General features: G+C 36.3%; 5 protein-coding genes across 9 annotated transcripts; 3 read left to right on the top strand and 2 right to left on the bottom strand.

Moving 5' to 3' along the window:
* Positions 1–14,051: 14,051 nt before the first annotated feature.
* On the bottom strand, positions 14,052–33,014 carry LOC136252756 (TNF receptor-associated factor 4-like). 5 transcript variants are annotated; one of them, XM_066045321.1, is made up of 3 exons: positions 23,880–24,017; positions 22,158–22,280; positions 14,052–15,586 (listed from the first exon to the last, which is right to left on the bottom strand). In XM_066045321.1, exon 3 carries the CDS (start codon positions 15,558–15,560, stop codon positions 14,145–14,147), a length of 1,416 nt encoding a protein of 471 aa, XP_065901393.1. In that variant the 5' UTR covers positions 15,561–15,586; positions 22,158–22,280; positions 23,880–24,017; the 3' UTR covers positions 14,052–14,144. The 5 variants fall into 5 exon arrangements, with proteins under 5 accessions (XP_065901393.1, XP_065901394.1, XP_065901391.1 ...); XM_066045322.1 differs by lacking the exons at positions 22,158–22,280; positions 23,880–24,017 and adding an exon at positions 32,873–33,014; XM_066045319.1 differs by lacking the exon at positions 22,158–22,280 and having other exon boundaries at positions 23,840–24,017.
* LOC136252759 (TNF receptor-associated factor 4-like) lies at positions 24,030–26,452 on the top strand. Its single transcript, XM_066045326.1, has 2 exons — positions 24,030–24,132; positions 26,023–26,452. The coding sequence occupies exon 2, from the start codon at positions 26,048–26,050 to the stop codon at positions 26,450–26,452; it is 405 nt and encodes a 134-aa protein (XP_065901398.1). The 5' UTR covers positions 24,030–24,132; positions 26,023–26,047.
* LOC136252758 (TNF receptor-associated factor 4-like) lies at positions 26,516–27,537 on the top strand. The gene has a single exon (XM_066045325.1). It carries the CDS (start codon positions 26,516–26,518, stop codon positions 27,446–27,448), a length of 933 nt encoding a protein of 310 aa, XP_065901397.1. The 3' UTR covers positions 27,449–27,537.
* A 2,953-nt stretch (positions 33,015–35,967) lies between the features above and the next one.
* Positions 35,968–37,819, top strand: LOC136253294 (TNF receptor-associated factor 4-like). Its single transcript, XM_066045938.1, has 2 exons — positions 35,968–36,081; positions 36,226–37,819. The coding sequence occupies exon 2, from the start codon at positions 36,248–36,250 to the stop codon at positions 37,613–37,615; it is 1,368 nt and encodes a 455-aa protein (XP_065902010.1). The 5' UTR covers positions 35,968–36,081; positions 36,226–36,247; the 3' UTR covers positions 37,616–37,819.
* Positions 37,820–51,738: 13,919 nt separating this feature from the next.
* On the bottom strand, positions 51,739–68,194 carry LOC136253482 (uncharacterized). The gene is made up of 37 exons (XM_066046158.1): positions 68,164–68,194; positions 67,417–68,100; positions 66,007–66,354; positions 65,655–65,948; positions 65,316–65,594; positions 64,864–65,199; positions 62,961–63,230; positions 62,834–62,884; positions 62,474–62,782; positions 62,092–62,415; positions 61,792–62,043; positions 61,133–61,183; positions 60,734–61,069; positions 60,141–60,406; positions 59,684–59,894; positions 58,688–58,830; positions 58,205–58,312; positions 58,065–58,143; positions 57,193–57,291; positions 57,019–57,113; positions 56,807–56,961; positions 56,697–56,742; positions 56,225–56,293; positions 56,055–56,172; positions 55,841–56,005; positions 55,720–55,792; positions 55,538–55,667; positions 55,423–55,487; positions 54,211–54,340; positions 54,053–54,162; positions 53,822–53,933; positions 53,612–53,768; positions 53,493–53,559; positions 53,013–53,079; positions 52,068–52,165; positions 51,879–52,005; positions 51,739–51,813 (listed from the first exon to the last, which is right to left on the bottom strand). Exons 1-37 carry the CDS (start codon positions 68,192–68,194, stop codon positions 51,739–51,741), a joined length of 6,330 nt encoding a protein of 2,109 aa, XP_065902230.1.
* Positions 68,195–72,089: the final 3,895 nt, after the last annotated feature.

Raw genomic sequence — 72,089 nt, 5'->3', positions numbered from 1 at the left:
ATTACGCAATCGAGATTAGCTAATAAAAAACGACTGCTAGCCACGCCTACCAGGTAAACCGCTTGGGGTAATGCTTTGAAAATCGCTGTACAGATGGAGTTATCATCTTAGAAAGGCTCTTCAATGGTGTAGAAGAATCAGACTTAAAGCCACGGAGTTATAACACGAAATCCAACTTGGTGTAGCAAGTGCGAGATCGAGATACTCTAATAGAGCAGTCATCCTAATAGAGCAGTCACCCGAAGAGAATTCAAGAGATCAGTTAGAAACAAGTAACCTGTATAGAGATCAGCTACAAACAAGTCACCCTGTAGAGAGATCAGCCACAAACAATTCACCCTGTAGAGAGATCAGCTAGAAGAAATTACCTTGTAGGGAATTCATGCAACTATAGAAAGAGATAATTCAGCTAGAAGAAATCACCTTGTAGAGTTCAGCTACAAAGAAACCACAATGTGGAGAGTTCAGCTACAAACAAATCGCCCTGTAGAGAAATCAGCTAGAAGAAGTTACCTTGTTGATAGTTCAGCTACAAACAAATCACCCTGTAGAGAGATCAGCTAGAAGAAATTACCTTGTAGAGAGTTCAGCTACAAAGAAACCATCATGTGGAGAGTTCAGCTGCAAACAAATCACCTGTAGAGAGTTCAGCTACAAACCAATCTCCCTGTAGAGAGATCAGCTAGAAGAAGTTACCTAGTAGAGAGTTCAGTTACAAAGAAACTACCATGTAGAAAGTTCAGCTACAAACTAGTGACCTTGTGGAGACATCAGCTAGAAGAAGCTACCTTGTAGAGAGTTCAGCTACAAAGAAACCATTCTGTAAAGAGCTCAGCTGCAAACAGTCACCTGTACAGAATTCAGCTACAAACAAATCACCCTGTAGAAAGATCAGCTAGAAGAAGTCACCTTGTAGAGAGTTCAGCTACAAAGAAACCACCACGTGGGGAGTTCAGCTAGAAGAAGTTACCTTGTAGAGAGTTCAGCTACAAAGAAACCATTCTGTAAAGAGCTCAGCTGCAAACAAATCACCTGTACAGAATTCAGCTACAAACAAATCACCCTGTAGAGAGATCAGCTAGAAGAAGTTACCTTGTAGAGAGTTCAGCTACAAATTTAAAGAAACCATCATGTGGAGAGTTCAGCTGCAAACAAATCACCTGTAGAGAGTTCAGCTACAAAGAAACCACCATGTAGGGAGTTCAGCTAGAAGAAGTTACCTTGTAGAGAGTTCAGCTACAAAGAAACCATCATGAAGAGAGTTCAGCTGCAAACAAATCTCCCTGTAGAGAGTTCAGTTAGAATAAGTTACCTTGTAGAGAGTTCAGCTACAAAGAAACCATCATGAAGAGAGTTCAGCTACAAACAAATCACCCTCTAGAGAGATCAGCTAGAAGAAGTCACCTTGTAGAGAGTTCAGCTACAAAGAAACCACCATATAGAGAGTTCAGATGCAAACAAATCACCCTGTAGAAAAATCAGCTACAAACAAATCACCCTGTAGAAAGATCAGCTAGAAGAAGTAACCTTGTAGAGAGTTCAGCTACACCATGTAGGGAGTTCAGCTAGAAGACGTTACCTTGTAGAGAGTTCAGCTACAAAGAAACCACCATGTAGAGAGTTCAGCTAGAAGAAATTACCTTGTAGAGAGTTCAGCTACAAAGAAACCATCATCTAGATAGTTCAGCTGCAAACAAATCACCTGTAGAGAGTTCAGCTACAAACAAATCTCCCTGTAGAGAGATCAGTTAGAAGAAGTTACCTTGTAGAGAGTTCAGCTACAAAGAAACCATTCTGTAAAGAGCTCAGCAGCAAAAAAATCACCTGTACAGAATCCAGCTACAAATAAATCACCCTGTGGAGAGAACAGGTAGAAGAAGTTACCTTGTTGATAGTTCAGCTACAAACAAATCACCCTGTAGAGAGATCAGCTAGAAGAAGTTGCCTTGAAGAGTGTTCAGTTACACAGAAACCACCATGGACAGTTCTGTAATAAATATATGTATTATATATATAATTTGTACATTTACTGATAAAATCAGAAATATTTAAGGTACATCTGCTTCTTCTTTTCTTCTTCCTGTGGTAAAGAAAAAAAGATAGGTTAGGAAAGTCCCAAAGCAGGCCATAGGCCGGCTTTGGGGTATACAAATACAAAAAAGAAGTGAAATCTAATCCAAAACAGCCAAGCTGTAAAAAAAGTGTGTGGCCCTCAAAAAGGCTACGGTGAAAAAAGATGTGAAATCCAAGGTGGCGGCCAAGAAATGCTTGTGATGGTAGGTTAATGGTTAAAATTTTAATAATGACAATTCAGGTGAATTTTGTTCCAATTGACCAAGCGGCACCAAAATTCACCTGAATTGTTGTTATTAAAATTTTTACCATTAACCTACCATCACAGCCATTTCTTGGCCACCACCTTGGATTTCACATCTTTTTTCACCATAGCCTTTTTGAGGGCCGCACACTTTTTTTACAGCTTGGCTGTTTTGGATTAGATTATAATACCAAGCATTCACATCTACATTTGCGATCACATCTACAGGAGATTCTAGAAACTTGCTAGATAAAAGAATTCCCCTCCGCACAGGGTCGCAAGCGTAAGTCTAGGATTTTAAGCACTGAAGTAGTTGAAGTTCACTGCATATGTCAAATGCCAGATGATGGTTGCAAGATGGTATGCTACGATAGATGTAATAAATGGTTTCATGCTGCTTGTGTGGACTACTGTGATGATATAAAATTGTGGTACAGTGTTGAATGCAGCAAATTTAAGGAGTGGAATCTATAGGTAGCTAACATTTATAGCTACGTGTTTACATTATTGTATGACACATCATGTATTTGTAATTGTCGAGGTAGCTAATTGTCATTGTGCTTATATTATAATTATTGAATTTTAATAATCTGTTTTGAATTGAGTTGATTGTATACAAAGTTTGTAAACATTAGATCTATATAGTTACTTGCTTGTTACAAGATAAAAAGCAGCTTTCTGGATCATCCTTACGCTCAGAAAACCTTTTATCTCGCCTTCTAGAGTATTATTGAGCTTTTCACAGCTAGTTCCGTAGCTAGCTGTAACTGGATATCTGGAATCCGGAATTTTGCTTGGAATCTGGAATCTTGGGTTGGAATCCGGAATCTTGCCTGGAATTTCGTGGGATCCGGAATCTCGTACAGGATTCTAGGATCGTGACGGACCCCTCGATCAACGCTTGACTCGTCAACTTTCAAATAAGTGGGGCGATGATTACTCTGTTGTCATGGGGTGGTTAAGGTGCTGTCTATCTTTCTCTCTCTTGCGGTCCTCCATACAATGCATCCGCGGAGCCCGCTCATCCATCGGTCACTATGTTAAGACTCCCCCAATTGTGGAACTGATTCGGGCAGAGTCTTGCCGTGGACTAAGAAAGTCCCGGTTTGTCCAGCACAGGCCATTTATGTGCTGGGGGTGGTAGGCAAGGGCAGTCCATCAAGCCCGGGTAAAAAAATAAATAAAATCCGGTAGAGTCTCAGTTTGCCGTGGACTAAGAAAGTCCCGGTTTGTCCAGCACAGGCCATTTATGTGCTGGGGGTGGTAGGCAAGGGCAGTCCATCAAGCCCGGGTAAAAAAATAAATAAAATCCGGTAGAGTCTCAGTTTGCCGTGGACTAAGAAAGTCCCGGTTTGTCCAACACAGGCCATTTATGTGCTGGGGGTGGTAGGCAAGGGCACTCCATCAAGCCCGGGGAAAATTTTTTTTTAAAAATAAAAAAATTTGAGCGAAATCGCTTCAAGCGTTCCCGAGATATGCGACTTCAAAAATTGGCTTAGTTTCTTCGTTTTTTTCTTCTTATTTTTCTTCCTCTTTTCGCACACTTACAAAAACTGCTATAAAACGCGAACGCCATATCCGATTGCCTTGAAATTTGGCACACAGAAGGGGGGTATAAAGGCGCATCTCTGTACCAACTTTGGCTGGAATACGATAAACAGGCAAAGAGTTATGAGCAATTATTCACGAAAAATAACACCAATATGTTGTCACGCCTACAGGGTAAACCGCGTATGGGAAGAAGCTGAAAATCGATGGGTGAATAGGTTAACTATTGAACCTCAAACCTTTAGTGGTTTGAAAGAAATAGAGCTAAAAACCAGGAAGGTACAACGAAAAAACCAACAGTGTGTAACAATTACGCAATCGAGATTAGCTAATAAAAAACGACTGCTTGCCACGCCTACCAGACAAACCGCTTGGGGTAATGCTTTGAAAATCGCTGTACAGATGGAGTTATCATCTTAGAAAGGTTCTTCAATGGTGTAGAAGAATCATACTTAAAGCCACGGAGTTATAACACGAAATCCAACTTGGTGTAGCGAGATCGAGATACTCTAATAGAGCAGTCATCCTAATATAGCAGTCACCCTAAAGAGAATTCAAGAGATCAGCTAGAAACAAGTAACCTGTACAGAGATCTGCTACAAACAAGTCACCCTGTAGATCGGCCACAAACAATTCACCCTGTAGAGAGATCAGCTAGAAGAAGTTACCTTGTAGGGAATTCATGCAACTATAGAAAGAGATACTTGGGCTAGAAGAAATCACCTTGTAGAGTTCAGCTAAAAAGAAACCACCATATAGAGTTCAGCTACAAACAAATCGCCCTGTAGAGAGATGAACTAGAAGAAGTTACCTTGTAGAGAGTTCAGCTACAAAAAATAACCCTGTAGAAAGATCAGCTAGAAGAAGTCACCTTGTAGAGAGTTCAGTTACAAAGAAACCACGATGTAGAGAGTTCAGCTACAAACTAGTGACCTTGTGGAGACATCAGCTAGAAGAAGCTATCTTGTAGAGAGTTCAGTTACAAAGAAACCACCATGTAGAGAATTCGTTTACAAACTAGTGACCCTGTAGAGACATCAGCTAGAAGAAGCTACCTTGTAAAGAGTTCAGCTACAAAGAAACCATTCTGTAATGAGCTCAGCTGCAAACAAATCACCTATACAGAATTCAGATACAAACAAATCACCCTGTAGAGAGATCAGCTAGAAGAAGTGACCTTGTAAAGAGTTCAGCTACAAAGAAACCATTCTGTAAAGAGCTCAGCTGCAAACAAATCACCTGTACAGAATTCAGCTACAAACAAATCACCCAGTAGAAAGATCAGCTATAAGAAGTTACCTTGTAGAGAGTTCAGCTACAAAGAAACCATCATGTGGAGAGTTCAGCTGCAAACAAATCACCTGTAGAAAGTTCAGCTACAAACCAATCTCCGTGTAGAGAGATCAGCTAGAAGAAGTTTCCTTGTAGAGAGTTCAGCCACAAACAAATCACCCTGTAGAAAGATCAACTAGAAGAAGTTACCTTGTAGAGAGTTCAGTTACAAACTAGTGACCTTGTAGAGACATCAGCTAGAAGAAGTTACCTTGTAGAGAGTTCAGCTGCAAAGAAACCATTCTGTAAAGAGCACAGCTGCAAACAAATCACCTGTACAGAATACCGCTACAAACAAATCACCCTGTAGAAAGATCAGCTAGAAGAAGTTACCTTGTAGAGAGTTCAGCTACAAAAAAACCATCATGTGGAGAGTTCAGCTGCAAACAAATCACCTGTAGAAAGTTCAGCTACAAACCAATCTCCCTGTAGAGAGATCAGCTAGAAGAAGTTTCCTTGTAGAGAGTTCAGCCACAAACAAATCACCCTGTAGAAAGATCAACTAGAATAAGTTACCTTGTAGAGAGTTCAGTTACAAACAAACCACCATGCAGAGAGTTCAGCTACAAACTAGTGACCTTGTAGAGAAATCAGCTAGAAGAAATTACCTTGTAGAGAGTTCAGCTACAAAGAAACCATTCTGTAAAGAGCTCAGCTGCAAACAAATCACCTATACAGAATTCAGCTACAAACAAATCACCCTGTAGAGAGATCAGCTATAAGAAGTTATCTTGTAGATAGTTCAGCTACAAACAAATTACCCTGTAGAGAGATCACCTAGAAGAAGTTACCTTGTAGAGAGTTCAGCTACAAAGAAACCATCATATGGAGAGTTCAGCTGCAAACAAATCACCTGTAGAAAATTCAGCTACAAACAAATCACCCTGTAGAAAGATCAGCTAGAAGAAGTTACCTTGTAGAGAGTTCAGCTACAAAGAAACCATCATGAAGAGAGTTCAGTTACAAACTAGTGACCTTGTAGAGACATCAGCTAGAAGAAGTTACCTTGTAGAGAGTTCAGCTACAAAGAAACCATCATGAAGAGAGTTCAGCTACAAACAAATCACCTGTACAGAATTCAGCTACAAACAAATCACCCTGTAGAAAGATCAGCTAGAAGAAGTCAACTTGTAGAAAGTTCAGTTACAAAGAAACCACCATGTAGAGAGTTCAGCTACAAACTAGCCACCTTGTAGAGACATCAGCTAGAAAAGTTACCTTGTAGAGAGTTCAGCTACAAAGAAACCATTCTGTAAAGAGCTCAGCTGCAAACAAATCACCTGTACAGAATTCAGCTACAAACAAATCACCCTGTAGAGTGATCAGCTAGAAGAAATTACCTTGTAGATAGTTCAGCTACAAACAAATCTCCCTGTAGAGAGATCAGCTAGAAGAAATTACCTTGTAGAGAGTTCAGCTACAAAGAAACCATTCTGTAAAGAGCTCAGCTGCAAACAAATCACCTGTACAGAATTCAGCTACAAACAAATCACCCTGTAGAGAGATCAGCTAGAAGATATTACCTTGTAGATAGTTCAGCTACAAACAAATCACCCTGTAGAAAGATCAGTTAGAAGAAGTTACCTTTTAGAGAGTTCAGCTACAAAGAAACCATTTTGTAAAGAGCTCAGCTGCAAACAAATCACCTGTACAGAATTCAGCTACAAACAAATCACCCTGTAGAGAGATCAGCTAGAAGAAATTACCTTGTAGATAGTTCAGCTACAAACAAATCACGCTGTAGAAAGATCAGCTAGAAGAAGTTACTTTGTAGAGTGTTCAGCTACAAAGAAACCATTTTGTAAAGAGCTCAGCTGCAAACGCATCGCCTGTACAGAATTCAGCTACGAACAAATCACCCTGTAGAGAGATCAGCTAGAAGAAGTTACCTTGTAGATAGTTCAGCTACAAACAAATCTCCCTGTAGAGAGATCAGCTAGAAGAAATTGCCTTGTAGAGAGTTCAGCTACAAAGAAACCATCATGTGGAGAGTTCAGCTGCAAAGAAATCACCACTGCCCAAATTTCAAGGCAATAGCTCTTTCCAATCTGAAGTTATCAATTGTCAAAGTTGGCAAATTGGATGTGTGTGGAAGGCCCCTTTTTGCAAATCCGGTCACATATGTATTATATATATAATTTGTACATTTACTGATAAAATATTTAAAGTATATCTACTTCATCTTTACTTCTTCCTGTAGTAAAGAAAAAAAACATAGGTTAAAAAAGTCCCAAAGCTGGCCATAGGCCGGCTTTGGGGTATACAAATACAAAAAGAAATGAAATCTAATCCAAAACAGCCAAGCTGTAAAAAAAGTGTGCGGCCCTCAGAAAGGCTATAGTGAAAAAAGATGTGAAATCCAAGGTGACGGCCAAGAAATGGCTGTGATGGTAGGTTAATGGTAAAAATTTTAATAACGCCAATTCAGGTGAATTTTGGTGCCGCTTGGTCAATTGGCACAAAATTCACCTGAATTGTCGTTATTAAAATTTTTACCATTAACCTACCATCACAGCCATTTCTTGGCCGCCACCTTGGATTTCACATCTTTTTTCAACATAGCCTTTTTGAGGGCCACGCACTTTTTTACAGCTTGGCTGTTTTGGATTAGATATCATTAACTAAATGGTTTTAGATATAAGCAAATTGTCTAAGTTCTGTTTTTAACATCAGCTTGACTTTCTGCCTTGAATAGAGCAAATGTAAAGTAGTACATGATAGGATTCATGCCAAAATAGCCAAGCTGCAGATAGAATAGCCAAACTGTGAAGTAAATCACCAAGAAATTGCTCCAATGATTAAAATTTCAGCTAGACAGATACTTTTTACTTTTAGTTTATAGCTAACTCTGAATGATACAGTTGTAGCACCATAACCCTTTGCACAGCTTGACTGTTATGGATTTGTAGTAACCAAGCACTGTCCCTATCTACCACTGCATTTCATAGAACACTGCATGGCTGTATTATGTATATGCAATATACATGTACACATTCAACATGCACTATTATGAATTATTTGTAAAACCAAATTTGTACTGCATACCGAATACACTATGTGCCACACACATACATATGGCAGGTTATTGCTGACCTCAATAAATGCTGTTGATAAATTCAATGGATGCTATAATGCAATGGATTCTCTTAAAGGCTGGATCTGTGTCTTCCACATGCAATTGCCAATTGTATATATTATTATATATGAATAACTTTGTTTCTGAAATTTTTCTTCTTCCAATGCTCTATGTTATCATAATGGCTCACAGCTGACAAAATTTCAATCAATAACTTATTTCAAATCTATCATACCACCAGTTGTGACCCTCAGTACTACTCATTGACAAACTGTGTTCAAATTAAAACTATGGAGAGTTCGAATGGCCTTGTGAAGGACCTGGCTTGGAAAGTATAAGTGGTTTACTGGTGGATGGCCTGATTATGTTGGTCAAATGTTTTTTCTGCTGATTTTGCTTCCTATCAGCCTCTAAGAAGCCAGCACAGCCCTGTAATCTTGTTCAATCATGGTCTACCTTCATTTTGAAGTCTATCTCTTGTCCAGACTCCCCCCTTTGTGAGAACTTGTGATATTTAATACTCACTTATCCAACTGCTCAGATTTTCTGGCAGGAAACTCTACTAAGCAGCTACAAGTACTGGAAGTGGTCTAAAAGGTAATTGATGCATACCTTGAGTAAATTTTGTACGTGTGCTTGCTATATCCTTGGCAAGGTATGCTGGCTTGAATTCTTCAAAACCATTTATTTTGAAACTTCTAATGTGTGATTTGGATTGTTTTTTTTTCCCCAAAATTCAATCACATTATTTTGTGAATGACAACCATGCACCTTGCAATTCACTGTAGAGGAGTTGGTCACAAATCATCATACATTTTGTAATCTTAAACAATTGGAATTTCTTAATTGCAATAAATGTAAATGCATGCTTTAATATGTATGTAATTTGTGCATCCAAGTGAAGTCAATCCACTGGAAAAGTTCACATACAAACTATTGCATTGTATTGTATGGAATTGTACATAATAATTATTTTTACTTAAGCAGCCATGCACTGTCCATTTAAATTTCTTGCCTAATATTTATAACAGAAACCTTATGCAACTTGATTTCATTGTATTTTATTCTGATCGTAGATGGAGAATTTAATCCACATCATCTTTGTTTGGTGGTCTACCACTTCCCAGCAGATGGATCCATCCCAGAAATTAAGCCACATGGAAATTCCATAATGAAAGGGTCTTTCCATCCTACGTGGTATAGCACTAAGGAGGAGACCAAACAATGCTGAGTTGACTCTGGACCAAAACATTGTAGCTAGGGACCCGCCGATTATGCTGGCATAATAATGAGCATAATAGGTGCCTGAAAGCATTGAGCATAATGCTAGCATAATAGGCAGGATACTTGTGCATTACCGTAAATTCTTGCTTATCAAAATACATATCACAGAAAAAATCGATATACCCTAATATAACAGTCAGAAAATAATCAGACAGCTGACTGTTCTATTAGAGTATATCGATCTTTTCTGTGACATGCAGTTTGACAAGCAAAGATTTAGAATCTGTGCTTCAGCAACTTACTGTTTCCCATAAAGTGCAAATTTACTAGAAAAACATGGAACTGAGGTATAAATATTGAGCATAATTGGAGTATAATAGGTAAATGTTGAGCATAAATTTAAGCATAATAGGCAAAATTATGAGCAGTGCAGCATAGCATAATAGGTAAAATAATGAGCATAATGGGCGGGTCCCTAATTGTAGCTGCCAGTGCCTATGTATATATAGTTGGAGGAGTTATGAGTGCATCTGCACCTGGCCAGTTACCAGGAAATGAAAAGCAGATAATATAAATTTTAAAGCAAAGGAATTTGGAAATCCTTACTTTATATTCACATGCTTTCCATGTCAGAAAAGATGCCGCTTCTGATGATTTGTTTCTTGTTGTGCAAAAAGCATACTCAGAAGACCCTCAAAGAGATGAGTGAGGGTTGTTAATGCTGCACTAGAGTCAGCTATTGTAGTGTCCACAGATCATCAACTGCAAGACCTTTCAAAATTTTGCTGCAGTTCTCTTGAATGTTGTCCTCTGGCTGTAGACCCAACATTTTGTTTAGGGTCTTGTGATGTAACACTGATAACTTACAAGTACCTATTGCTGCAGTCAAAATGATATGGAAATCCTCTTGTTACTTGTATTCATCGTGCCATGTTGTATCCATTATAAGAAGTCATTTGCTACATAAGTGTTCTCTTTGCATCTACCAGTATTGGTCAGTATTCTAACCTTGAAGAGGTTTGAATAATAGACACAGATGGTGAGAAAGCACTAATAGATCATGAATTTGGCTTTGCACAACACTTGACTTACTTTATTCATGACCGAAGAAACATCAAGGATATGATAAGCTACATGAATGTGAGATACCAAATTACCTCAGTAGTACTGAATATTGGCAGTACACATGTTGAAGGGTTGATAGATGCATGCAGTGAGTGCACTGAGTGGAAGAGGAAATTAGTTAGCAAATGGTGTGATTTTATCTTACCGAGTTCAGCTAATATGGTTTCCTCTGTTGGTTTCAAACAAAGTCTGTGGTCATTGAGAGACTATGTTGTAAACAGCTTTATATAGTCAGGCGGTCTGGGCTGTCCACCTGTTCCATTCATCACCAAATGCTTGTGAAGCAGCTAATTCTATGTTGAAAAGTCATACCAATTACAAAAAGAATGAAACCTTTGAGTTTCTTCAAAAGTTCAAGGAGCTTATAATTGAACACGACTGAGAAATTGAGAGAGCAATAATTGAGCATGGTAAATAATGAGGTCCAAGAATCTATGGTTTGTTATGGATACTTCACAGTGGCAATTACATCTTCCCAAACGTGTCAACAGCAGCTTACCTGATGATAGCCCTGAACAGACTATTGGAAGAGATATTACCTTAGCTTCTAGCTTGTCTGTTAGTGTTGATGCTGTTGCAGGCTTAGTTCGTGTTCCTCTCAATTGTCTCACTCAAAGGCATATGGAACAAAGCTGCTGAGTTATTAAGAACTGATGATGCCATAATATATATATATATATATATATATATTTTGTCAGCCCCGGCGTAATGGCGGCATTGGAAAGGATGCTAAATATGTGTTCAGGGAAAAACCTCACTTGTTTGTACTAAAGAATGGAGGTAGTTTTGCTTGTGACCTAACTGGAAAGGTATAAAAATATGTTCTTGCTGTCGAATGGTGTGGTAAATTGACTGACTTTGTCACTTGGTACAAAAAACTCAAGTATGTTCCAAATGTGAGCAAATTAGCTGAAGCTGCTATGCTCAAAGGAAGAGGTCAAAAAGGAACACAGCTTCCTCAAGCGCAGAGGCCACTGGCCATCTGTGGCAGTGGTCACAAGTTAACAACTTGCAGCTTCCTGTTTCAGAGTAGACAGTTTTCCACCATCTGTATACGTACCATCATCAAGTACCCTTATCTTTGCTACCTCCAGGGCCTAAAATAAGGCCTTAACACTGCACATTTTTGCAGTGTTAAAGCAAAAGTGTGCAGTGATAAAATGCTATTTGTGCAGTGTTAAAATTATGGTAAATTCCATAAAAAATTACATCATCAAGAGTATGATATCACATACTCACATATGTATGCAGCTATGTCCATCTTCACCAAAAATAAGCATGGATAAGAATAAGGAAACAACAATTCAAGTATCTGGTACATTACAAGTGGCCAGGCTTAAGCAGTCTGATAAAACTAGAGCTAAGCCACAATAGTGTTGATCTGGATTAACTCAGTGTTGACATAAACAGTTCTACACAATTTGTGACCCACACTATAAAACTTTCATGCTTAAATCTTCTTTAGTTGGTAGCTATGCATGTGCATGCTCACTATATAATATACATACATAAGCAGCATACTTCATGGCACCATGTATTGAGTGTTTTGTGAATGGTAATGTATGGTTATTAATTTTATAGATACCAATTCTTGTGACTAAAATTAACTTTTTTGCACGAGTAAATGCTGATGATAAGCCAACAAAATTAGTTTGTCAGTAAAGGTCCAGATTGTAAGTTTACACATGCAATTTTGAAGTTTAAAGGTGTTTAGGTACATGTATGTTGAATTTCCTTTACAAAATTGGAATTTTGTCAGCATAATGAGGGCTTTGCTCCCAAACTCCTGCATCTAGGATTTACTGCACTACCACAGACTGTTCCTTATCTTTATACTTGAAAATTCCAATATGTATATTATGATCAGCTTTGTATACATGCTTTACAATAAAAAATTGTACATAAAGCTACTGATATGTTTACCTAAAAGACAAGAGAGCCATGAGGAAAGCAGACCATGTGTATGCCCATAAATCTAGCGGAGCAAGAAGAGATTATAGCTCCATGCCTAAATACATAACGATATATAGATGCATAGTTTTACACACTAGGTGTGCTGTTCTTGTACATTAATATACAGTTACTGTATCACCTAGCTCTGGCATCATAGCCAGTTAGTATGGCTATGCCCCTGAATGTTCAGTCCCCCCAAAAAGGTTGTTTCCTTTTCCATTAAAACCTAGAAGCAGTGTTAAATAAAAGTTATTTTAGGCACTGGCTACCTCCATCCATGTACAGTATGCGGCTGTATGTCACCACACGGGTGGATGTATGGCTGGTGTGACAGTTATACATGGCCACCTACTGCCAGATCCAGACCTTACACTCTTACAGATTGGAGCATGGCTAGCTAGTTACACTACTTTATACATGAACAACTGTTGAACTGTATACTACTTGGGCTTATGATTTTTGTATTTGTAGTGGAGTCAACATTATTACTGTTAAAAAATTATCACTGTAGGATATCAAATTATTATAACATATCAGTCCGGTAATCCGGTCCAGTGATTAAACACTACCCCACATTATGGCAGACATCTCCAACAGGCAGCAGTGGTCAGAATACATCAGTATGACAGAAGTAAGGGAAAAGTGTAGAGATACAGGGCTATAATTGTCAGAATGAAGACTCAAGTTATCCATTGGAAAGTATGAGAAGCTAACAAAGTGACAAAGACTAGTTGTCCTACTACATCCAAGGAAAAGGTAGAAAGATGTAGTTCATCAAGACCTCACTTACACCAGTATTAATATTTATACTGTAACTTGTAGATGGAGAACCATTGTGTTTATAATAGTGGATTAAAGATTCAGGTCAAGAATTCATTATATTTGTATGGAAACTGCCAGTATGGCCTGTACAAACACACTGCTGCAAGTTCACTTTTGATCATATGTACACCTCTACAAACACACTGCTGCAAGTTCACTTTTGATCAAATGTACACCTCTACAAACACACTGCTGCAAGTTCACTTTTGATCATATGTACACCTCTACAAACACACTGCTGCAAGTTCACTTTTGATCATATGTACACCTCTACAAACACACTGCTGCAAGTTCACTTTTGATCATATGTACACCTCTAGCCTGATTCTAATAACAAAGTGATAATGCCAAGCCTTTTTTCTAAGAGAAGCCTGAGGTGTTACTTGCAGCAGTGTTTGCTGAATGTACTCCAGTTAGACACTCTCCCCCATACAAATATTATGAACTCTTGTAAAAGTGCATCAATAAAGAAATATGGTATGTAAGAGTGGGGAAGATTTAGAAGAGAGAATGACAAGAAGAGACAAGTGTTTAGATGAGAGGAGGAAGAACAAAGCTTATTATACATAGCTGTGTTGTTTCAGAGGTGATTAAAGAGTATAAAGGACTAGACTAATATCATCCAGTTATACATCATACATAAATGACTTGCTATTCTTTTTGAGCCATACAGGCATTAATGATGATGTGTCAGCAGTTTTTTGACAAGATAGTGTTTATGCAATTATAAGTCACTTTGATATATAATTACAGTTTGGTAACTTGGAGGAAGATACAATCATCTTTGACATACTGAGTTGTGGGAGTGACCTTGTGGAGGTCTTCATTGGAAATCAACTTTGATGTTCCCCAGCCTCTAGCCCTGTTGCCAGTTGTGACTCTACCAGCACGAACATCTGGGGTTTGATTATCATATATGACTGTCTTGGAACGATGTTCACAGTCGCTGATCTGGTTCAACAGTTTCACTTCAAATTTTCCTCTCAGTGGCCATGTGAGCTCATCATCATGTGGACCCTTCATGAGGTACAAGAACATTGACAGATGAGTACCGTTCCCATCACCATTACCAGCAGGATTAACACACAGACATATCTTGTATCCCTTATCATGAGAGTAGAAAGGGTCACTGTACCATTGTACCTCATTATTCTTCTTTTCACTATAACCAGTCAATTTCACAACTACAGGACATGCCTGACTGCCTGATTTCATCAACATAGACATTGCGGTTAACTCAGTCCACCTTTTCGTTACTGAAATATCTGATGCTACATCACTGAAGTTGCCGGTGTGTCCAAGTGCCTGATGTAATACTAACTTTAAAGTGTTGACTTCCTCTACAGTACTAGCAAGTTGTGATTTGGTATCAGCAAGTTGTGATTTAATATCAGTCAGCTCAGCCTTAGTAAAAGACAGCTCATGGTGATTATTAGTTAGCCTACACTTTGTTAACAACAAGTGTTCTTCCATCTTCTCCTCTTCATGTTCCCTCTTCCTCTTGCGCCTCATCCTCTCCTCACACCCCACATTGTGATACTCACACTGGACAATCTCAAGAGGACACTCCTTCCTGTGTGCTTCCATGTTTTCACGAGGGACACTCCCTACCTCACATTTGTTGGGACAGGGTAGGGGAAGCTTGGGACACTGTTCCTTGTGTTCTCTCTCAATAAACTGATGTTCTCCTGTAATGTGGCAGTACTGACAGTCAACCTTACGATATGCACACTCAGTTTCAATATGACTGGTTAGATATTGTCGTTGTAACATCTTCCCACACTCATTGGAACACTTCACATCCTCAAACTGACAACCATCACTGTTTCCAAGGTGATTGTTGATGTCATTCAGTTCACCCTGCCACTCACAACCTCTCTCCTTGTTAGTACACATCACATGAAGACTTTTAACCTCTCTATCAAGTTGTTTGTTGATATAAACCACATATTCTTCTGCACGACAAACTGGACAAACATTACTTACAACAGTGGATTTCTTGAAATAGTCCAGACAATACTTACAGAAAACATGTCCACAACATGTAGTGAGGTAAGGATCTCGACTGGGAAGGTGACAAATGTTGCAAACAAGACGATCTGGTGGACTATCGACATATTTGTAGTCGTATCCATTGGGCATGGCTATGGCCATACCTTCCATGAACTGTGTGGCTGGCTTTTTAAGACCTAGAATGAAAATAAATAAATTATGGTAGTGTACAATGTACTAGCTAGCACACTAAAACAATTGGTAGCATAGACAGACAGATAAGGGGAGAGGGATGGGGGCTATGGCTCTAGTGCTACTATATACAAGGTGTATAATTATAATATGAGCATATGGCACTATTGCTGGCCTAACATCCAAGTTGCTTGCACAAAAACTATATCACACACTGCAAGGTTGCACTGTAAGTACATTTCACCATTTTTAAATTATACAAGACAAGCAGGTTGGCACAATATTATGAGCTACAAATTTCACTGTTCACTGGGGAATGGTTTGTGGTCACCACTAAACCATCTAAATTAAATGCCAACTTTAGTTCTGATGTCTCCCTCCTAGCATAATACAAGGCAGTGCAACTATCATGAACCACGATAGTGGGTTCATAGTGGGGATCGCCCATGATTTTTGCAAAAATCCTAACAGAACACACACCTAAGACAGCATAATTCATACACAAAAACTGACTGTATTTATTCTGTCTATGTTTTGGTGTTGGAACCAATAGTCCAAAAATTCTACCTTGGCTCAAACAAAAATAGACCACAGCCCCCAATAGTGAATAACATTAGAGTCATCTATAGATTTGAGGTTCGGTTTGTCTTGTTATAGGGAGCTTTTTAAAATAGTCATTCCAATACTGAATAAAGAATAGGTAGTATTGGAACACAATTTTGCTGAGTAAAAACCACCTTGAAAAGCATCCTTCAACTCAAAACAACCCTCTGGTCGTTCTTTGCAATGAGTATATAAGTCCACTAGTAAGTATCAAGTGAAAAGGAAACAGTAAATGTATTTCAGACAAAACAATTTGTCCATCATGAACCATGATACATAAATTAATAGTACACATGCCAAACTGGTTGTTAAAACCTTCTAGACCTTCCTCTAGCATTGTAAACACTGACCAAGGAGTATTATACACAAGGAAGTGGTTTTAGATTTTTTTTTAATTTTCCAAAATAGCCCCAAATCTCCATCTTCTTTCTTTCTTTTTCGGACGTCTACAGCCCAGAATTCAGCAGTAAATACGAATGGTGTGTTTTAAAAACATTCCTACTCAGTGGTATTAAAATTTTTGTTTTCTCAAGCAATTGCGAGATATAAAGCAAGAGTCATGGTTTTGAGACATCATGCACTTGCAAAGCCATAAAAGCATTACAGTACAGCAGCTATTTGCAACATCACACGTAAGGTGTTGCTGCATCACTTAGGCAACCGTGAGGTAACCCATCTATACAGCTAGGCATGGAAAATGTTTGGCATTTAACCTTGTAAACAATTGTAGTAGCCCATGCGGTTTATCTTAGACATTTTGTAGTAGGCTAGCTATTACACATTTAAGTACACAGTACTTAGTTAACTAATGTACAAATCTTTGATTAACAAAATTAAGTAGGAGCCCATATGAAAATGGGCTCCTATGAGAACTGTTTCTAGGTGTTTGTGTATTGGTAACCTTACAGCTGAGCAAATAAAAGATTGCTTCTGGTATCCACTGGTATCCTGCTGTAGCTCATCAGCTGCTGTAAAATTTGCATATAAATTGTGTAGGGTATTCCCAGTAGTGGGGGATAGCCAACCAAATCTGGAAATTACCTAGCAAATTTACTCTTATTTTCATGGGATTACATAAAGAAGGTGAAGTCGAGCATATCAATGGTGTAGGCTTGATTTTCTAGAGTTACAGCTGGTTAGTCATAAAAATAATAGGATATGAAACACACGTGCTGCTGCGCATGCACAAAGCATTGATATAAAATTTGTCACGCTTTCACACCTTTGGCCTACTGATATCAAGCCAAGTGCATGACAGTTGTAGGGCAGGGCAGGTGGAACCATTGATATGCGCGACTTCACTTTCTTCATATAATCCCAAATAGCATGCAATCACTGCATGATCTGAGCCATTTATATTTCTGAAGGTTCAGTCTCGTATATCAACTGTGTTGTAGCTCACAACCAACCTACTGTATTTAGAAGGTGGAGTCGAGTACGATACTATGCTACGGTATAGCAGAATTGTAATCAAGTTTGCTTGGCCTTAAGCCCCACTCCCCCCAGTATGGGGAGGGTGGGGATTTGACCTGGAAGAATGGGGGCAACTAGAACAATCTTTTCCTGTTTGAGGTCTTAGTAAAAACGTATTTGTGACTGAATTTGGAAAATCACCCATATGGGTGCATTTGACACCCAAAATATTTAATCATCAAATTACAAACTTTATAGTACAAATCTTCTTGTTAATGGTTGTAAGTCGTTCTCAATACTTTAAATTACAAGAAAGTTCTTGAAATATTTTTAAAACTATGCCCTGCTCTTATTTGTGACCCACTAAACATGAAAAGTTTCCAATTATTTCACGCGTGCATATATGGGTGATTTTCCAAAATTCAGTCACATTTAGTGTACTTTTCCATATTGTACAGGCCCCTCTTTTATTTTCTACACCTTTACTCTGATAAGGTGGTAGTTATCATCAGAGCACACTGGCAGGACCAACAGTGACAAGGGGCAGAAATAAAAGTAGGGCCACCAAATCTGGGACCCCAAACAGGGAAATATTACATCATTTGCCCCTCCCCTTCTACCCCCTCATCCACAAAAATTCAGATTTCCATGCAGGCGGGAAGTCACTATTCATTATTAAAGAAAATACTCCAAATCTGTTACTACAAAGGTTAGCTAAAGCCTTTTAAGAACTAGTATTTATGTTATACCACCGTTTCTGAGGTGCAAGTGACTTTTGCTGTGCTGTATAATGATAGCCAGCATTCTTAGCATCTAAATACATGCGCACGTGATTGATAACAGCAACAGAGACCATGGGGTAAAAAGGGATGCGGGCGGGGTTAATCAAGTTTGCCTGTCCTAACATTGATACAGTAAGTGCATAAAAATTTTCAAACCTCTTCGACATTAAAAAAATCAACGAGACAACCTAACCTTTACAACATTCGCTCTTTGACTTGCTGTAAGAGAAGACAGTCACGGCAATCTGGTAACTTAGGTCAACCACGGGATCAACAGCACGATTGATTGTGATATACGAGCACATGCTGTGTATTAATTAATTAAAATTCGTACAAGCCGCCCGCCCCATTCGCAGAAAAGCTAGTGGTAACATGTTAACTAACCCTGTAACTGAAAGGTGAATAGTTTAGTTCTATGTTTATGATCCTCAGCTTCAGGCACAGGCTTTCAGTAGCCAGCTTGTTGCAGGTCCCTCAGTAGTTGGATGGTGACTCAGCCAGCAAATAATAACCAGTTTAGTTTAGCCAGGGTTTCATTACCAACTTTGTCTGTACATGACGTTATGATAAAAAAAAGGAAAAGAATGTATTGAAAACATATAGCTAGGAATGCAAATTTAAGGTAACATAGTGTAGCAGTGAAAAGACTGCTGTTGTTAGCTAAATAGCATCAGAAGTTGTCAGCCATCTATTAAAATATGATTAGCATCAGAAAATCAGGAAAATACTGGTTTTGACACCTGGCAATTTCAGTATTTATATAATATTGCGCATTTCTAGTCATGACAGAAATCATCCTTATTTTTCATAGTGGCTACTTTGATTGCAGAGGTATTTTTCAAACAGTTCTTGATTCGTAATGCTGTGTAACGGGTTGAATATAGCAGACAACGAAGCATAATGGATACTTCACTTTTCAGACGATAGATAATTGATAGCGCGCGGCACCATTCTTTCTTTTGATGCGGTATGTGTGGGTTAACCAGTCATAATTTTATGTTACAACAAACAAGTACACCAAAAAATCAAGCCCATAGCCTTAGCCATTATCGAGTTACGTTTGTCTGGAGGAATCAGTCAGTCAGTTACTCAGCCAGCAGTTTAAATACACAGCAACTTATTGAAAGCATTTTGGGTTGATTTGAAGGATTGTTTGGGCTTAACCAACACTGCTGCATCATTATCACGGAAAACTGAGGATGGTTTTTGGATGTTTTTTATATGGGCCACACCCAAGCCTTTGTAGTCCCCACCATACACGTACTGTATGATAATTGAGTATAACTAGCAAGCAATTGTGTGCACTTAGCACAGTAGGACAGTATCAGAAATGTATTAATGTTGTTATGATTATGGCTGTTATCCCAGCAAATGTAGTTGTGTTTAAAGACTAATATCCCAGCAAAAGTAAGCCTTAAGACAAAAGGCACAAAATGCACAGGTCATTCCTGCTGCTCTAAGAACTTTTAATGGAAAGAATTTACAGCCAGATTGAAACCTTTTATTAGAAGGCTTTTGGTACAAGTATTTGGTACTTGTCTGGGGTCCGTTCTTTTATCATGCCTGAAACAGCTCTTGCAAAGTAGGGTTAAAATTTCACGTTAAATACTTGCATCTATTGCCCATTTCATACTTGATTTTTGGGTATTTCAAATTAAAGTGTATTTCCAAAATACTCATGTAGCTTCAATGTAGTGCTCTACCCAGAATACAAAAGGAGTCTGGACACGAGACTAGCTCCAATGGGACTGGCTCTTACAAAATTGTCTACATAGCAAGTGTTTGGCTGATTGTTAGCACACAAAACTTGGTACTGTCCCTCTGCACTGCATTAAAAAAAAACAACAAGATAGTGCTTTAAGTATGGGAATAAGCATTGATTATCAATGATAATATAGTGCCACACATGGCAATAAATAGTTACTTCATTTGGAAAAAAAAACTAGGCAGGGCTTTTAAGCTGATTTTACGACCATAGCATCATTGTACATGAACCACTAATCACCTAAAATTGCAAGTAAATGCTGTAGATAGTCATGGAGGTATGTCAAATAATTCAAGTAAGGCTAGGCGATACAAGGATTATTGATTTGATCCAATATTTGATACTTTCTTGTAAAGTACATGTGTATCAATGCAATACCATACCAGTGTGGCTGCTGCCGAAATGAAGGTATCTTGGTATACAACACAAGTCGGTAGTTATAAGTATAAACAATGGCTTGATCAAGCATTAAGTGCCATCTAAAGATGTTCCAAATAGTAGTCACTTCCCATTTACAATGAAATCTTACTAAGTGATCAGGTGAGGGACCTGTATCAGCATTGACCCTTTCAACATCAAGTACTGATACTCAGTTTGAACTGCATGTATCGGTAGTATCAATACTGACTTTTGGTATCGTATTAACGTCTATCTCTAATTTTTAAGTGTCTGGAGTTAGACTACCCAGAACTAGGAGCACTTAGCTACCTAGTTACACACAAGATATTTTCTATGATGACTGTAACGGTCGCACCAACTGGACTGAGTATATGTATGTATTTATCTCATTTACTGATGGTTCTTTCTCATTTTGATGAAACTTGCTGGACTGATAGGCCATAGAATAGGCTTTGCCATCATAATTTAAGATCAAGTAGTGTTTATTTTTATTATTTTAATGTACACCAATTACTAAGATGATAATATAAATCAATAATAAAAGAAAAGTTCCTCACACTCAAACAGTGGGCAGAGAAGCAATTAAACTCTGCCCAATCCTGTGATGATGGAATTGTTGCCATTATAGTAGCAGCATTGCCACATTGAGCAACCTTTGAGTTGGTTCACCGGCTTGCATGGCACCGGGAGAACGAGTACTGCCGACACAGAAACTGTCCGGAGTTTGGTGCACCATAGACAATATATATTATTAGAGATTTCCAACCAAATTAAAAATTTTACATTCCTTAAATTCTTTGGTGTGGCATATATAGTGCTATCTATTAGAATCATTTTAGTGCAAACTGCACCTCAATCAGTGACTCCTACCAAGATATAAGCAAAAGAAGTCAGCAGAGCAGTGATTTTTGTATGCGACATTTTTAGGGCTTTTCTGTACCTTAATGTGGCACCAAGCACAATATCCAAAGTGCCATAAATTTGAGTAGGAATATCCTAATGACATGAAATTTTCACCACATAACCATTTAATGTAGTAAAATGCATGAGCTAGGTAAAACCTTTCTAAAGTGACCACTCCTTTGTAGAATGACCACTTGTAATATTTAATGTTTGAGTCAGTAATTTGCTAAGAATAGTGTGAGTTCTGTATATACAAATTACCCCAAAAATATTTATAGATGATTAATTAGCGATAGAGACTAACAGAGTGACCTTTGATATTACAGGACACAATTAGCTAACAATTACTTTGAAAAATATGACAATCAAATACCAACATAATATGACCAGTATTCTTCAATATTATTGTAAAACTGTAATTTTTTGATACTACTTCACTTTATTTGCCATACTAAAAGTACAGAAGATAGTATAATATGATGACATCATTGCATAATAAAAGAGAAACAATAAACTGTCTCTGACTAGAATTACAGTCATGCAACTGCAACAAAAAAAGCAATACTAGCAGCGGGCATATCAGAACACCACAACAGGTAGTTGTGAAGCCTTCCAAGGTTGGTATCACTGTTTTTTCAAAAGTTATACATCACCTTGCATGCTATAAAGCAATTCCTCACAACACAACAAACTGCTCACTTTCAAACTTACTTGTATTGACGTGGATGGATGTCTTGAACACCAGGATGGTTGTAACACAGAATTCTGAAGTGTCCTAGATGGTGCTATACCCTTTTACATGACAATTTTTCGTCGTTGTCCACCACAAAACATCTTTTCATAAAAAAAAAACCGATGCTAAATACAGAATCAGTGTAGCTGCTTTACCCAGGAACACTTCTTTCAGCCTTACATGTCACAGAAACTCACAGAAAATTCGATAACATTTGGTGCTGTAAAATCCCATGTTTTCCCATACATTACGTCGTACAGAATTTTTGTATGGGCTCCCATTGGGGGATTTTATTTCTCAAACTTTAAATTTGCGTATTTCAATAAATACTGAATGAAATTTAATTCGGTAAAGTGTATTACGAAGTTGCAAGTATTGGCTACTACATAATATTATTAGAACAGCAGCCCGTGAAACCATAGATATTAGAGTACAGGGATAGGCAACCGAGCGCGCCGTGTATATCTACCATTGATTGTGATTGAAGCACTCCTCGGTATTGATTAAATCCACGCGGACAGGATGGCAGTTTGTGGTTTAGTCGTCTTACAGTTGATTTCAACCACCTTGTGGTATTGTAGTTGATATACAAGACTTTTAATGCTTCTGGCTTCTGTTGTTTAATCGTCTTGGGTGGTTTTCATTGTCATTTACGATTTTGATCATCAATGGGTACCTCCGTTTTTTGTCTACCTGTTACGAAGAACAGAAGTCTAGTTCCACTGGGGAAATAGTGCTGAAGTCTTCGCAGTACTTTGAAGTTTTGCACAGTACCACTGAAAGATGTTTCTCGCATAACAGCGCTTGTGTTGAAGTTGATAAATCATGGAGTAGTATTTTAAAGAACCGAGATGAGACTGCCAAAGGGCATTAATCAAGCGGAATAATAAAATGAAGTACACCATGCAAAACTATGTTACTTTAGGGTTACTGTGGCATTGTTTGCCAGTTGAAAGTGAACTTACCATGAACACAACAGGTACACAAAAAATCGTGTCAACTGAGATTGAAATGATTGATGGCGGTAAAAACTCACAACAAGACTTACAATAGGAGTTTGCCTAGTACTTGTAAAACATAAAGAGATTGTCATGAAATAATCCACGTCCGTAGAAAGTAGTCCAGAGCAGAAGACACCATTTTGGCCTCATGAATTCACCAACGTCGGAGTGTTTCAGGGCGCGCGCTAGTTTCTAATCCCTGTACTCTAATGCACCTATGAATGTTAAGCCCCACTACCCCCCTCCCGGGCTTACTAAGGGATTAGTGGGGGATTTTCGCCAATTTGATCAGAAATTTTGCCCCACTAGTAGGGCATTTGACTGTTCGAAATTTTAGGCGTTTGCTTTAGCTTGCGAGCTATAAGAATTGATCTGTTTCCTAAAGTTTATTCCAGCAATACTACATGGAGATTTGACCACTAGTTGTTCCCCAGTGGGTGGAGAATTTGATTTTTCAAAAAGTCAAATCCCCACCATTTCCCCCACTACGCCAGGGAGGAGGGAGGTGGGGGATAACATTGATAGGTGCATAATATCTATGGTGAAACACTTGTTGAAAGGGTGTAATTTGATTAGCAAACATATATGTGAAAAATCGGAAGGTTGGAAATCTCTAATATTATACTGGGTGCACCTACACATCTATGACCTACACTGACCTTGTACCCCGCCCCTCATGCCTGGACTAAACACATTCACCTTTTGCCGTTCTGATGACGTTTCGTTGAGCTAATTTTGTCTAATATACCAGTTCTGCTCGTAGTTCCCTTTAGCCACTCGGTTCTGTTCCATCTGTTCTGCAATCAGCGGATACTATTTAGCGCACACCACATCATACATAACCCACAATTAATAATTCTGACATTATTGATCCCGTGTCAGTTTTCAGTCTCGACATTTTAATACTGCAAGTTCGCTTAAAAGAACAACCAAAGCCAGGATTATTGCAAAGGTTAGATTATTTATACCATGTTTTGGTTTGAAGAATATCAGGGGGGCTGTAAAACAGGCTGTGGAGTGGAAGGGTCGTGTGAAACACAACACACAGCAAGCATGTATCACCATACTCTGTACTGAATCTTCATATGTCTTTTTATGGCATCAGTGCGTTAACCGTGTTTAGGTATATAACATTCCTTCCAAGATTCCTTCCCACCACACAGGTAGGCACCAGAGAAGGGTCAACATGTTTTTACGTGCTAACTACTTAAATTATTGCTGTTAAATTGCATACCTTTTCATTGGAGCCTTGATCATTTAGCATTGCAGTTGTGTTTATTTGTAGTTTTAAGAAATACTTTAAGGTGGTGACATTTAATCAAGATTTGTATGGGGGAGAGTGTCTAACTGCCAGTATAACCTGTACAAACACACTGCTGCAAGTTCACTTTTGATCATATGTTCACCTCTAGCCTCCTGAGGTGTTACTTGTAGCGGTGTGTTTACTGAATATACTCCAATTAGTAGTGTTGGGCAAGTTACTTTGTAAAAGTAACTAGTTACATATTACATATTATTTGCAACTGAACTATTTAGTTACAGTTACATATTACTCATAACTATAATAATATTACATAATTATATTACTGTGTGTCCACAGCCTTAAGCTGTCACGTGTGAACTACCACTTTATCACGTGACATGATTGCGCTGTTGGACAATGTGCAAATCTTGGTTATAAGTAAGAAACTGGTGAATAAGCTTTGTTCAGTAGGCTTCATTACTTCGTTGTGGTTAGGCGTTACTCAGAGGATAACTAACAAGATTAGTAACTTCGTTACTTGTAATAATATTACGTAATATTAGACTTATTACAGTAACTATATTACTTAGGTAACGCATTACATTTGTAAGTAAAGTAACTTGAGTTATATATAGCGTATTTCGTTATATTACTTAGTTACCACAAAAGTAATAATATTATGTAACGCGTTACTCCCAACACTTTCAGTTAGACACTCTCCCCCCATACAAATATTATGAACTCTTGATTAAATATGTCACATCTTTGCAAGTTAGGACTAAACTGTTACTTAGGTGCTGCATCATGGGAATTTAATGAAGCTTTTGCATAATACATTTAGCAGCACTTAAACATACAAGCTAGTTGGCCCATGTGTGGCTAGTGACAAGGAAAACTAGTGTCTTCTTATAGGATTGAGACTTGCTCATGTGGGTGTATTGGCAGACACATTGATTTTGATGTCAATACATTCACGGCCATGATGTGGGAGCATGCACACCTGGTTTAAAAATCACTAACCTTTGATTAAATCATAGATATCATACTATGTACCCAGGATTGTGTACCAAGTTTGTTGAGTCAAACATTGACACTTATCATGATGATCAGTATTAAATTGGTATCATAAGGTCAAGCTATTTTTCTGTGAACAAACAAGAGACATTATTTTAGTAGCTAGACACTCCTACATTATAAATTCTTGATATTCCCTATTTAAAGGTGATTTAGTATTAACTATACATCAAAGTAGCACAACATTCAGTTGTTCTTATTGCCATTTTGATGAAGGTATAAAGAATGAATTAGAGGCAAGCTTTAAGGTGATATTTTGTACTATTGTCACTGTGTTGCCCTTAATAACTATAATAAATTGGAACGTAGATGATTTTTAGAAGATGTGAAATGATATAATGCTATGCAAGGGTTTGACTGCTCTATTAGAGTTTCATGGTTTTAGTTACAATGATTACATTAATGTCCAGTAGTGCTGTGGGCCATCCAGTATCAAATGATTACTCCCTTGTCCCTCTCAATTTACGCTGTCTATTGTTTAATACGCTAGCACATTGTACTTTTTGGTATTTTTATTTACACTAGGCCAGCCACACAGTTCACTGCAGCTATGGCCATAGCCACGTCAAGTAAAACTGGTGGACAAGACTACAAATTTGTTGATGCTCCACCAGATCGTCTTGTCTGTAACATTTGTCACCTTCCCAGTCGAGATCCTTACCTTACTACATGTTGTGGACATGTTTTCTGTAAGTCTTGTCTGGATGATTCTAAGAAAGCCATTGCTGTAAGCAACGTTTGTCCAGTCTGCCGTGAGGAAGAATTTGTGGCATACATCAACAAGCAAGCTGATCGTGAGATTAGGAGTTTTCATGTGATGTGCACTAACAAGGAGAGAGGTTGTGAGTGGCAGGGTGAACTGAATGACATCAACAATCACCTTGGAAACAATGATGGTTGTCAGTTTGAGGATGTGAAGTGTTCCAATGAGTGTGGGAAGTTGCTACAACGATGATATGTGACTAATCATGTTGAGACTGAGTGTCCACATCGTAAGGTTGACTGTCAGTACTGCCAAATGACAGGAGAACATCAGTTTATTGAGGGAGAACACAAGGAACAGTGTCCCAAGGTTTCCCTATCCTGTCCCAACAAGTGTGAGGTAGGGAGTGTCCCTCGTGAAGACATGGAAGCACACAAAAAAGAGTGTCCTCTTGAGATGGTCCATTGTGAGTATCACAATGTGGGGTGTGAGGAGAGAATGATGCGTAAGAGGAAGAAGAAACACGAAGAGGAGAAGATGGAAGAGCACCTATTGTTAATGAAGCATAGGCTAACTAATAGTCACGGAGAAGTGTGTTTAACTAAGGCTGAGCTGGCTGATACCAAATCAAAGCTTGCTAGTGCTGTAGAGGAAATCAACACATTAAAGTTACTGTTACATCAGGCACTTGGACACAGCAGCTACATCAGTGGTGCAGCATCTGATATTTCAGTCACAAAAAGGTGGACTGAGTTAACTTCAATGTCTATGTTGATGAAATCTGGTAGTCAGGTGTGTCCAGTAGTTGTGAAAATAGCTGGATATAGTGAAAAGAAGAACAATGAAGTACAATGGTACAGTGACTCTTTCTACTCTCATGATAAGGGGTATAAGATGTGTCTACTTGCTTACCCTGCTGGTGAAGGCGATGGTGAAGGTACTCACCTGTCAGTGTTCTTGTTCCTCATGAAGGGTCCACATGATGATGAGCTAACATGGCCACTGAGGAAAAAATTTCAAGTGAAACTGTTGAACCAGATCAGTGACTGTGAACATTTTTCATTGACTGTAGACTATTACATTGATAAAGTCCCAGAAGAGTTTGCTGGCAGAGTTATTGATGGTGACAAAGCTAAAAACGGTTGGGGGTATCCACAATTTATTTCCAATGAAGGACTCCTTAAGGTTACTCCCACATGTCAGTATCTCAGCGATGATTATATCTTCCTGCAAGTTAGCAAACTGTAGACACGGTCGTACTTCGGAACTATGACAGAACAACATGCATGCAGCTTTAATTAGTAAACAATGTGTGTACATAATTTTAGCGTATTAAATTGCAGAGAAGGTATGACATACTCGTGTAAGCCATATACAGTGGAACCTCAGTTATCCGGATTCTCGGTTATATGAACTATGGAAATGACTGCTCTATTAGGGTAGTGACTGTTCTATAAGGGTAGTTGATAACACTGAAATTTAAAAAAATGTTTTTATGCTATTTTATACACAGTTTGGAATTTTCAGACTTATGGACCACCACTGGTCCCAAGGGGTTCAGATAACTGAGGTTCTACTGTACTGTTTGTAGAGTACTTAAAGACGCTAATTTTAAAGAGTATCAGTAATAACTACCAGGTTGTCTATAATACTTGATTTAGCAGGGAGAAACTTTAAATTGTATTTAATCGAAGTGATGCTAATTTGAAATGCTAAAAATGAAACCTCAAACAGCAATATGACAACTAAATGTTCTGAAGGATTATTAAAATGACATATTTCCACCTTGGGGTGGTAATTTCCCCTATAGATTCTCTAATCCATGATACAGAATTTAGTTCATACTATAGAACTGAAAGGAATAACTTGTAACATACAGGTATGTTGCATTTTAGTTGTGTTATGTTGGTTGCACTTTACTTTAGTTGTGTTATATTGTTGTTTTGTATAGTTTAGTTATGTTATATTAGTCGTGTTAGTTGCACATTATTGGTGTTATGTGTAGAGCATAAATTGATCATGGATAATATCCCTAGTAGCCTGTATAGCTTTGTCATTTTATGAATTATGTCATGAATTATGCATAAAGGACCCAAGCGTTTCCTTCTCTTAAAATATAAATTCTATCGGTGTGATTGACTATTCTATTAGAATATTTTGATCTTTAATTCTACTATTATATATTATAGTTGTAACTACCCTTTACTGGTATGGAAGAAATCAGCTTTCCCCTTGCTTTTTTGTCTGAGCATAACATGCTTTTACTAGCTTCCTAGCTAAAAAATTGAAAGAAAGCACCCCAAGCACCTCCTAAGTCTGACCTTGGGACTGCTCAGTCACTGTGCAAATTGCATTTAGTTCAATGTGGCTTCCTTGATGAACATAAAAAGGACATTATATTTTGATATAAAGATTGTCTGATGTATTTCTGAATAAGTAAATGCAAAGTTAGAAGAAAGTAGGGGTGACAATTCAATCAAGTTACTTGAGGAATTTTGACTAAATTAATGCTACGATATGCTCCATTAGAATAAGTTTGATGTTCTTTTAGAGCAGTCAAGTGCAAGTAATTGTATTTATCACATACTGTACTAAGGTAATAGTTGTATCATGGGCCAAAGTAATTTGATTGATATGTATATACACCCAAGCTTGAGGGTACAAGGCCAGTGGGCATGCATGGGTGTATACATATCAGGCAAATCATGAGGGCACTTGATACAGCTTATAATATGTTACAAGTCAGTTGCAGGTTAATAGCCCATAGCAGCAGACTAATCATCCAGACCAATGCAACAACTGGATTTATTACAAACTAAATTGTAAAATTTGATTATGAGTCAGTAGCAACACTATAACATTGTGAATACATTTGCTAACATGAACGGGCAAATCCTAAGGATATCACAAATAAGTTCAATTAAGTTAAAGCTGCTGTATTGTTTACAGACTGTTACAACATTTACTAATTATCTAGAGGGGTAACCTTTGCTGAAGAGTATATAGTTATTTGAAAAGTCTGTGTTTGAAAATGTGGTGAACCACTATAGTGAATATGCTATAGCACTAGTTTTCACCTCAAATCAAAGTTTCTCAACTCAGAATTACAAAGGTGATGAATTGTTTTCATTTGAGTGCTGTAGGATGCAAAATCAGATTCATGGCTTTCATCGTGTGAGCAATAATAAACTCCCACAATCAATTTTGGCCTGTGAGTTTTTATAAATAAAAACTGTCAATACTGCTCCCACGTCAAGGTACATGTAAAATGCACCATAGCCAGCCACAGGGGTATATCCAGACTCTGGAAAGGGGGGTAAAAACGAAATGGTACTACATTATCTGGTTTGAGACCAACAACAAAAAGTCACAATCTGCATGCTGACAATAGCTTCCCGCTCTGAATACTGTGACTGCTTTACCAGAGTGACTGCTCTATTAGAGTGTCTCGATCTTGATATGTAAAATTTTTTGAAAGGGAGTCAAGAGCCCCTCTTAACCCCCCCCCCCCCCCCCCACACACACACACACACACACACACATACACACACACTGGCCAGCCATGGTTTAATTTAAATGTACCATGGCCAACCAGAGTTTATAAGATATATACCCTGAAATGTTCCTTAGGTAGCATTATAGTATCTAATTTCTAAATTCAAATTTAGTCTGCACTCATTTTCTACTATTTAAATTATTGTTCTATGGGTGCATCCAGCCACCAATTCATGCCAAGCTAGAGTTTTGATACGAATTAACATTAACAAAGTAAAGCTTAGTACATCACTCACTAGACTTGAGATACTAACATTGAATTTTCTGTTATTATAAAAATAATCATATATACAGTGTAATACAAATTTTTTGGAACAGTTTGTATAAGGTGATAGATGCACAGGAAAAAAAAAGTGACATTTCCAGACCAAAAATCAGCATGGAAATGTACAGGAAATGTAACTGTTGAATTTATTATATCAAACCTGGAGTAAACCTGTATATGACATTTCCTAAAACATTGGAAATTCATGTGTCTGGACATTTCTTCTGCCAAAAAATTTGACATGTTGTTAGATTTCCTGCATGCATTCAGAAATTTGACATTTACATGAGATTTCCTTAGTCAAGGACACATGACATGCAGTGACATTTCCTACACTATCCAGAAATTTGACATTTACTTGAGATTTCCTTAGTCAAGGACACATGGCATGCAGTGACATTTCCTACACTATCCAGAAATTTGACATTTACATGAGATTTCCTTAGTCAAGGACACATGACATGCAGTGACATTTCCTACACTATCCAGAAATTTGACATTTACATGAGATTTCCTTAGTCAAGGACACATGGCATGCAGTGACATTTCCTACACTATTCAGAAATTTGACATTTACATGAGATTTCCTTAGTCAAGGACACATGGCGTGCAGTGAAATTTCCTACGCTATTCAGAAATTTGACATTTACATGATATTCCCTTATTCAAGGACACATGACGTGCAGTGACATTTCCTACGTATACACTATTCAGAAATTTGACATTTACATGAGATTTCCTTATTCAAGGACACATGGCATGCAGTGACATTTCCTACACTATTCAGAAATTTGACATTTACATGAGATTTCCTTATTCAAGGACATATGGCATGCAGTGACATTTCCTACACTATTCAGAAATTTGACTTTAACATGAGATTTTCTTATTCAAGGACACATAGCATGCAGTGAGATTTCCTGTACTATTCAGAAATTTCAATGAGATTTCCTAAGTCAAGGACACATGGCATGTAGTGAAATTTTAGTCCGAGATTGTCACTCCAGCTGCTGTCATACCTGACTACCGTAACACTTTACAGATTAGGATAAGGTCTTGGTGTAACCTAAATGCAATATATATGGTACATTATAGAGGTCAAGGACACATCATGTAAATTTCAAGAAATATCATTTACTGAACATTTCCTACATTAACAGGAGATGTGGTAACCCAAACCCACAATGAAATAATACCTTGGTAATATATAGGTTTCTTATACATTTTGCAAACTCTATTAAAGTAGGTAAGCTAGCTATATAGTTGTAATGTACTAATGCTGTCTGTTCCTTGCCATTTAGGAAATGTCATGAAATGTCATGTGTCCTGAACTGATGGAGAGGGTAATGCACACTTGGCACCATACTGTCCCCCATCGATACTGTGTTTAGGAAATGTGTTGACACATGACATTTACTGACATTTCCTAGACAGGAAATTAGCATTTTGACACTACCTATCCTGAGTGCAGGCAATGTAAAGAAATTTATGAAAATTTGATCTTTCCTGTGTTCCAGAAATGTCAGTAAATTTCATCTATCCTGCATTAGGAAATTTCATGGAAATTGTGCCCTATACTACTTCAGGAAATGTGCGAATTTCATGAACACCGGAAATGTACAGAAACATGGAATTTATGTACATTTACTGGGGATTTCTGAATACCTGAAATGCAGCTTTTCTTCCTGTGATGTAGTTGTACAGCTCAAGCTACAAAGTTTGGAAAATTGCTCGTATTGTCATGCCTAATTATAAAACAACTAAAATTTTTAAAACTAGCATGGTGCTGTTTATAGCTTTTCAAAAAATTTATTTCTTGTAATTCAAGGTATGTATGATTTATTCTATCCTTAAATGGGTAGGAATTTAACTTATAATGCTGTGTTTCAGAACTAAATATTTAATGTGTTGATTGTGCCCATAAGGGTGATTTTCCAAAATTCAGTACTATGCATATACCAAGGACATAATGTTTTAAGTGTTTTTTCCAGTTCCATATGCCAATGAATGCATGCAGGCCGATGCACTCTGTATCTCATGAATGTGAATCATATATCTTCCTTCAGAGTTTTCATTAATTAGATTAAAGGTTTATTATTTTGTTTGAAGTAGTATGCCTTGCTGCATGTCAAGGAGTTGCAGTTGAGCAGTTAAATGTAACACATCTCTGTGACAAAATTCATGAATTTGTTGTAGGCCATGCCTATTTGAAAAGTTGTACATGTAATTGTTGCTTGGACTCTATACCGACCCATTTTAAAGCTAATTTGCAGTAATTTTCCATATATGTTTGGTAAAATGATTTTCATCACATTAATGCATATAGTAACCAGCTGTAAAAAGGAGTTGTATTGTTTTTTATTTCTATTTTTCCTGACCTTCAAGCAACAATGTACATTTAATACAAATGGTCTTATGCAAACTGATCGATCCACACCGTGTCATAGCTATTGTGTAAGCCATTGACTAAAAAGACCCTAACTTAAAAAATTTATGTGTTATCATTTATTAAAACCAGTCTTGTACTGGAGGGGTTACACAGAAGCCTGTACAACCATCAACTGGCTTAGGAAGCTTATATATATGTGAAAATTGTTTGTAAAGAATGCTAAGCTAGAAGGCTGGAAAAAAGCCAACTCTTGTGTGAACTGATCTCAGGTCTGCTAGACATGGGCAGTAAAAACTGAAGCTAAGTATAGAATTGTACTATAAAGGGCTACATGTATACATTAATATTACAGTGCAAGAAGTGCATTTGTCTAACTAGATAATTATTTATAATCTAGTTGTATTAGAAGCATTCTGCAGGTTAGATGTATCTAGTGTGACAAGTGTAGCTATACGTAACTAACTTGTCCAGATTTTTCAGATAATTTCTACCAATCATGCATGGCCATAGTCAGATCCAGTGAATTTGGCAGATATGACCACACTTTTGTTGATACTCATGCTGATCATCTTATCTGCAATATTTGCCACCTTCCCAGTCAAGATCCTTACCTCACGTAGACATGTTGTCTGCAAGATTGTTCCAATACTAGTGCTGCAGGCATTAAACATTGTCCAGTTTGCCATCAGGATGAAGTTGCAGCATATATCAACAAGCAACTTTATGAGTTACACTGGATGACTGTGTCTGGTGTTGTGGCATTAGTTGTACTACCAATGAGTGAAATGTTGTGAACATTTTGTATGATGAGATCAGTGTGAAGGTGATGTAGTCCTGGTAGGAAGAGTAGTTGGGTGTTATAGGTGAAGTATTTGGTGGTATTGAGCAGGTAGTGTTGTAGGTTATGACAATGTAGTGTTAGGATAGTGGTGATCATCAAGTGTCACATTGTAGACACTAGCAGTTGTAATGTGAAGTAGTGATGATAGTAGCAGCAGTGATAGTGATATCATGATAATCTGAGAATATTATATTTTTATTGTACATGCATGCTATAGCATATTCACTATAGTGGTTCACCACATATACGTATAGTTACAGTACATACGATATAATTATATTGTCATTGTATGCTGTGTAACTACAAGTTTTTGATTGTGAAGACTGATTTAGGGCATATATACACTATACTCATAATATTATGGAGCCTGTTTGTATACATATACATAAATACATACATACGTAACATTTTATTATACACACACGTAGTTATGCACATTACATTGCAAACCATTCAATACCTTTATTTCTTGCTGGATCGTTTTTAAAATACAGTATACTTCTGAATATGTGAAACTGATGGTTTCTTCAATTGTGTTGCTAGTTCAGAAGAATTACTCACAAATGAATATACTTCTAATGCGCAATAGTACCTGTATAACAACTTGATTGTTAATCAACAAAGAGTCTATTTTTCACTTTCAAATTTTCTATGCACAATTGTACTGAGTATTGACTGCTTAATGTAAAGCACAAGAGCAAAAGTTGTGCAAATTTTCAATTGTATTATATATCCATTTTCAGTTTTCTTGTTTGCCATTAACTGCTGTTTACATTGCATGATGAACTTTGTCTATTCAATTGATCCATATAATCCCATCTATTACCTAGTGCTTTGCATGTACTGCATGTTTACAATGGATATCATATGAAGATGGCCATTCACCACTCTAAGCACATGTAGACTATTTGTTGCTTTTATCTGAGGATAGCTATATGCTTGTGTATGTAGCTCAGTATATCGTTTCTTTTCTGAATAGACAATGAAGTGGATAAGCTGCTGGTTCATATGACTTGTTATTCCAGCTGTAAGGAAATTTTGCTAGTGCATCAATTGTCAATGATACAAGATCAGGATATCAAAATTATTATAATAAGGAATCTACTAAAATTCTTCAACCTGCATTTACCTGGTACCTGCTGTCTAAACTTTGGTGACCAAGCCATTGAGAGACTTGTAGAAAGTAATACAGTAGAAAATGTTTACTGGTCATGAAATTGGCTTTGTTTCAGTTTCAGTAGAATCAACATTTAACTAGGTAAATACAACAACCTGGAAAACGAAAAAAGTTGAATTATCGAATGCTTTGAGAAATACTTTGGCAACAACAATAATGTCCAGAGGGGTAGTGCCTGTAGTTATTTGCATGACTTATGAAAACTGGTTAAATTTTGTGTAAAGTCTTATTAAGAATTTTGGTGACTGGTTACTTTAATGCTGATCAAGAGAGTAAAGACCAAAAAAAAAAGGTAACTGCATGCTGAGAATAATGATAAAGTACATAAAAAACCTTATATATACCTACATTGCTGCCGAAGATGAAATTGGTTAAATGTCACACATTCACGTGAGCCACCAAGCCACAAGCAACAGAAAATAATAATATAATTAAACTGTGTTAGGGGTACGTAGCTAGCTACTTTTAAAGCTAACAATTCACTAGCTGGGGTACACTCTATGACTGATATTAATCGCTATAACTGATGACTGTGATGAGTACCTCTTTGACAGAAAGAGGCACTTGCATAAGTACCTCCAGAAGTAACTGCAGTGTGTCTGGAGAGGCCACTCAGGCCTTTCATATATAGTCTCGCGTGGCCAGACCGCTTTTTTCCGTATATTGGGTAGGGAAAAAAGGGTCTGGTGCAACTCCAATAGCTGTTTACTTCTGAGCCGTCCCCACATTCCGGGGACGCTAATTGAATAACATTGGTCACAAAGGAGGTGCCACGACGTCAGTAAGTTAACTAGAGATCTGTTTATCCTTTAAACGAATCTTAATTTGCTCCGATGTCTCTTTTATAGCGTCTTGAAAGTTAATCCTCATCGTGTAACAAGACTCACAACCGGAGCAGGAGTGTAGGAATACTTCATAGTTTTACTGACGTCATGGCACCTCCTTTGTGACCAATGTTATTCAATTAGCGTCCCCGGAATGTGGGGACGGCTCAGAAATAAACAGCTATTGGAGTTGCACTCAGTGTTGCCATGCTGTGAATAAAGTTCATAGATTTATGAACTTTTTGTCTTGTTTGTGAACCTGAAATAATCTATGAACTTTTAATGAACTTTTGGCTGGTTTGTGAACCTGAAATAATCTATGAACTTTTTTATGAACCTGGAGTAATCTGTGAACTTTTGGCAATTTTAGGTGGTAACCTTTTTTTTTTTTTTTTTTTTTTTTGCTCTTCAGTGTCCTACTAACCCAGAGATCCACCTATTTATAATGTGTAGGCTAGTTTTCGGAAAGTGATTATGGATTTATGAACTTTTTATGAACAAATTTATTTTTTCACATGAACATTTGGAGCAAATCATCTGACAACACTGGTTGCACCAGACCCTTTTTTCCCCACCCAATATACGGAAAAAAGCGGTCTGGCTACGCGAGACTATTTCATATATGTGCTGTGAAACGCAAAACAGACGAAGTATGCTAGATCACGTGATTCCGATGGCTATCAAACCGGTATAGAGACGCTTGTAAGCGCCTCTAATACTATGAGGTCACCATTATTTTGTCCTTCACTCCTATGTACGTAAAGTGTGATTAGTAGGAAACTCAGAATCCCAGAAGACATTGGTGAAGGAACTAGCTATCTGTGTCATAAGTGAGTTACACCGAGGGTGATTATAGCTAGGTTGCAGAATAAGCCATACCGAGAAACACTGAGAAAACTATAAAGGCTCGGACTGAAAAGGGATAATACGTCTGATGTTTGGGATTATATACATGCTTTTTATCTTTTTACAAGCACTTTATTCAGACACTGTCAGATGATGTCCATAATCAGATACAGTGAAACTTGTGGGTACCACTACAAGTTCGTTGACACTCCACCAGATCGTCTTCTCTGTACCATTTGTCATTTTCCCAGTCGAGATCCTTACCTCACTACATGTTGTGGATATGTTTTTTGTAAATCTTGTCTGGATGATTTCCAAAGGGTAAATGCTTTAAGAATGGTTTGCCCAGCTTGTCGCCAGGTAGAATTTGTAGCGTATGTCAACAAACAAGTAGATAGAGAAGTCAAAGGTCTTCATGTGATGTGTACTAACAAGGAGAGTGGTTGTGAGTGGCAGGGTGAACTGAATGACATCAACAATCACCTTGGAAACAGTGATGGCTGTCAATTTCAGTATATAAAGTGTCCCAATGAGTGTGGAAAGATGTTACATAGATGGCATTTGGACATCCATGTTAAGACTGAGTGTCCACATCGTATGATTGACTGTCAACACTGCCACATTATAGGAGAACGTGAATTTATCGAGGGAGAACATAAGGAACAGTGTCCCAAGTTTCCCCTGCCCTGTCCCAACAAGTGTGAGTTAGAAAGTGTCCCTCGTGAAGAGATGGAAGCACACAAGAAGGATTGTCCTCTTGAGATGGTCCAGTGTCAGTATCACAATGTGGGGTGTGAGGAGAGGATGATGCGCAAGAGGAAGAGGAATCACGAGGAGGAAAATATGGAAGAACATTTACTGATGACAAAACTTAAACTGTCTCAAACTATGCACAAACTTGCAGCCAATGAAATTAAATTATGCTGCACAGAGAATAGAGTCAATAATCTTGAAGTGATGTTGCACCATTTTATAAACTCTACTGAGTCTTCCAATAAGCTCACCAGCTCAGCACAATGGTCTTTTCATTTAAATGCTGTGGCAGTAAGGGATACTGAAGTTATTCATATATGCCCTGTAATTATGAAAATACCGATTCTATCTGAGAATAAAAAGAGAGTTGTCTGGTGCAGTGACCCTTTCTACTCACACAGCAGTGGATATAAATTGTGTCTCTATGTTTATTTCACCGGAATTGGTCCCGGAAAAGGTACTCGCCTATCAGTATCTCTGCGTCTCATGAAGGGTTCACATGATGATGAGCTAACATGGCCACTGAGGGGAAAGTTTGAAGTAAAACTGTTGAACCAGATCAGTGACTGTGAACATTGTTCTGAGACAATGAACTATGATGAGGTTGATGATGATGATGCTACCAATAGAGCCACAGATCGTGTTATGGCTAGCAGTGGTTGTGGATTTTATCAGTTCATTTCAAATGAAGACCTCCACAAGGTCACTCCCACATGTCAATATCTAAAATATGATTCAGTTTTCTTCCAAATTAGCAAAATGTAAATGGATGACAAAGAACTGTGATTATAACCTACGGTGCAATGTGTGATAGAACCACATTCAAAGTTAAACACAAAGTGTGTGCACCTTTAGTAAAGTGACAATGCTAGTATAATTTCTAGTACTGTAGAGTGTTCTAATTTTTGCATAAATAAAAAAAACTTGTTCATAATAAAAATTAATGTCATTACTTGTAAATTGTTACCAAAGTAAATTGAAGTATATTGTTGATGAATGGCTACTATATCAGCCTGTGTGTGAATATCATAACAGAAGGGTATATGCCAAGCAGTCCTGCCATTGCAATCAATTGATATTTTTCTGGTAAATACTTTTTTGTAAAGGCTGTGATATAAGTGTGATCACTAGCCAAACTACAGTCAATCAATTGTGCTCCAGTACATAAAACTACATAAACATTTTTGATATTAAATTTATGATAATGTATAATCATGCAGTTTGAAGAACACCACATCTCTAGTCTGTACTCTGTAGTAGCTACATATATGGCATTTGCTTCCATTCTAATTCACATTGACCTTATTCATGTCAAACATTTGTAATCACAACTATCATCAGGAATTTTTGATGACAGTCAAGCATAATTTAATATAGTATAGTATTTAATAAACTGCTGAAGTTACAACTTCAGAGGGTCTAACTTTCAAGTGTTTCCCTAGGGAGGCATGCCCCCAGACCACCAAGATAGGCATGTTTCAAATACTATAGTGTTTTCATATCACTCTGGAGTTGCCTAGCCTCATGATCATAATTTTAGCACCAGTGCCTTGTAGTTAGGCTCTGGTACCACAAAAAGTATGGATTGGAAACCAGAAGTAGGTGACTACTCTATTAGGGTGACTGCTGTGTAAGGGTGCCTTGATCTGTTTCTGGACCCTCCTCTGTAGATCTGCCCCTGGTAAAAAAATTAGATTACCACATTTAATGTTATAGCATGTAATTACAGTGTATACAATTTTGCAATAGACAATTAAGAAATTGTGTATACATTATACAGGTGCATTCCCATTAGGATTGTTTTGCTGCTTGGATCTGATCTTTTAATAGATAACTGGGGAACTAATCTATAGCTATAGCACAGTAGGAGTAGAATATCTTAGTTATTGATGCAAGTTAGAGTGAAGCTGAGGGTAGTTGTCAATAGCTAGATATTCTACGACTGCTTTGATATAACTGGCTTATGTCCAAGTGAAAAGCTTTTGGGTACTTTGATGTATATGGCTTCGTATGCAGCTTGTATAAGCATGTTATATGGACACTGTATTTTGATTGTCAACCACTAATGTACATTGTACAACCCTAACAAAGAGTACATTTCAGTACAAGACCATCTGTTTTGGTGGGCTACTGTGAGGCCGTCCTTATAGCACTATGAATATACATGATTCTGTGACATTGCTATATATAGATGACTATTCGCGTGCAGCTAGCTATTTACACTGACATTGGTGTGGTCTGCAAATGTCTATAGAAGTGCTGCCATATAGACAATAATTGTTATGTATGTAATTTACAATATACTTCAAAGAATTTAATGTAACTGTATGGTAGTTATTGGTTAGGCAATTACAGTTCAGTATGGTGTTAAATTATTGCCTTTGACAAACAGCTAATGTAGCAAATCAATTAAACATTAAATGTGCATATGTACCTATAAGGACTTTACTGTTATTGTTATTAGTGCTTTACAGTGACCAGCACTGCAGGTCTTATTGTGATATTAACCTGTGTAGAATTTTTATGTTTCCACAAAACTATTATTTTGCGTGGCAGTATATATGACCATGACAAAAGTTTCAACTCTGAACTGCTTGTTCTCCCTGGTTCAAAATTTCTCCCAAGCATTATTGCAGTGTGCTTACACTTCATGTGGAATTGTTTTAAATCCTTTTACCATCACACTGTTTGAACTATTCACGATAAAGCCTTGCAATCAGTTTACAAGAGCCTTGACAAGGGCATGTACTTATTTCTAAGAGTGATGCTATCTCATAGAAATAGCAACCTAGGAGGGGGTTCCAGCCTCTCTATTTGGCAATGTTATGCTTTTACTTTGTATGCATATAATAATTAATCGGTCAGAGGGAGACAAGCATCGCATAAAAACCAACCTCATTTTTTTTTTTTTTTATTTATTAAGGCTTTACAGCACAAGTGCTGAAGGTCTGTAGGACACCTGTTCCTACAGCCTGTTTGAAGTTGTTACAGAAAGTGTGTTTGAAAAGGTGGAGCCTTTTCAAACACACTTTCTGTAAGGTGGAGCCTTTGAAAAGGTCTCATAGTTAAAAATTCTGCATATTTAATGCTCCAATTTCTCCAGTTTTTAACTATAGATGCTCCAATTTTTAACTACAAAATTGTGAAAAGGTCTAACAGTTAAAAATTCTGTTTGAAATGGCGGAGCCTTTGAAAAGGTCTCATAGTTAAAAATTCTGCGTATTCATAAGCAAAGTGACAGTACATCGGAAATTAAAATAAAACAATTATTATAGTGATCAGAATACTCTAATAGAGCAGTCAGTTACTCCAATAGAAGTGTCAATGTGTGAAATTAGTAGAACTGTCAATGTATGAAATTGGCTCAGAAATGAAGTCACTCATCTCAGACCCTAAATGATCTCATGCCCTACCCCCTCTAAAAAGAGAATGAGTTATGTACGGAGATAAGACTAGCTGGGCCCCTGAGTAATTGATCTTTTCACACCATCCCACATGTACTGATCTAGTTAGCTATATAGTGCAGTTGCTGGTCACAATCAGGGCTATATAGCTAATGTGATTCAGCTATCCAGCACTTGACAGTCAGAATTAGGAGTGGTGGCAAGGACAATCCATCTAGTCTGAAAGCAAGCTTGCTAGCTGAAATCACTATAACTGATTCAGTTCTATTTTTCTGTAGGCTCAAAACTTTAGACAGGGGTCCTAATAATCTATATGGCAGTCCAAATTGTAAGGCATTGTCATTAAGTAATAGTTATGGATATTGTAGTGTTGTAAAAATGAAAGTTAAGGACTAGTTTATCAAACCATACGCTCTTCAGATCCTTTAGCTGTTCAATGAAGTTCACTTTTCCCATGATTGCATGGATAGCTATCCACACCAAATATATACCACAGCCATGGATGCCACTGATTTACTCTGGCTGCTTTTCACAAGTGGATTTCTAGAAACGTGTGCCAGCCACTGGAATTGCTCTGGAACCTAGAAATGCCACTGGCCAGCTGAAACATGAGGCTAGAGACATGGACAGTTGGCTCTGACATCTTATCTTACTTATATTATTTCTTTCAATTTCAGTGGCACAAGTGATCTTGAGAGCACAATATTAAGACTGGAGTCACCACCATATGACCTACTCAGCCGTTTTCTGTCCATAATTATACCAATTGCTCTTCCATCAAGGTGCTCAAAATCATGGTTATAGCTATCAGTAGCTAGGTTGCTATGGATTAAATAAGTAATGGCACCTATAACTTTCCTTATTGATGTGCTTTTATTGCAACAATGTCAAATAACTTCTCCACATTAAATTTTGTAGTTTCTGCAGAAAACCAAAGCTTCATTATTTACTCTTGATAAAATTAAATATCTTTTTACATGGTTAAGGAATTTAATGTAACTGTGTATGTAGTATAATAATAATATAATGACTTACATGGTGCAAGCTGAATAGAAATATATACATGCATGTATGCTCTCAAATGCACAATAAAACTGTGACGTATCTTACAGCAGTCTTGCTGAAGTCTTTTCTCTGCATAAAATATCTAACCTGTAATAAGAAAGTTGTTTAATAGTATCATACAAGACCACAGCGTTTACATAATCCCTTCCCCCTCTCCTTATTATGTTAGCATACTAGAATTAGCTCTGGTGTGTATGATTCCAAAAATTAATACTTATGCTCTACAATTCTCAATCGTATTCTATTAGGCTGATTTTCTAAACTGAGACTTTCATCTGTCCATCTACTTTCCTTTACTTATTCTACGTCAGGTAGATTTGGGAGAAATCTATTAGAATTTTATGACTTTAAAATTGATATAACATTAAAAAGTGGACTATATCACCCAGAATTGCATAGCTCGGAATGTTTGGGACTATATAGATTTCCCCTGCTGAAATATAGTCTCTATATATAATGCAATCATGGTCATCTGTTATATGAGATGTACTGTGCATAGAATCCACTCTTATTTCCTGTATTCCTTGGCTATTGCAATGCTGTTTTGGAATTGTACAAATGAACTAACAGTAATTTCTTAGGCAGCCAGTACTTTGTTTATATACCTGTATACTGTATTATATCAAGACTCACAGTAGTGAGTAGTGCAGTCTACAAAGTAAAAGCGCACATTAGGCTTGTGGGAATTATGCTCAAAATTTTCATCATTATTCTATTCCGAAATTCTTTTAAAACCTTATCATTATGCTTTTTATTATTCCCCAAAATACTCATTATTCCCAAAATTATTCCTAATTTTTGTAACTTTTTCTTCATTTTAGTAATTAAATTGTACAGCAAGACTTTGAAACAGTAAAAAGTACTAAATCCAGCTGTGTCAATTCATCAGAAAAGCTTTTTTGTTAGCAAGATGCTTACTTACCAGTAGTATTAATAATGAATTATTCCGCATTGATCGTTCTATTAGAGTAAGTGACTGTTCTATTAGAGTATCTCGATCTTAATTTATTTTTATGCCGATTATGCTCCAAAACTACATCAAAATGCTGGAATAATGCTCTATTCTATTACCCCATCATTATTCCCAAAATTATTCAGGCATAATTCCCGCATCCCTAGCGCACATCTCATATAATAAATGTAACTGGATTTGCAAAAGAATCTTCCACACACATCCAATTTACCAACTTTGACAACTCATAACTACAGATGGAAATGGCTATAGACTTGAAATTTGGTCAGTAGTGAGCACCAACATACAGTACGTAGCTTAGTGGATGGAAAATTTCTCAGGTTAATGTGTTTCTTGAGCATTGAGGTATGGTCTTCTTCTAAATTCATAGAATTAGACTTCATAGAATTGGATGTGTGGAAGACCCCTTTCACAAATCTGATCACCAATGTGAAGCACTACAACAGTGAGTCAATAGTTTTGTAATCCTCACCACAACTCATGTGATGTCACTTAGGCTCATGGACATACTACAAGCTTTCAACCCAATATTAGACACAAACAGTATTTGTATATATCAATGCTACTGTAAGTCATTGACCTATAGTATGAAGCAAATCAGTGCTGAAAAAGCAGCATCTGTTGCACATGTCCAGCCAGTTAGCTATCGTTTATATCTTCCCTAAATTTGGATTGTGCATGAAGCTATATGATTATGCTTTCTTAATTTTGTTTGCCTCTCAATGTTGTTATCAACTTTTTACTACAATCATCATTTTTTATTTATACTGGAAACTGCTGCTATGAAGCATTTTGTCAGATCCTGGCAATTTGAAATTCTACCACAAATAGTTTGCTTTGAACAAGACTACCTAAATAGAATCTGCATCATCATTATGAATTATGAATACACTTCAAAATTTTAATGATTGAAAGGTATAATGATTCTTTATATATGCATGAATTTACACTGTGAAAATATAATGTTCCATGAAGACTTAAATGAAACTCTCAGGAAAAGTATATTATGCTTTTCACAAAAAAATTCCTGAATAGAATTTGGCACACCCCTTTGTAAAAATTAGCAAAATGTAAATCAATTCTTTACACAGTTCCATTTAAATTTCCTTCAATCCAGGAATTTTGTACATTCCCGACACTGGAAATCTTGTCATAATTTGCTCTGCACAAAGCCCCAGGAAATGCATCTTTTTGCACACTATTATTAGGTTACTGGATATCATCAAACTAGAGTTGATGAGAGATGGTTGACATGTGTTCCAGTACAAGTTATAGTACTGTTAATAATGCAGGCTTTCAGAGCAAAGGTCGTGGTCTGATGGAAAAGGAGGATTTTATTGGTCCTGCAGATACTACAACAGATCAATATACTCTAATAGAGCAGTCAACCACCATAAGAATTTTCAGAAGAGTTGCTACAAATTTCCCTACATAAATGGCTACCCATGCAGTGACAAAAGCTTACACAAGCTAATAAAATTTTGGGGGCACTTCCAAGCGTGACAAATCTGTAAAGCATTAATACAATACAATACAATACAAATCCCATCAGACTGGTCTGCTTTACTGTGTAACTTTCTTTGCCGAGCTTGTCCTCCTATAGCTACCTTTCATTCACGTTTTACCTTGCTCCACCAAGAGGCTCAAACTTTGGGAGGAAGATTATAATTTAACTTAACTTTCCACTGATTGTGATGTATTTCAGCCACTCAGTTAAATAGAGCAAACATATCTACTGTACTACATATGAGCATAAAGGAGCAAAAAACTGAATCGTCTTTAATTTTGCGGGTGCATTATTGCAGCCATAAGATCTTTACCAGTTGGTTATGTGGCTACCAACAATGGTTACACAAGGTGTACCTTGAAGCAACAGAATCTAAATTGCATACCCATAATGCAAATTTATATCAATGCATTTGATTTAAAAAGAGAAAGATTAATCTTCCATGCAAACACAGCTTGATTCTAAAAAAGGCGGGAAAAGTAACTGACAACTGAAACAGCTGATATCTGAAGCAGCCAAGAAAGAATATTAGTACAATTAACTATGTAACATTAATTTTATTTGAACTTTAATCAATGACTCATGTTATACATGCTCTTCAAAGGAAAAATAAGGACTGAATGCAGCAAGACAGGATGTAGAGCATAAGAGTTAACGATAATATGCTTTGATTATTACATATACATAGTTACTTGTATTCTTGCTGCTCCAGATATATGTCAGCATCAGTGTTATCTCAGCAATAATTGTTACATATACACTGTTAACAATTCTGTACCACAGTAATATCATGAAATATCCAGTGTACAAGAAAAATTAGTGTGTGGTTACAAAAGCGTACATATGTAAGTGATACTCAGGCATTAAAGTACTGCATAAATATAGTGCAACCGGGCATAAACCTCCAAACTTATTTTACTTCCTCGCCCACGCATTTATTTCTATATGCCACTAGATACATTCTATAATGTTTTATCCTTTCATGTGTTGCTTTCCTCATTAGTATTTCATATTTTTTTGCTTTTTTGTGGTTATACATATTTGCAGTGTCTCAAAGCGTACTTTTATAAATTGTGGTTTTCAACAAATTTCACAGAAAAGTCCATAATCTGACTTTACGATGTCATAAAACAAAAACTAAAAAGAAATTTACAAAACCCCAGCTACAAATTTTAGGCATGTCTATCTCCTTTCAGAAACAATAATGAGTATATGTAAAAATTTTGAAGTATGTGAAACTAGATACATTTTTTTGAAACCCTATGAAAATCACAAAAATCACCATAACTTACTTTTAAAACATTTTTTTACAAATCTGGTACTACGAATTGTCGGGCTTGATGAGACCTTTCATCTACTAGAAAATTATTGAAAAACTCCAAAGTATATAAAACTAGATACGAAAAAACCAAAAATCATAAATATACAGTTTTTGAGATAATTGTGGTTGTTTCCATGGTAACCTGTGTACATATATGTACAGATACATGAGTATAACCATGTGCAAAAAACAGAATTAAGATGTGTGGTGTATGTCTCAAGTTATAACCAAAAACATGAAATTTAACTTTTTGGAAGTACATGCCCGGTTGCACTATATTATAATTCAGTTTATTCATGCAAGTACAGCACTACAGCTAGAGATGGCAGTATTTCATTTTGAAGAATGGTATGTTATTGAGAAAGATACCTCATTATCACTAAATACATTATAATATTTTATACACCGTATGTATATTATATAGTTATACAATGGGCACAAGTGCTCTGCCTGATATAAACACACAAGCTTGAGGGCCATTCACTGCTTGAAGGTTCTTAGTTTACTAATTTGTTAAGATGCCTTACTGTAGTTATACTGATAGTAAAGTGTCAGTAAACTTAAGTATATGGAACATAATTAGTTTACTAAGTTTTAAACTATCAGTAAAACATCAGTGAATGCAGGTTTACTGAAAAACTACTAAAATAACAAACAATTAACTGTTCCATATACTGGGGATATACCACTCTAGTAAACTAAGATACTTCAAGCAGTGATTAGGCCCGAAGGCAAGTGCATTTATGCAGGCTGAGCACGAATGCACATTGTATAACTGCTATGTACCACTCTCTGGGAGAGTCTCAAAGGCAGCTGCACCTCTTATAAAGGCCAGGTTTCTTTGTGTGTGTGCATGACCAAGCTGAACTTTGCAGTGACGTTCCCTCTACAGTACCACAGCCACCTGAGATATCGTGTTGACCAAAGCTAGTATATTATGGGCTATAGCATGGCATTAACCTGAATTCACTGTTTGGCTCTTGGTCGTCGGTGGTGCTCAGCATATCATGTGATCAACTCGATTGCCTGTGATTGTTCTCTTGAAGAAAAGCAGCTAAAAATGGTCAAAGTAAACAAAATCTAACTACTGAACCACTACTAGTCTAATTCTTACTATCTACACTGGCTAAACTCAAATCTACTGGCAAGACAAAACTGGCTGCCATAATTGAATGTAACAGTGAGGATTACCTAAAATAATAATTTTATTGACTCATTATCAAATGGTTTAATCTAGGCTCGGATGGCATCAAGTTATTCTGTTATGGGGTCTGGTACTTACCAGATTATCTTTAGTGCAATTGTACACTTAACTCACTTTTATTGTTGTACAACCATGTACACCTGTAGCATTGCTAATAATTGAATTGAACTAGTAGCCTAAGGGATAATTATAAGTATGTACTGTTGACTAGAGTTTTACTGCGTAGGCTTTTTCAATCACCATTAGCTGCTAGGTTGACCTTTGATCTGGTGATGTTTAGTGATGTTATGGACCCACAATCAACTTTTACATGTTAGGCTATAAAATAATTCAAGTGAATTGTGAAGCGTCTTCCCACCTATAGGTGAGGTGTTGTAACGGTCTCGACTGCCAGCACTTGTGCAATGCTGCACATAACCGCAACCAGTGCAATATCTGTATATTGCACTGCAGTCAGTGTATTATAACTTATAATGCACTCATTGCGGTCTGCAAAACTGCAATCAGTGCGTTATAAGTTATAATTCACTTGCTGCAGTCTGCAGCAGTGCCATATACAAATTATGGCACTGGCGGCACCTTTGACTGCTCATGCAGAGTGGTACATAAAGTGCTATTCCCCACTAGGTACCTGAAGGGTAGGCCTGTAAATACAAGTAGTGTTGGTGCTGCTATCAGTTAGTGCTATGCAGTTTAGTGGGCAGAGGGGGAAGTCACTACAGAGCATTCATTGTCGGGTAAGTAGAATTCGAGGAAAATGGGAACAGGGCGGGAACGGAAAACAGAAACGGCAACTACCCACAGAAAATGCCTGCAATAACACAGGTTGGACAGGTTGAATTTTGCAGCACAATGTTTCTTTGCAGTATTGTCTGGATCCTTTTGCTACAATGATTGAAACACTCTAATAGAGCGGTCACCTACACTGAATGCTCTAATAGAGCAGTCAAGAATTTTTTGTTAACTACCCTACCAGGGAACCATGTTAATGGCCTGTGAATTAATGGACTGTAGCTGTCATAGATTTGTAGACTAGCTAAGTCATCAATATTGAAAGTTAGCTATTTCTTTGAAACCTGGCATAAACATTTTAAAATGTTAAACATTTGACTTTTACAATTGTTATTTTGACTTGAAATTAATATTGAAGAAAACTGAGAATCACAAAGTATCCTAGTTAACTACTGCTTCCAGGTAAGAAGTCATATGATGGGAGTTAAGTTATGTGTGCAGCACTGGTATGCTTGTCGAGTCCCCATGCATGACTGCTTAGTCTCCTCATTGGAGCCATTCACCTATACACATATTCCAGTTACCACATACACATCATGTGACTTGTTCCTGAGGCTGCAGGTACAACTTCCTGCATCTATATGCAGGTACTGTCAGTTAATTAGGATCCTTTGTAAGGTTTCAAGGGAGTAGCTAACTTTTAATGTTGATGACTTAGCTAGTCTGTATACCTATTCTGTGATGGCTATAGTCCATCACAGGCCATCTATGTGGGTCCCTGGTGTAATAATTACCAAAACATTCTTGACTGCTCTATTAGAGTGTTTCACTCATTTTAGCAAAAGGATCCAAACAACGTTGCAAAAAGAAGCAATGTGTTAAAAAATCCAACCTGTTCAGCATGATGACACTTGATGACCTTTATCAGGTATTTTCCGTGGGTTGTTCCCATTTCTGCTTTCCGTCCTCAGGGGCGGATCCAGAGTTTGGAAAGAGGGGGGGCACCTTTCTGAAAAACAGTTGAAGACCAAAAAAACTTGCTGAAAACCAGTTGAAGACCAAAAAAAAAAAAAAAAGGGTCACAACAATAATAGCTAGTTATCCTTTACCAACTATATCACGTCTGTTATGTAAAATAAAATCCTAATTATAGCTTCATAGGTAAGCTACACTGCCTCATGAACATTGTGACTGCTTTATTAGAGTAATTGACTGCTTTATTAGAGTAATTGACTGCTCTATTAGAGTATCTCTATCTTGTATGCAATTTCTTGAAGGGGGGGGGGGAATTTGCCCCAAATGCCCCATCCTGCCATCCTGGATCCGCCATTGGTCCTGTTCCTGTTTTCCTCGAATTCTACTTACCCTCTCCTGGGTTGTAAAAATGCATTATCACCTAGCAACTTTAAGTGGTAGTTATTATTGGTAGAATAAACAAAGCCACCAAACAGGTAAACAATAACCTTTTGGCTCCCTCCTTGTGCTTTCATCTAAACCAAACTGCATTATGGTTATAAAGTACACACCAATATGGGTTGTCTGGACAATGGAGGTACCCGGATATTAGAGGTCCAGATAAGGGACGTTCCACTGTACAATCATGCCCTGCATTGATGGTAAAAGTTTTCTAAGGTTCAAATAAAAATAATAACTGTACTACAAAGTAAGGTTGAAGTATCCCAGTATAATAATTATAGTGATGAAACTTTTATAAAGCGAGTGATACTTTTACACATATAGGTCTACTGCACTGTAAAAGTGACAGCATGACAACATGAGGCAGCTTCATATGGCCACCACTAAACATCAAAAATTTAATTACTACATTACAATCAGTATTTCAGTACATATTTTAGAGAAACACATCAGTATCTGAAAATACCTTTATTAACTTTTTATACCTAAAATACCTCCCAATCCTGAAGTAATGTTATTATTAAAAACTCAGATTTCCTGTCAGGATTATTATACAGATGAACTGACACAATATACATATGCAGCAACACTATAGAACACAGTCACATAAAATTCTCTGGTGTATGTAAAAAATCATTTACCTATATTGCCTGACTATCAGCTAGATCATCAGCAATATGTTCACAACCTTTTGAAACTGTTTTGTCATTGTCCAAACTTGTACTGTTGATCACACTAAATTCTACTGCACAGCTACTTCCAGGCTTATTAGTCAACTTCTTCATTAAAACTACATAAAGTAATTGGAATTATGATAAGAATTTAATCTCATGATTCTCAGTATATAATTATACAGTAGGCAAGATAAACAACCTGAAGAAATAATGTTATAATCACCGAAGCAGAGTTGAGGTCTTTTGATGGCAAAAATTTGTTGAACTAATGAATTCCTTGTAAGGTAGACTTCAGCTCAATTAATAATACACCTTTCAGCTTTTTTGTTAAGGTTTTGCAGCACAAGTAGTACTGAAGGTCTGTAGGACATCTGGTTCTACAGCCTATTTAAAGTTGTTACAGAAAGTATGTTTGAAAGGTGGAGAAGAAGACAAAATCCATGACTGGACCTGGGAAGCCTCGAACCTGCAGCCAGATTAATGCTCGAATACTTACAGGAGTCTGCCAGGTGGTCAGGATATTTTCTCCTTGTCAGTTTCTAACCATAGGAACTCTGGAGAGTGACTTATTATCTCAAAGTACCCCATGTGGATTTATTTATAGCTGTTAGTGCAGTGATAACAAAGCAACATAAAATGTGAGCAATGGCACCCATCTCTTAGTGTAACATTACAGGAATTAATTTCATAATTATAAATGGTGTCAGAGTGTGGCCTCTCTGTATCGGTTACACCACACATGGATAGCTATATGCATAAGATACCTTGTTTTCTGCCAATCAGAATTAATTTGTTGAAATGTTTAATGTGTTTTAAAAGGCAGGAAGATTATTGTGCCTGTTAAATATGATTAGTTTTGCAAACAGGGGACCAATTTTAGCAATTCGTAACTTCAGATTACAAAATGCTATTTACTTGAAATTCGGTCAGTAGCGAAGACCAACGCGGTACAATGGATGGAGAAATTTCAGGTTTTTATGCTCCTTAGACACTAAGGTATGTTATCCCAAGTTCATACAATAGGATGTGTGGGAGGATGTGTGGAAGACGCAAAATTAATCGGGTCACCATTATATGCATTGTTTAAGAAGAACAGCTGTTGTTATGCACATGGTTTATCATTTACTAACTATCCCTTGGTTATTAATTTCTACTTATTTTCTTAACTGTGCACCTAGTATTGTTAGAAACTGCATAACCTGAAAGTATATGAATGGTGTATACATGTGTATATTGCAGTGGTAGATGGATTTTGTAACTCAGTATAAATTAATATACTCTAATACAATAGTAAGGTACTCTAAAAGACCAGTCATTAAATTGTTAAAATTAGTACTACAATGGAAAACAAAAATTACTTGAAGTAGTGACTCCTTTAAATGTAATCTCTTGTTAACAATTAATGTGATGTGCTTATATTATCATAATGAACTGCTTCTGAATCAGTTGATTGTGCATACATGTATACTTGTACTGTATTTACTCGGTAAAATGCTGTGGCCTAGTGTCAAAAACCAATGCAACTTCTACTCAAGGGTGGCAAGGGCAGTGTTTATAGCATAAAAACAACTCTTAAAGTGCTGCAACTATTCTGTATATCAAACAACAGCTGTTGTTATAAGAGCATGTACTTATTCGTATTAGCATGATGTGCACCACCAAAGTAGATAAAAGGTATGGCCTCCAGTCGCACAGTGTAGATGACTAGTGCTCTTTCCTTGCTGCAAATAGAACTGAATAACACTGCAGGATAGTCTACTTCATCTTTCTAACCCAAGGACAAGCAGATAACTATTGAGAACTAAGGATTCAAAATATAGCCACGGTGCTAATTGAAAGACAGAATTGGTGACTGGATTTGTTAAGAGAAGTCTTCCACACACATCCGATTCTATAAACTCAGAAGACCATAACTCAGTATTCAAGAAACCTATTAACCTGAAACTTTCTCCATCCACTAAGCTATATTGGTTCTCAATACTGACCAAACTTCAAAACATTGGCCATTTCCAATCTGAAGTTATGAGTTGTCAAAGTTGGTAAATTGGATGTGTGTGGAAGACCCCTTTTCATAAATCTGGTCAAATATATGCACTATCTCTTAAAGGCACAGTCATGCAGCCACTATTCAAATGTCTGACTATCAAAGGAGTGACATTTAACCAAAGAAATACAATATAATATACTGTACCAAAACTTGAAACTATACTATATACATACAGTAAATACCTTTCTTAGTTCTTCCTCTAATACTAGTACGTATACTGCTTTCACCTGCAATCTAAAGTATGAATCCATACATAGCTATAGTTAATATACTAGCTACTATCCACAACATTTTCAGGGCAGAAAGAGTATCTACAGACATGCAAATGCATACAGCTATATATTTCTGCTATAATGTGTACATACATAGCTACACAGCTATAGTATGATACTTGATTATAGCTAGCTATATAAGTGGATTAGGGAATATTGCCTAATAGAACTATTCTTATATACCCTGTAACTTACCATATTAGTAGAATACTTGGATCCCTTTCCAAAATATGACTTCATTTTATTCTTAATCTGTACAAATGCTAGTATATTTTACACTACTATAACACAGTTCAGATTGAGCACCTTTTCGTTCCTTAGTACATGGAAAACGAATATAAAAACACCCTAGAGGAGACAATTTGTCAAAACAACAATTATTTTACATCCATGTACTACAATATGTATCATACCTGCAAGGAGTTTAGTATAGTAAAAATCCAGGCAAATGCTACAGATTCTTCATTGACTGCAAAGACACCAAATATCCATGTAGTTCCAAGCAATGGAAGCAATATCAATGTTGCCTTCATTAATGCTCTACATGATATAGCAACAACAATAGTCACTTAGTATTTCTGTTTAATATGATTAACTGTTACATTGCTAGTGCTGAATTAGATGCTCCTTGTCCATCAGCCTTGCTCTTTTTGATGACAAAAATAGCACGGAAAGCCAAAGCAATGAATCCTAAATTAACCTGCAAATTATGAGTTTAGATTATTATGTGTAAAACAGTTTGGCATTAGGAATAAGGTGATTATCTCTCATATGCAGTACTATACCGTACTGTATGATGAGTATAATGGTCTCATGCCTATTTGACATAGAGTCTATACAGTATCAAATTCTTGCAATCAAATTCAAGCATTTCACTTAGTTGTGAGTTAGCTATTATTCCTACGAATATCAAAAGTATGTACTGTATGGGGCTAATATTTGGCTAGGAAAAAATTTGACGGATTGGATGATTGGGCATTTTGATGAGTAATATTTTGACAAATTGCTCCAATATTGTATAAAAGAATATACTACAGGTAAAGTCTTGATGAAAATTGTCAAATGAATCAAAAATTTCCCTCATTACAACTTTTGCGCTATGTGGTAGATAATGTAAATTATGATGATACACAAAGATTATATTATAGACATTTAACAATTAGTTGCTTATGCAGGATATAAATCTCAGATCCCTTGTTTTCATCTCACATTTCTGTCTCTGAGGTAATACAAATTTATATCAATTACATGTCTGTAACACAGACAGTGTATGAGCACTAATTTACAAATGTGACCTACTAGCTAATTATAAGGCATAACTACTTTCCAGTGCAGCGAAATGGGCTCATGTCTACCGTATCGTCAGAAAACAGCTGTGAAGCTACTAAGGAATGAAAATGAGATATGGAGAAACTAGACTTTGAAGAACAGGGAATGAGGAGTACTAACTATTGTAAATATCATTTCTATTAGACTATAATTGCCCTCATAAAAATATAATATATTTTTATCTGGAATATTATTTTATAGCAGCACAGTATACTCACCAATATAATAGCTAACATTGGAACTACAAAAGCCCATATCACTCCACCACTAGTAGATATCCAGCAGCTACATAAAAGTATAATGAATTGTATATAAATTGCACCAAACAAAACTGGTTAAACGACTGTATACTACATAAGAACAAGTTGGTTATGGATAACTAAATTTTTGTACATTGTAAAATACAACAATGCATGGATTAAGATTCTAAGAATTCTGAATAAGCTATTGGTACTTGGTACTTAGTACAATAATCTCTACTGTTAACACTATACAGTGCTCAAATGTTAGACCTTGATTATACTTTACTTAAAGTATTTTTAGCACAAATTAAGCAACAGATAAATGTAATCAAAATTATAACTTGATTCTCATTTCCTTTTTAAAGTTATCAAAAAAAATTTGCAAATGTGCACATCTACTAAGTATAATATAACAACTATACACAAATATGGCATCAAGCAGTATGTATTACTTACTAGTCATCAGTACCATAGTGGTCATGAGCTACACCGACAGCAATAGCAACTACTGGCAGCGGTGTCCCTATTAAGCCATACAAACACCAAACATATACAGTAATGTCTTATTTACCCACCCCATCCTATAGCAAGATAGAAATAATTATTGTGCCCCAGTCCAGTGTTAAATATTTTGACCAACATAAAATATATGATGATGCCCTCACACAACATCCAACTAAACACAGCAGTGAAGAAGTAATGCAACAAAGCTGCCACAATTGTGCAGCCAACCTGTAACATTAAAGTGGTATTTTAATGCTGAAACTGTTTAGTGAAGTACTTACTTTGTTGTCTTTAGCACTCTCAATTCCAGCAACAAATGCCAGCAGAGCTGTAGCTAAAGCAATCGAAAGATTGAGATGGACAAAATTGTGGATTCCTTTTAGCAGTGAGTTCCTGCATGAGGCACAATCATTATAGATGTAAACATGCTAAGCTGCTAGCCTACATTAATACGCATAAACACAAATCTTGAAGTTAGTTTTCTAATTTATATATAAATGTAAAGAACTGACCTGTAAATTATGAACAAGATAATTGACATTATAAGGCAGATTAGTGATATACCACAGCCAATATAAGTAACAATAGATAATGCCTTTCTTTGCACTGCAGAGGTAGCAGTCTACGAATTAAATACTGTGCAACTTCTGCAGAATATTTGCTTAACAACCTGAGATGCTCCTGACACGTCCACTAAAACAGCAAAGCTGGTCAGATGTCTACTAAAACATTTAATGGTAGCATTAGTCAATGTCTCAATGCTTAGTCCAGCACTAGACCAACCACCAGGAGAAGCATTACTGGAAAAGGTAAATTGATGTTATGGGCACACAAATACACATACATATGCAAGGTACAAGTTTGGAATCATATCTAGATTTTTTTTGTTTTGTTTTGTGTTGTTTTGTTTTATTAAGGCTTTACTGCACAAGTGCAGGACACCTGGTCCTATAGCCTGTTTAAAGATGTTATATTGAATGTAATTTGAAAAGTTGCAGAAAGGAGAAAACACCCATGATTGAGCCTTGATCCTGCAGCCATCCAATCGACACTCGAACATTTACAGCAGTCTGCTAGATAATCAGTTAGGATGTTTTCCCTACAAATTTCATGCATCCTCCATAGGAACCCAATAGAGTGACTTAATTATCTCACAGTACCCCATGTGGACATTATCTTCTGTAAGCATTCAAGGGTGGCTGTAGGATCAAGGCTGCCAATGCAAGACTCAGTCATGGAGTTTTTTTTCCTTTCTACAACTTTACAAATACTTTTATTACAGTGTAACATATTTAAACAGGCTGTAGGACCAGGTATCCTGCAGATCTTCAGCACTTGTGCTGTAAAGCCTTAATAAATAAATAAATAAATACACAAATTTATAAAAGATTGTTTATTTGGCAGAGCACATCATGTATGCTTATATAAGTTTTATCAGGAGAGATTGACAAATAAAAATGTTCTATTAAATGTTTGGCAGTTCAATCAGTGTAATGTGTAATGCAATTTATTAAAAAGGTACTTCAGTCCCTAGTCGATGCACTTATACAGCTGACTATATAGGCAGATATAAAATAAAACCAGCTGTATGGTCAGCTGTGTATTAGCAGGGAACCCACATTCAGTGGGTGGACCTATTTTCTTTATGGATACACCTACATTATCCATGCATGCCTCCACAGTATAAAGATAGTTATGTACATAGTCCTGGAAGATATAGGCATGCCCTCACCACAGGGTATAACTGATACACATGCCAAAATTTTTTCTTCCCGTGCAAAGTATTACATATGCATATAGAAGACAAATCTGGCGTACAGTACAATATGCACACATATACATACAGTGCTTGTATGTAGTACACTTCATTCAGTAAAATTACCTTCCTTGATCTAAATCAAAATCCCAAAAGCCACATGTCAAATTGCTAACTTCTTTAAAATCGATCTTCATATTCAAAAAGCATATCACCATACTCCATTACCACATTCACAAACCATAGAATAGTTAAATGTCAACACCACAGGGTTACTATCAGATGGCAGTGGTAATGCTGATGTATTATGTGTGCTAACTTGACTTGTTAGCACCAAACTTGCAGGTTGGATTATATTGGCATCTCTAGAACTACTGAACACTGTGAGTCAATATATATGATAGCTGTCTGTAACTGGCTTACATGTTAGCACTTGATGGTAGGACAGATTCAAAATTTTGGTATACTACATTTGAAATGAATGTCATTCCATTTTCTGCAATTAGATGTGTGTACATTACATAAAGCAACAGCTATCAATAACCTGAGGACACTCCCCTCTTCTGAATCAAATCTCCTGGGATTAAAATAGAAACTGATGGAATACTACCTTTAAATAAATTAGTTTGCTCTAGTACATCTGCTGATGGCCACAAGAAGTCTGTTATATTTTCATCATTGCTGACATCAACTGCTTCGACAGATATTACTGGTTAGATAATTACAACATATAACCAGTGCTTTTGTATACGTTTTACCTATATTTTCAGCAGCAATTGTTCTATTGTTTGCTTGTGAAACATTAAGTGTATTAGCCATCTGGAAACTAAACTGCTCTACATTCATTAACAGTACTTGACCTTGTGTACGATTTATCTGGTAACAGCGAATGGAGATCATAAGGTGCAAGATTATTAATGTAAATAACCTCTTGAAGAGCTATCCATCCAGGTGTGTTTGTTGCATTTAAAATATTGTTGTAGACTTGAACAACATCCTAACACAACATACATAATTATTGTTTTTGTGGTGTGATTGTAAAATGAGTGTGCGCATGTGTGCATTCAAGCTGTGAATGTGTACATGTATTGTCATGTTTGCATATGTGTATATATAACACAGTGGAACCTCAGTTATCTGAATCCCTTGGGACCAGGGTGGTCCATAAGTCTGAAAAGTCCATATCCCCTGAAACCATGTATAAATAACCATAAGGACATTTTTTAAAAATTCTATATTATTAACTACCATAATAGAACAGTCACTACTCTAATAGAGTAGTCATTTCTGTAGTTTGGATAACCGGTTAAGTGGGGTCCAGATAACTGAGGTTTCACTGTACATGGAACACATGTTTTATGTTGACACTCCATGCAGCATTACAACCATACTGTACATACATTAACAAACTCATCTTGTTCAATTGCTCCACTTGTAGTCGCAATACTACATCATAGTATTATTTTTGCTATGGTTAATGCTACAGTATATGAGTAAGCTACCAGCATACCTGATTACAGTATTAATAATATCCACAGTGCTTCCTAGGTCAAGAGGGAGTGTTGAAACACCTTCTGTTTGTTCAGTTATTGCAGCTAAATAGTTGACAGTGTCAGCTGACATTTCAGCAGCTTGCTGTGGTTGCATGGTGTTGATTTCTTGTGCCTTGAAATAAAATTTATTAAAGCAATATAATATCATGCTGCATGCACAAATCCAAACCTGCATTGATATTGCAACATATTCATAGGATCTGCACATTGTGACATTAGATGGTTGCCATTCACCAAAAGCATTGCAGTAGCGAGTAGACATTCCTGGTTATATATTTGAAAACATATACGTATTCAATATTATATGTAGCACGAACATTAGAGTCAGTTTGCAATTACTTACCAATTCCTCTGGGACATGAAATAGTAGCCATGGTGCTAGCTACTGTAACTGGCCAGATAAGACCAAATTTATCTGCTTCCATTGGACACCTTAACTCATCTACAGATTAATATACATTTCTCTGTACATACAGTAAGTTCCATGGAAAGAATAAATTCTGATAAAAGCAAGTGAGCAGACAGTTTGGGAAATATCTGCATTATCTTAAACTAACCAGGGAGCTGCAGTCATTACGTATAATAGCGTATGCATAATTTATTATGCTGGTTCTACCATTGGGATTCAGTACTAACTTTGCCTTTTAAAATTTCAAGGATATGACAATGTATATATACTTTTGTACCATAAGTGTGTGAAAAGGATTCGGTCTTGGTTAGGCCTACGTCAAATATTCCAGCACAATAAAAAGCATAATACGATATAGTGCTATGCCAACATAATGCTAGCACATCAGGTGGATATTTGAAATTATGGAACTTTACTCCATTAAAAATATAGATTGATACTCCTTAATAAAGCAGTCATTGGAAACTGCAAACTGCAACAGAGCACTCAAATGATGAATACTCTCTCATAGAACAGTCACTTTGTAGTGAATAATACTCTAATTGAGCATTCATTGACTAAAATCTTTAAAGATAATTTTATGGAATGTTGTTAACCTAGGAGCACAATGCAAGCATACACTGAAGAGCATAAAAGGTGAAAGTTTTAGGAAATTCCTGGGCAAAATTTTGAGCATATTTGACTCAGAGTGTGCAAATATGATTAGCTACCAGTTGTTTCAGTTGATAACACACCAGTGTACTGTGTTGACTTTTTTAGTCTTTGCTTACTCTTTGTGGTGTATATTATGCAGTTTTATATCCTACCTTGAATAGAAGTGACTTTACATACAGATCTGTCTTGAGTACCATCTTGCAATAAACTGAACATTGTTGGACATAAATCCTGTAAAAGAAGATGTGTGCTATATACATACATACTACTGTGGTGCAGAAATGTAATGTACTTTCTCACACAGTATTCCATCGCAGTCTAAACCAATATCAGGTATTGTGTCACCATCACTATCCCTTGCACACAATGTACCATTGCCAGAAAAAGCAGGAGCATTGCACTGCCGGTATGAAAAAAAATCATCATTAGTAAAGCTATAAGCATAAAGGGTGCTTGAAATATCATTTGCAGCAGTCAATAATTATATAGAGCAGTAATAAATTGAACATGATTGCATGGATTAACATTGTGGAACAAATGTGGCTGGATTTGAAAAACCTGGATTTGACACACAAAGCTTCGTTAGGAGATAATTATGGCAATTAAGTAATCATTGTGTAGTAACTTCCCAGTGCCTATATACAACTGTGTAAAAAAAGTCTTCGCTTAATGCTAGATTCCTTAAGTGTCAGACCCCTCGGTTTTTCCTGTATAAGGGCACTGCTTTCTAGTTACATATTTTTTCTGTTATTGGGTAATCTATATATAATCTTACCCTACACATGAATGTGTCACACAAGCATGGAGTTACTGCTGGACCAACACAAACATCCACAAATGTTAGAGCAGAAGTTGTTGATCTTTCAGAATCACCACTACCATCATCATTCCCCATTGCCACATAACAGTAGCATGTATCTACAGTAACATTAAAAGTGTGGTGACAAAGAGTGTTAAGTCAAATTTATTTTATATTTCATATATACACAACTACATCAAAGGAATCTGTATTTGCGACAGATAGACCAGCCCCATCCATCAGGGGCGGATACGGGGGGATCAAGGGAGGCTCTTGATCCCCCTCCAAAAATTTTTAGTATACGATCGAGATACTCTAATAGAGCAGTCACTCTAATAAAGCAGTCACAATATCATAACAGTGTGTAGCAAGCTTTGTAAGGATTTTTATGTACTTTATCAGCGATCAGCGATAAATACATAGTTGGTGAGGTGGGAAACTATTGTCAGCTAGCTGTGAACTTTATTATTTTTTTGGTTTCATCAGACAATGTAGTGCCTCAGTTCATTTTGACCCCCCTTTCCATAAGTCTGGATCCGCCCCTGCCATCCATACTTGAACTTCTACTTCTGCTTAGATGCAACCAATATGCAGGATTAGAAGTTTGTATAACACAAGACAAATTTCTTTCAAGTAAGCAAATTACATTACAAAATATGTACACTATCATTACATATCTGCACTTGGTCCTCCACATTAACTAAAATTCATAAATTAATTTAATAAAACCAAGCTTTTAATAGCATAAGGCTGCCATCTTGCTAGTATACTGAAACAATGTCACTCATGTGATGTTAAACAGCAGAGCTGCATGTAGCTAAGACAGCTGTTACATGTTGTACGCACCTGTTATGTAGGCTGTATACATGTATCTTAATATCACCCTGTTTTCAGGACAACATATAACTATAAGCCCTGTAGTTTACTTTGATCTGAATTATGGATAGTGAGGATAATAAAAGGAGAACATACCACTGTGTTTAAAGACTGTAAACTTTGGTGGTAAAATCACACTAAATTCTCCAAATGGTGCATAGGAATTAAAATAATCCTGCAAATCTGAAACAGTGATGTTATTCACTGGACCAACAGGTAATTCAATTGCAATAGAAACGAAGTATCCTGTTTTGTACATGCCCACCATCACTGTCACACCTTCATTTGAATTCATGTAGTCCAGTATCTAAAGTAACAAAACATTAAGTTACATTTATACATGTACTGTATGGCAAGTGAAAATTGATTACAAAATTTAAGAACTAGAATGACTAAACTTTTGGAAAGGATTTTCAACACAATTGCCAATTATTTTCCGCAACATAACTTCCAAATGGCATGCTTTTTATTGTTCACCTTTGAACATCTCAAACTACATAATTATATATAATTAATCTATATGTATGTAAAACTGTGTTGAATAACTATTTACCATTCTTTCAATCTCCATAGCATTTGGTATTTCTCCTGGTGCATCTAATACTTCAAGCTGTACTGAGACCACTAGCAATGAATGTGATCCATCTCTTACTGTACACTGGGAGAAATCTGGTGAGTCCCACATCTCCTCTTCATTGCACCTCCTTGTAATGTATGGACCAAATTGGAAAGATGAGTGAATACCTGCACAACGAATCATAGCCAAGGTAGATATAGGTGTCTTAGGCCACAGCACTACTTCATTTACTTCATTGCAGGCTAAACAGTAAATAAAATGCACACAATATGCACATAATGAGTGTACACAATATTAATGTTAAACCGGTCTGCGAAAAGGGGTCTTATAGCCTTTTCAATTGCATGTACTTGGCAACCTATAACTTCACTTGTGAACGTGCTATCACCCTGAAATGTGATCCCCTTATACCCCTAACATAGCACTATGGTTTGGTGTAATATGAAGATGATAGGTTGGAAAACTGAGGAGTTATGAGTAGCCAAACGTGACAATTTGGAAAGGCTATAAGACCCTTTTTTGCAGACCGGGTTATGTTAATAATATTTATAGTATTGGGCTATGCTAACCTGGTATAACAGTCAATGATATATTCTTTGCTATCACAAGAGCATCTGAACATGGTGACAATAATTCACAACTAAATGTTCCATTGGCTGAGAGTGAAATATTGAAAAGAGTTATTTGGTGAAACAATCCGGTTGTTGGGGTTTCAAACTGAATACTAGAGGTAATAGTGTTATCTTGTCCTTCAACATCAGGAGTAATAATTACATCATTTCGTTCTGTATTATACAATCTCCACTGAATTGGAAGGCTTAAATTTGATGGAACGCATTGAAATGTAACATTGTCTCCTCTAAAGACTGTGAAAGTATTGTTAGTGAGCAATGACAAGGTAGGATCTATGTGATTAAAAAGATAATGCAATTCATTATGGACAATGTGTGCTCTACAAATTAACTCACAAGTTATGATCACTTCAATACTATCATTTTCATTTGGATACTCTGCTAAATCTAAAATACAAAGCATGGTTTTATATATATATGTTATGAAGAGCTAATTTATTTTTACAAAGTTTATGAATCGAAAATTTTCCACAATACCTGGCTGTAAATATCACAGTCTATCTCCTGACTTAAATTCATTTATGTAATTCAGAGAAATTTGTGTATCACGTAACAGTAAGATGTTTTGAGGTATTTTAAATTTATATGAAGTGTAGTCTGATCAACTAAAGCTAATTGACACCAAAAATGAACTTTGCTACATTACAAATGTTTTCTTAAACTACCAATCAATACACATGGTGGTATATCATGCAGCAAAGAAACTGACACATCACACCTGCGTTATTTACATGCATGCAGGAGTAATAAAATGTGATTTTTTCACAATAGTTCTGAGGTCTCTTCTCCAAGCTAGTGCAGTAAAGTAGCACGTTCAGCATTGCAGGCCACACAAGTGTTAAACTGTGTTTTAGGGCAAGTATTACCACTAAGTTTTAGGCCAATATTACGTATAACACCTGTCTGTGACACGCTCACATATACACACTACACACCCCTGCACACGCCTTTTTACATGCTTTGATTATACTATGTACACCATTATAGGGTCTTACAAGCAAAATATTCCCCAGCACTTGAACTCAATGCCATGAAATCCTTTGTATAAATGTATTGTGGTCTAAATGAAGTTTGTGTTAAAGTGTAATTTGTGACACTTTCTCCATTTCTGAATTGTTCCAGTCTAACAGTTTCTACAGCATTAGAGAACCCATCAGAAGAGAGTGCCACTTGAAATGCCAAGGTAAATGAGTTACACTGCCGAACATACAGTGGTGAATAATCCACTCTGTTCACATATGGATCACCTAAAAGCAGATTAAATACACATAAAAATTGTATATACATAGCATTACTTGTAGTGAGTACAAGTAGTACTGACGGCCCATACGGTGGTATGTTGCAATAATAATATCCATTCATTCGAGGCTCAAATCTATTGAAAGTTAGTGTGGCGGCTTGGTATTGGTTAGTAATAGTTGTATCTCCTGCAGTGAGGTTTGGTAGCATTCTTCCATAAATACCAGTTCTTCTCCACTCAGGATACTCCTGTCCAGTAACCGTGAAACATGTAAGAGTCAGTATTCCACTGGCCTCAGCTGGTATTGCATCTAACTGATTGATAACAGCCCAGTAAGGAAGGAATGTTTGGTGATAGTTATATCCAACATTAATCAAATCTGTTATATAACAATTGCAATATATCAAAATATCATTATCACAATAAAATTAGCTCACTTGGAAATACTAATAGTTCAACAGACATCTCAGAAATTCTGGCTCCATTTTGAACAATGGCACAAATGTAAGTACCTGCATCACTAAAATCAACAAATTGTAACAAAATTGTGTGCTTTAGATTTTGAGGTAGAAAGTCTGCATTGTTCAAAGACGATGCATCTGTAAAATTTCTTTCATTACCATAAAACCAGGTTACAGGTATATTAGAGACTGCTGAGCCATCAGGGAAACTCATAGTACAATTAAAGCTTACATTGTAGCCCATAAGTTCATACAGCATTCTTGGTTCTACTGATAGCTGAGGAACTACAGCAATACTACAGTGAATTATGTATATATGCTATATTATCAACTTACGGATGGCTGCAGCATAAACTGAAGCTGTTGATGATGCATTTCCTTGAGGCACTATGTAGCATACAATTGCATAAATTAATTTGTTTTATTGCATATATAGATACTGTAGTTTATGTACGTAACTTACATTGTGCAAAAAGACTATAGACTCCACTGATAGCAAATGGTACAGTTAGTTGATACTGGTTTCCAGATACTACACTTAAAAGATTGAGATCAAGGCTAAGTGGTGGGTTACTACTATCTTCAGATGTTAAATATCCGATGGTTAATTCAAGTACACTATTGTTTAGGTTCTCTGTTCCATTGGAGAAGAATGCAACGGTGTAAAGTATATTAACTGGTTGACCATAGTTAATCTGTATACTTTCTTCATGTGCTTGTACAAATAATGTTGCTGCATATGAAAACAAGTTGGAGAATAACATTAGAAAAGAAAGAGTAAATTGAAAGATGATAACATATATGATAGAAACAACTACAGTACTTGTTCATAACAGAGAACAAAACTATTGATAATGTTGTGTACCGTATACACACAGTCAAGTTTTTGAGGTACGTAAGTAATTTTTGTAGATGAGCATTGAACAAATCCTGATATATAGGTGTTAATTTTTGACGATGAAAAATTTGTCAGACACTCAATCAAACACAAAAATTTGCAAAAGATATGCCATTTGACAATAATACATTATTAAGAAACTTACAGTGTACCAACACAGCTAAGTTGTGGAAAAGGTGCAGCAGCTTTCAAGGACTGAAGTCAAAATTTAAAGTAAAAGGTGGTAGCCATGAAGTTGTCTAGGTATTAAAATGTGATTAACTATTGCCCCAACCTTTTATTTCACCATTAATTTATTATATACGTACTCTAAGTTTTAAAGTGCTGTAAAGCATTAATAAAATTAATAAATAAAGGCAAAATTATTTTCTCAACTCTGCTGTTTCAGAGTAGATATCATTGAGAAATCAATAGGATTTAATCCAGGGCATGGAATGTTCATAGCTTTATGTCAAATCATTATCGTCAGACAAATAGCAGGTGTCTACTTAATTATCCAGTGTACTTCAAATAAGGATGGATACTTAATAAGCATGTTAAAATGCATTATTTATGATACAATTTTTGCAGACCTTTAATTGGGAAGTTATATGTAATTTGGGAAATCACAAAATGTGGGTTGTTGCCTCACCTAAAGTTTACAATTACTGTAGACAGGCTAACTATCATAGCTTAAACTTTATTGTGGTTTACAAATATTCACAGTAATATAGCAGTGGAGCTATGAGGCAAACACCAAGCTTGTGCAGTCCTATTGTGATAGTGTATAATATAACAGTATAAAATTTGCACTAAAACTATTAGAAACAAGCTTACTGCGTATACAGTTTTAATTATTTCACATTTAACAACACCCATGCAAAGCATTGAGTCACCTCTGCCAGCTTTCCAATTCCTTTAGTTTTATTAACAAAAGGTTTAGCTTAAATCTATTTTGAATGTTAAAGTTAATGAGTTCTATGCCAATAGAAGTTCTAAAATTTCTGAAGGCTCTGAGTACAAAAAATCAGCAAAACAGAAAACATTTCTAATAATAATGCTGTATTGAGTTAATCTGTCATACATGCAGAAGAAAAAGACAGTCCCAAAGCTGGTCTACGGTTAAATTTTGTGGTAAACAGAAGCTGTACCTATGAACTACTTTGGTTAAGTTTTGTAATTAAGTCATTGGTACTTACATAAACACCTTATTCACAGGTGTGTAAATTTCATTGTTAATTGGTAAACAACTTGTTTTTGCATTGTAACTACAGTATAGTAAGGTTTACATATTAAGTATAAATAGACTTGTATTTTGGTTCATTTGTGTGTGTTTTGGTGATCAAAGCTATTATTTGAAAGTATATCACATACAGAAAGGAACGTGTAGGTATGCAGAATTAAAATTTTAAAATAGTGTTTTATACCAAGCAGCAAACACATTATAGTAGTGAGTTTATTACACACATTCTCTTACTGATTAACTTACCATTAGTGATATAAAGTGTGGCAGTTGCAGAAGATTGTAAAGACTCACAAACGTATGACTCATTGCCAACTAATTGTTGCAAATGGGTGATATTACTAACACTTAACATGATCACATTATCATACTCTGCCATAGAATAAAGAACAGGATTATCAGTAGACTGATAGATGCCAGGAATCACTGGATTGGGTAGGGTAGAACTACTGGAGTGTAGCGCCAAATGTCTATTGCCTTCGGTCCCAACACACATCATTGTCAGTTGAGGGGGTACTTCAGGATCATTTATCACAGCAGACCTTGGAATTGCTACACCATTCAGAATTATGGCTACTGGTTCTAGAAATAAAAAGAATAATGGTGCCATCATGGCCACAAATGTTAGTAACATGCTTATGGTCCTAGCTAAGCCATGCGCATAATAAGCTGCAAATGGTTTAGATAGATGCACTTACCCTCAATGACAAATACTTTAATTCTAAGATCATCTCTTATTTCGCCATCATAAAATGTACAATAGTAATTTCCACTATCACTAATCTGAGAGTCATTAATTGTAAGAGTATGTTGGAGTCCCACTGGTGAAAAAGTGTGCTTGGAACTTGAATGAAGTAATTCTATTCCTTTATACCAAACAATTGGTATTGAGGTGTTAGTTGGAGTACATTGTAACTGTACACCTTCACCAACTGATGTGACCGCAAACTCTTCTGGATTTACAACAATATTATATGCTGCAAGAAATTGAAACTATACATTTGTGTGCATACAACTCTCACTAATAAAGTACTCACGTAGAACAGCTATATGAGCAGTTCCTGCTACTGTAGACTGATTTATCTGAAGTACAAACCGAACTTGATCAAGAATACTGCTTACTGTAGGAAGTATCACTTCATATATGTCATTTCCTTGATCAACAATGATTGATAAGTTAGTACCAGAAAGTTCTAAATTAGTTATGACAACTTTGATGCTCTGTAGTACATTGACATCATCAGCCAAAGCTATGCGATATACAAATGTAGCATTTTGTCCTTCAGTAACTCGTACTGTGGGTGATGACAATAACATTGCAACTGTGTCCTCTACAAAAATAATGGAAAATGACAGCAATAACTGTTTTGTGTTGCATTATTCACTTACTAGCAATTACAACTGTTTTATCAGAAGCAGAATTTCTGGAACGACAAGTGTAATATCCAGTATTTGAATTCAAAAAGTTATAAAATGTTATGCCTACAAAATCTCCAGATCCGTAAAGAGATCCTCTAAAAACAACATAATTAGAGGTAGAAACTCCGATTGTGGTAATAGCAGATCCAAACATTATCTCTGTGTAGTAGCTTTCCAGAACCCCGATACACAATAGAGTCATACTGCCACCATACTCAATGAATTGTGATGGTAGCACAAAAGCTGATCTGTTTACCAAGTACATCTGTTCAGTTGGACCATTATTCACCATGTAACTGAGATGAATACTCAGAGTTTCTATGTATGACATTAAACTATAATTACATTAATTCATTAATTCATTGTACATTATTTAAACTACTGTTACAGTGGAGCCTCTCTATATGGAACTTGGAGCCTCTCTATATGGAACAGTGGAGCCTCTCTATATGGAACTTTGTAAATAAACTTTTTATAGGGCTATATATATAATAATGTTTGCTGCGATTAAGAGTAATACCAAAATCTTTGTCCTTATTATGAAAGATTTTTCAATTGTGTTCTTAGTTTAGAGAGACTATTACCCAAAGTTTTAAAGAATAATTATATATTATATATAGAGGATATAGGCAGGCCTATAATTATAGTATTGCTATATAATTATAGTATTGACTATATCATTGTCTGCTTATATATAGTGTTGCTGAATATGTCATTACTGAATTGGTGCACTACTCAAAATTATACTGTCACAGTGTGATTAAGCATGTTTTAAACATGCAAATAAGACTTCAAAAGGTTTCTATAGTCCTAGTGCACTAGGAATAAAATTGAACCATTATCATACTAAGTAACTGCAAAGTGAGTCTCTAACTTTAAGTGTTGCTGAATTTTACTTACAGTACTGTAGCTGCTATATATAACAAAATTAAAGTTGCTTTAAATGCATGTTGCTGAAATATATATATATATATATATCTTTTAAGTTTGCTTCTACTGAGCATGTATAGGTCATGAGATATGACATTAAAGTTTGCAGCTGGACCATCATATAGATAAGGGCAACTGTTGCCCCCTCACATACAGTAGGTAACACATTGGAAAACTACTTTACAAACTTTAAAATGTCATATCTCATGGCCATCCTTTTAAAACTTGGAGATATTAACATTCACCCCTACAAAACTTTGGGTTGCTAGGGGCAATTTTCATTGCTATGAAATTCTTCTATTGTCACCATAGCAAGAGAGTAATAAATAGTTAGAGCATTACTTAACCAACTTGGTAGTGCTCTAGGGTTTTATCTAGATCCACTACTGGCATTATTATATAGTTGGGCTACACCTGTATTGTGGCCAGATGCTTATAGACAGTTCGTACCTGGTATTATGTCTACATCAATTCCAGAAGAAGTCTCATTCACCAACTGATCTGTACCACGACAAAAATATCTGCCTCTTTCAGATATTGATGTCACCATTAGTCTTAAGACAGTACGACGTGAAGGTGGTTCATATTGTATTTGAGCATCAACCAGTTCATAATTTAATTCAATACTTATAAACTCCCAAGTCACAGGAAGGTAAGGCGGAATAGTATTACACCTCAAAGCAATTTCTTCTCCAATAACAAATGTATCTCGTCCATGTATGGATGTCACATTGACAACATCTGTGGATGTACATGATGCTATCTCCAAAGACATTATTTGCTTACCCAAGTATTCTGCAGCAAATGCAATGGATGACACTTGGGATGATACTGGTGAGGTCAGTGTGATGTTAAAATAGGTACTGTTAATGGCTGCATTTACATAATAGTCAAAAAATTCTGATGGAACAAGTAAAGCTAATTGACCAGTTGCAGCATCATATGATAGTATGTTTACGACAACAGCAGCAGCAGAAGATATCAATGATGCAGCCAGTAAAGAAGAGTCTGCTATAACAATTGAACCATTTTCAATGGCAAAAGTAGCAATTATTTGAATATTAAGTGTTCTTTGTATGCCATATATTTTAACTGGCTGTGGTGACAGTAATTCCAAAGTTGGAGGAAGGTCACCTGTTATGAATACATAACCAAAATAAGACCACACTAAACCACACAAAAGAGTTTGGCACATACTTGGTGTAGGAGTTGGAAGTGTAGCTGTCATGCTTGTAGAAGAGGATGCAAGTGTATAATTGCTGCTCAATACAAGAATAGTGAATGTAGAGTTGAAAAGTGAAGTGATAACTAAACTCTTCATAGTAGTTCTTGTCACAACTATATGGTTGTGGTGGAGGACCTACAACAGACATTAAGGTAGACCCATTGATTAGCAAATCCTTTGCCCATTATTGGCCATTGCGTTAGATGAGTAAGCATGTTAAGCAAAAGCTGCTTTTTATTATAAACTTAAAAAGTTATAGTATAACATGGTGAATTGGTTTGCAGTGGCAGGGGGTTGTAGTTATAATTTTGTTCGTACATATGTAAAGGAAGCTTTCTATGTTATACCTGGAGCCATCACATCTGGTTTAACTACTTTTATTCTTACCAGGATCCCTAATTTACCAACCTTAAATTTATAATTTCCATAAATGCAATACTCTACTTGTTTACCTTTATACATGCATTATCAGCAGTATTTCTGTAGTAATACTGCATGATCACTACAAGTGTAGCTATCCATATGTTTACATAGCATTTTATACATTATAACAGCTATAAGTATACCTACATATTCCCATATTTGTTTGGTGCTCATGATAGGCTTCTAAACTAGATCAGAATTTTTGTTTAGAACAAAAATTTCTAATTGTACTTAATGGGCAACCATATGGCCCCAGTAACTACAGACATCCCTGACGGATCTGTCACAATGTAACCCTCCTATGAGGCATGACAAGAAGTCACGATGTTTAAGTGGTTGACTGCAGAGGAAATCCTGGATCCCAGGCTGTGTGCATTGCTCCTCAGGTAGACTGCAAACTGTCTGTGGATCAAGTCACTACCTGGTCTAGGATTTGGTTCTGCATTCAACAGATATCATGTTTCTTTACTCTCTGCTATACAGGCTTTAGTAGTCTAAGATGTTTTTGCATTACAGTCAAACCTTTCTAATCTGACACACAATAGGAGACATAAGTTTTTCTGGATTAATGAGGTTGTTGGATTATCAATTCACCTTTGTAATTTGACATCGTGCAATATCTAGAATTATGTCAGATTATGAGCAATAAATTACACACAAGGATTTTAACATGAATTAATTTTAGAATGTGCAAGTATTACAACTTTTTTCTATGATTGTCAACTGATTAAATGTTTTGGTTGCTAAAAAATATATTCTGTGATTGCTCCTATTATTAATGCTGCTATTATTTTTTGTTGGATTACAAAGGTCAAAAACAATATAGTTCCAAGTAAATTTTGTGTCAGATTACAGAGTACAGAGGTGTCAGAATACAGAGGCTGTTTGCTATACAAAGTGTTGATACATGACATTAATTTTTGGTTCAATTAGAGAAGATATACAGGTGTTGGTTTAGAAAGGTTCGACTGTGCCTGAATTTCTGCATGAAGCTACACACAATGAGACCGTACACCATTTCAAAATATATACATGTAGCACTCTACATAATTATTGTTCATGTACAGGAACATATTACTCATTTACTATTACCCTTACAACTATTGTAACAAAGTAATGACTATATATCCATTCTTTTCTAGTAAGCAAGCAATACACAATCATTAGTCTGTACTCCTACTAGTTACTGGGTGCCTTAAACAAAAGAATGTGTATTAACGCACCTCACTTCCAATAATCAACAATAGGTACAGCTATAATAGCTATTATAATTATTACTTTAGCGATAAAAGTATCCTCATGAAACTCAACATGAAAAATAGCTACTTTGTATTAGTAAGTGCCCAGCATTAACACTGTTGACATCTAACTAGACTAGTTTAACGTATAAAGGTAACAGAATTTGAAGCTAAGTAACAAACATAGCAATCTTGAAACCATAACAACTTACCTGTTTATCTAGCATTAGTTATAGATACAATTGTTTTGAAGTAAACTGCTTTAAGACAGCTACACCCTACATGTACCACTATACTAGTAGTACAATAGCTATCTCTATAATTTATCAACATCTTACGTAGTACTATACATCAAGTTCCTTAGATAGTGGCATAATTGTATAGCTAGCAAGTTACAAATAATCATGATTTAGTTTGCAATACATTTGTTCCAATAGTAGGAATGCATTTTTTGTAATTCACTGCCAAAAGAATCACAGAATCACAGAAGCCTTTAGAAGTGCAACAAGGAAGTGACACAACAAAATAGCCAATCAAATAGAAAGCTGTTTAAGTGTAACAAGTATTGATGTTATGGTTATGTAGATTCATATTTAGCTACAGCTACTTCTTAGGTGCCAGTATACCATATAATGGATAGATTTGTACATGCCAAATTATGTTTAGAGTATTGCCATTAAAAACCCACTGCAGTGACAAGATACAGCCAGCAATTTCTTAACAATTTCTCAGGACTTTCTTTCTTTTCAACCATGGTGCTATTGACACTGGTGAACATCAAAACTTTGACAAAAACAACCAGCTATATAGTGTGCTTTATACTGTTGCTCAGGTTGGTAATTATTGACACCGACCATTTGATATCACTTTTTTATTGAACAATGTGTGCGTGAACCTGGTTTCTTTGTGTAATTGTAGCATAAGTACATAGAATTCTGTGACCAACAAAAATGTCTGATAAAGGTATTTAAAATGGTTGAATTTCACCTAAGTGCTTCACTGCAGCAAATGCTGCCAGCATTGCTAAATCCTTCAGTGAAAATGATTCAGACACTCTAACAGAGCAGTCAATTGCAATAAATACTCTCAATTACAAAAGCGGCCATGAAAAAAGTTAAGGGGCTCAACTACACCAGCCAGCTATTTTATGTAATCATTTATATACTTTTATGGCACGGATGCCAAGGATCTGGAGGCAACCAATGCTTACAGCTCAGTACATGTACATAAGTATAGTACAATGAAAACTACAGTAGCTACTTAACTTACAGTATGGTGTCTGAAAGTTTGTTGGTGCTGGAAGTTTACTGCATGCATGGGCATAAAATATTAATAATGATTAGTACAGTGGTTCTTATCATTAATTAAAATGATCCACAGTGTGATTCACATGAATAGTTGGCCTTTATAGTTACATAATTACAAAAGGAAGGTTATGATATCAACAACTGGAATAAGGGCATTCCACAAACTAGTAGTGTTGTATGATATAAAATATTTGTATATTACCTATCACAATTATTGGGATTTATCTCATACATTTTTATCATAATACAATAAAGTATCATGATATACAAATCAGCATGAAGTCATGGTAAATTACAAATGTAACACTTACACCTTTTGTATGTGACTGGATTTGCAAAAAGGGGTCTTCCACTTACATCCAATTCTATAAACGTGAAAGATCATAAGTTAGCTATAGGTTTTGAAAAACATACAAAGCTGAAACTTTCTTCATCCTGTAACCTATGTTGGTACTTATCACTGACCAAATGTCAAGTCAATAGCTTATACTGATCTGAAGTTATGAGTCAACAATTAAAGTTAGTAAATTAAATGTGTATAGAAGGCCCCTTTTCACAAATCCGGTCACATATATAAAAAGTACCAATACCATACAATATAGTACCACCTAATTTACACTGGAAGTCTCTATTAAAGTTTTGCAGTACTGTCTTAAACATCATTTTCTAGTAAACTTTGTGTAAAAGTACTACAGCATTATGAGTCACAATAATATCACAATATAAATATATAAAATCTATTTTTTAATCACAATAATTATAGAAATTTATTATGATACACAATAGTATTGATATGTTGCACATCACTAGGCAATGAAAAATAGGAAGTCCTACGGTGTGGAGATGATGTTTCAGTTTGTTGCATGTAGAAGATCTGGTGTATCCTAATTATATTGATGTCAAATATTTTTGTAGGCGACATAATTTTAT

The sequence above is a fragment of the Dysidea avara genome, chromosome 4 (assembly GCF_963678975.1).
Source record: "Dysidea avara chromosome 4, odDysAvar1.4, whole genome shotgun sequence".
Classification (NCBI taxonomy): Eukaryota; Metazoa; Porifera; class Demospongiae; order Dictyoceratida; family Dysideidae; genus Dysidea; species Dysidea avara.
The sequence above is the reverse complement of the archived record's forward strand: the minus strand, read 5'-3'. Positions and strand labels throughout refer to the sequence as shown.

Coding starts and splice junctions, on each gene's coding strand:
- LOC136252759 (XM_066045326.1), top strand. CDS start 26,048: ATGGCCATAGCCACGTCAAGTAAAACTGGTGGACAAGACTACAAATTT.
- LOC136252758 (XM_066045325.1), top strand. CDS start 26,516: ATGACAGGAGAACATCAGTTTATTGAGGGAGAACACAAGGAACAGTGT.
- LOC136253294 (XM_066045938.1), top strand. CDS start 36,248: ATGATGTCCATAATCAGATACAGTGAAACTTGTGGGTACCACTACAAG.
- LOC136253482 (XM_066046158.1), bottom strand. CDS start 68,194: ATGACAGCTACACTTCCAACTCCTACACCAA. Junction 65,949..66,006: donor TAAAACAGTTGTAATTGCTA/GTAAGTGAATAA, acceptor TTATTTTTGTAG/AGGACACAGTTGCAATGTTA. Junction 62,885..62,960: donor CTATAGTCTTTTTGCACAAT/GTAAGTTACGTA, acceptor TATGCTACATAG/TGCCTCAAGGAAATGCATCA.